Here is a 69,972-nt window from a genome sequence, read left to right on the forward strand (position 1 = left end):
GCAGAGCATGGGCTCTAGGCAAGCGGGCTTCAGTAGTTGTGGCACGCAGGCTTCAGTAGTTGTGGCTCATGGGCTCTAGAGCGCAGGCTCGGTATTTGCGGTGCACGGGCTTAGTTGCACCGCAGCATATGGGATCTTCCTGGACCAGGGCTTGAACCCATGTCCCCTGCATTGGCGTGGATTCTTAACCACTGCACCACCAGGGAAGCCCAGCATGATGTTTTCAAAGTTCATTTTGTGGCATGAATCAGTACTTCATTCCTTTTTTAAAAAATAAGTTTTATTGTGATATTAATTCTTCTTTATGGCTAAATAATATTCCATTGTACGGATAAATCACATTTTGTTTACTCATTCATCAGTTGGTGTATATTTGGGTTGTTTTCACTTTGAGGCTATTATGAATGATGGTGCTATGAACATTTGCGTATCCACACAAAAACTAAGAAGTTTTTGTGTGGATACATGTTTTCATTTCTCTTGAGTAGATATCTAGGAGTGGAATTATTACTGGGTCATATGTAACTCTGTATTTAACTTTCTGGGAAATTGCCCAATTGTTTTCCAAAGTAGCTGCACCAGTTTACATTCTTGCCAGCAATATATGAGTTCCAATTCCTTCACATCCTTGTCAACACTTGTTATCTGTCTGTTTGATTATAGCCCTTGTGGTGGATGTGAAGTGGTGATTCACTGTGGCCTCAATTTGCCTCCTAATGACTAGTGATGTGGAACATCTTTTCATGTACTTATCGACCATAAATTTATTAATGACAATTTAAACACACACACAAAAGACATAAAGATTAATTTTAAAAATATGGTCTACAAGCCACAGATAGTCAGAAATAAAACCATGCCAGCACAGTTAAACCTCCCCTGGGCACCCTTTCCCAGTCCCTCCTCATTCCCTCCCTGTAGAGGTCCCCGCTTTCATGAATTTGAATGACGCAATTTGAGCATGAGGAGGCAGAGGGTAGAATGGTTAAAATCATGGGCTGCAATTCCTGGATGCACGATCCTGGGCAAACATGTAGCCTCTCAAAAGCCTCAGTGTCCCTATCTGTAGATGGAGATAATAAAATAAAACAGCCCTTAAAGGGTTACCGTAAAGATTAAATGAAACAAAGCAAGCAAAACGATTAGCACAGTGCCTGGCACAAAGGAGGGCTTGGTAAGTTGTGGCAAATATTAGTACCAGAGCCTTCGAACCATGGACTCAGGTTCATAAAATGCTTGAGTTAGAAGAAAGCAGAGGGAACAGTGAATCCAACTTTCCTCCTCCATTTTGAGATGAAATAACTGAGACTGAGAGAAGGAGAGGAACTTGTCTAAGTTCACAAAAGGGGAACAGCCCCTTTCTGCACCCACTCATCCATAGGTGAGAGGGGAGACAAACAAAGCATTTTCGGTATTTTTTGCTTCAAAGTGATTTCCTGTCTAGGGAGTGAACATTTGCCTGTTTCTCAAAACATCCAAAGAGCCTTATGAATCCACAGGTCTGCCCAGAAACAAGTGACGAGGGCCCTGGGCAGCCAGTGGAAGCATGCTGGCCTTTCCACCTGCCTGGGGGACCTCCCCCTACTCATCCTGCCCCCTTAAAGGCAGCTTTTCTCAAGTGGGGGGTATTTCCAGCTCTGTGGCTTTCACTTCCACTTCTACTAGGTGGGCGGAGTACCCTCCTGTGGACGAATCAGATTCCTTCTCAGACCCAATTTCAAGAGGTGAGCCAGGGGCTCAGCATCCCAGACAGGCAGGAGGCAGCAGCAGCAGCAGCAGGAGTGGGGAAGTCCAGAGGTCAGAACCATGGAAGACCAACGCGACCTCATCTCCAACCATGAGCAGATGCCCATGCTGGGCCAGCGCCCCGGAGCCCAGGAGAGGTATGTGTGAACGGCAGGAGAGAGCACACAGACCTTGGATCGCACAGAGTGCGCACGTGCTACAGGAGGAGCAGTAGACCAGGAGTCAGAGGAGGCATGGACTCGGGCTCTGACCCCAGTGCTAACTGGGTGATTTTGAGCAAGTCTCTAGCCCGCTCTGGGCTTCAGTTCTCCCTCCTGTAAAGTGAGGGAGCTCCTCTAGGACAGGGGTTTTAACTTTCTATGCATCATGCACTTCTCTTCTGAAAATCAGGAGAGCTCTGGATTCCTTCCCTAGAGCTTCACACAATATCAGGAGCTTCACAGAGTCCCCTGAAGCTGGGCCATGAGGCCTAGGTTCGAAATTTTGGACCAGATTTTGAAAATAGTATGGATCCTAGATGGAGAAGTAGATTTTCTAAAAGAGATTGGTAGAAGCAGCTCATCATAGAGGAGTTTCCCCCTAGTTACCATAAATTGCTATATGTGTTTATATCAAGGGACTTATAGTTGCAGGTGTCTGCAGAGTAGATGGAGACATTTGCCATCACAGGAGGGAATGAGAGATGTTGGAGGGGGATCAAAACAGGGTGACGGGGGGCTCTGGCTAAATTTCTAGAAGGGACTGTGGGCTGATGTGGGTGGTACCTTGCCTGTGCCCCTCCCCCTTGCAGCAAGGGGCCAGCACAGCCATCCAGAGGACCCCTTCCCAACTCCAAGATGGCCTCATCCATCTGTTCCCCTGAAAAGAAAGGGGGGTGGTTAGAATGCAGCTACCCTAATGCCCCTGCTTCCCCAAATAATTTGCAAATGACAGGGAACTACAGTTGTGATGTCAGCTGTTGCCAGGCAGAAATGGGTTTCGGAGAGACTCTCAGAGGTGTCATGAGGAACTGCATACTGTGGGACAGGTGACTAGATAGAGACCTTTAGAGACCATTTTCACAGCCCGTGAAAATCCTGGGGAATCCCATGGCTAGGAGGGCCGACGCTTATGAGGGCTGGAGTCTGGTCCAGGTTCTGCTACTGTCATGTGTGACTTGTATAAATCAGTGTTTCTCTCTGGGTCTCAGTAGTAGTAATAATAATAACTATGACAGGAGTTATGATAATAGTTCCTATTCACTGTATACCTGTCACCAATCTTCAGTCACTGTTAGTCATTACTATGATTAATTTTGTGCCAGATATATAACTAAATGCTAAACTCAATCGTAATTCTCTTAGAAACCCTATGAGTTGGGTACTTTTATTATTCCCATCTTTACATAAGAGAAAGTTGAGACATATCAGTAAGTGACTTACTTAAGTTATCGCAGCTACTGAATATTGGAGCCAGAATTTGAACCCAGGAGTAGCCTGATATCAAAGTTTGAGTTTATTCTACCATCTGACCTCCTTCTAGAGGCACAATTTGCAGGGAGGGGAGATGGGTCCCCCTCTGAGCTCAGGCCTCCCAGTGAGTTGCAGACCCAGCATGGGCTCAGTGAGCAGAAAGGGTGCCCCCTCGTCAAATCCTTGTCTCATTTTCCTTTCAGTTCAATTACTGCTTCTAAAAACTGCCCTGGACTGTTTTGGACCCTTTTGTGAACACTTCTGCCTGGCAACATTTGTAGTTCTGGTTGGCTAGTTCTGGTTGGCTCCCGACTTTGGCCAATTATTATTACTAGTCAAGAAAGAGGCAGTAGAAAGGAGGAAGTGAAGAGAGGGGTGACAAGGGCTTCCCTGGTGGCGCAGTGGTTGAGAGTCCGCCTGCCGATGCAGGGGACACGTGTTTGTGCCCCAGTCCGGGAGGATCCCACATGCCGCGGAGCGGCTGGGCCCGTGAGCCATGGCTGCTGAGCCTGTGCGTCCGGAGCCTGTGCTCCACAACGGGAGAGGCCACAACGGTGAGAGGCCCGTGTACCGCAAAAAAAAAAAAAAAAAGAGAGAGGGGTGACAAGAATTGGCCTTTGTCTAGAAGCAGGAGACAGGCAATCAAGATGCATAAAGAGGAAGGAATCCAGATGCTAAAGTTAACTATTAACTCCTTTGAGATTAGTGCTCAGTGTTACTTATGGGGTGCTAACTACATGCTAGGTATGGAGTCGAGAGTTTTACCCCCGCTCTTATTTTATATAACAACCTTTGAGTAGAGTAGATGTTCTTACCTCAAGTTACTCAGAGAGGTTAAGTGACTTGCCCCTGGTCCCCGAGCTAACGGAGTGGCAGAACCAGGATTCCAATCCAGGTTACATGGTCTCGTCTTCATTATGACCCCCTAGAGTCTCAGGCCTTATGAGAAACTGAGGTTTAGAGAGGGGATGGCGGGAGGCAGAGCTGGGGCTAGATTGGGGGTGGGGCTGCTGAAGGGGTGAGACTGTAGAGCTTGAACTCAGGCAAGACCCAGACTTGGGTGGACTTTTCACCACTTCAGAGGCCAGGCCACCCCTGTTCCTTGGGAAGGCCAACAAGTACGATTTGTTTTCCCCTCCTGTCGGTTTTTCTCCTTTTCTCCACACAGGCTTTTTACTTTCTCCTTTCAGAATAATCCCTTGGGCTGGGCCTTGGCCCAGAAATCACAGAGGACTGACAAGCAGAGAGCCAGTGAGAATGAGCCATGTGTGTGATGTCATGAGTTACTAGGCAGCGGGGTGTTCCGGGAGGTTCCTAAACTGTGCTTGCTGATTGCTGGAGTAAGCAGGGTGCAGTCTCGTCCTCAATTTCCAGTGGGGTCCTAATAGTTCTATTCCTGGGGTAGGTGGGAAAAAACAATCCGGTCAGGAACTCTCAGGGTCCTGGGGTGGGATCCTTACTTCCCCCACACATAATATGTACGTGTGCCCTCAAAACTGTATCCAAGGCCAATAGCTCCAAGGGCTGGCCAAGGTCCGGCCACCCCTCCCTGTGCAGCCAGCCAGTCCAGAGAGCGTGAGACGTTCTCCCAGGTCATACAGGCTCAGGCACCAAACTCCTGCTGAGATACGCCCCACACTGCTCCCTAACCCCCACCCCCGGTAGATATTACCATTCAGAATACTTCTGTGGTCACAGACAGATCTTACTTCAGATGATGACCACCAAGTTCTAGAATTGCTGATGTGAGAGGTACCCATGAAACAGGCCCAGAGAATGGCAGAGATGTGCTCAGAGGCACAGGGAGTCTTGGGCAGCGGATGTATTCCCACAGGGGGTGGTCCCTGGCCCTGTTCCAGCCAGCCATTGTCTGATGCACCCAACCCACTCCTAAAAATGGCAAGGCCTCACTTCTCTTTTTCAGGTGGGCTGCATGCTCTGCTGTCCAGGCCCTACTTCCTTCCTTCGTCTCTGATTTCACTGCAGGGGTTGGGTGCATAGTGGGGGCTGCCTGGAGGGCAGCCCTGATCCTCAGGAGATCCTCTGGTAGAGGGAACCTGGGGAGACCCTCCACCTCGACCCCTCATTGCACAGGTGGGACCAAGGCCCGGAGAAGACAAGGCACTTGTCCCCGGTTCTTCCCCACGCAGCCTAGGCCCAGGGGCAGCTCCAGGATTTCCACCTGGGAGGGCTATAGGGGCAGCACTGGTTGGAGGTAGGGGGTCTGGGGAACATCTTCAAGCTGCAGGTTCATAGGCACCTGTGTTTAAAGTGTGTGTTTGTTAGGGGTAGCTGAGGGCCGAGGGCTGGAAATGGGGGGCACACTCCCCACTCCCTGCTAGTCCTCGGGGCAGCCGCCTCCACGGACCCTCTTCCGACCTATCTCCCCTTTCCCCAACAGCAAGTGCAGCCGTGGAGCCCTGTACACAGGCTTTTCCGTCCTGGTGACTTTGCTCCTGGCCGGCCAGGCCACCACCGCCTACTTCCTGTACCAGCAGCAGGGCCGCCTGGACAAGCTGACAGTCACCTCGCAGAACCTGCAGCTGGAGAGCCTGCGCATGAAGCTTCCCAAGTGTGCGTGCCCCACTTTTATCCCCACAGCCCTCACCCCACCCCGTCCCTCACCTCAGAAGACCCCTCATTCCTGCACCCAGCTGTGCCCGCCGTCCCTTCTTTGGTCTGGAATTCCAGCCCCTCATCTGGGTCTGAGACCTCTGTCCCCGGAGCTGAGTGCCCTCTTCCCTGGGGTCACGCTCATGCTGTATCTTCTGCCCCACAGCTGCCAAGCCTCTGAGCAAGATGCGGCTCGCCACCCCGATGCTGATGCAGGTGCTGCCCATGGGAGGCCCGGAGGTAAGGCCAGCCCCAGGGCGGCGGAAGAGGGAAGCGTTACCTAGCCTGGATGGAGGGCAGGTGCCAAGGGACAGGGGAGGACAGCTGGCCCGGGAAAAGTAGAGCTGGAGAGGGGGTCCTGACTGCTGGGGGAGGAGGAGGAACTCCAGAGGTGGGGGAGGAAGGAGCCTCTTGGGGCCCTCCCTGGGAAGAGGGCTCAGTCCTCCACAACTTACAAAACACTGCTCATTTCCCAGAGCGTCTCACAGTCCCTCCTATTCTCAAAGCCCTTGATATCACATATGGATAATGTCTCTGTTCACAAAACGATCTCCTGTCCACAAAGCCTTGGGCAGGAAAGCCTATGCAGAGTTGACGAATAGGACATTGAGGCAGTAAGGTAGTGACTTGCCTGAGCTCTCACATTTGGAGGTGGCAGAGGTGGGCCTGTTGAACATCTGGGAATCCACACTCTCACCCAGACCCCAGCTACTGGCTCTGCTCTAGGGCCCCTCCTCCACGGGCCAGTGCTGGGAAACACCCTATTCCTTCCTTCCACAGCCCATGCAGAACGTCACCAAGTACGGCAACATGACACAGGACCACGTGATGCAGCTGCTCCTGGTGAGTGGAACCCGGCCAGGCATCCCTGACCTCCTGCCCCATCCCCATAAGCCCCCAGTGAGGCTATGCTTCAAGACCTGCACCATGCCTGGCTCACAGCAGACATCCAATATGAGATCACGAGATTAGTGAAGGAAGACAAGTGTGGCCCTTAAACATTATATGAAGTCCAGACCCGCCACTCCCTGTTTTGTGTTTGGGATGGAGAAACCAAAGCCCAAAGTCTGGAAGTGACTTGCTGAAGATGCCTGTTTTTTCCTTCCCAAATTTTTGCTGCATGTCTACTCAGTGCCAGGCACTGTGCAAGGCTCTGGACCCACGATCGGGAGCCATCAGATCCAGCTCCTAGTCCCATGGAGATCTCAGGCTAGCATGGGAGACAGACAAGTGACCAGGTGATGAGGGATGTGCAGGGGGCTTTGTGAGGAAAGAGGCCGAGGACCCAACCTAGCTGGGCGGTTGGGATGAGGTCAAGGAAGTCCTCCTGAAGGAGGTGAGACCCGAAAGATGAACAGGAGCCTGCAAGTAGAAGTCTGAGGGTTATTGGTAGAACTGGGCCTGGAACTGGGTCTCCCAACTCCTAGCCCTGGGGTCTTGTAGCTGTGTGGCCGGATTACCCAGTCCACCTCCCCTCCCCACTAGCTCCAACATGCTGAGGGCAGGGGTCCAGCCCTCAGAACAGAAGACCAGGGGAACATGGGCTGCACATTAAACCTTGCCTGCCAGGAAGCTTTTTAACCTTCCTGCCTGCCTTGCTACCCTGCAGAAGGCTGACCCCTTGAAGGTGTACCCGAAGCTGAAGGGGAGCTTCCCAGAAAACCTGAAACACCTTAAGAACACCATGGATGGCATGGACTGGAAGGTCAGCAGCTTCCCCTGTCCTGGTACCCTCCCTCTCCTGACATCTAGAGCAGCCTTGGGAAGAGGCGGGGTGAGCAGGGAAGCCATTCTCAGGAAGCTGGAGGTGGTTTACCAGCACATAGAAAACCACAGCCATGGAAGAGTGACCAAGCCCTGTGGGGTCTCTAAGGAGGAACCAGGCTCCCGCTGGCCCTCCATGTCTCTGTCCCCAGGGACAGAGTCAGGCTGGGTTGGAGAGGGCTACTGAGCCTGACTCTCTGCCTTTATCCCCATTAGCTCTTTGAGAACTGGATGCATCAGTGGCTCTTGTTTGAAATGAGCAAGATCTCGCAGGAGGACAAGCCTTTTGAAGTTCCACCAAAAGGTAGAGGGAATGGGAGCCTTGGGGAGGCAGGGTTTCTGGGAGCTCCCTCAGGGGTAGAGCCTTAGGCACTCCCTGATCCATGCACAGGACTCTCCCAGCCTCTCAGCTCTCACTCCTGTCTCTCCTGCCTGCTCTTCTGGGCTCGGCTGCCCCCAGCCCCCATCCTGTCTGGGGTACAGAGTCCTCCCTTCAGGAGGTGACCCTCCTTGTGGAGGATGGTACTGCACAAGGGGGCCTGGAGCAAAAACCACCCCCCAGGAGTCATGGCAATGACCTTCCCCACCCAGCACTGCACCCTGCAGGTTCCCGTGAGACGGCTGGGCTCATGATTCTCACCCTTCAAAGGTACCTCTCCCAGGTCACACAGCCAGCAGGTACTAGATAAGAGGGCCTTGGGGTTTTTCCATCTTATGGACAATGTATATCAGGGTTTTCAGCCCTAAAGCCTTTATGGGTCCTGTGTTCTCATCCTGATGCTAATTCGCTGTGTGACTTTGGGCAAGTCTCTTCCCTCTGGGCTTCAGTTTCAGAAGTGGAAGATCAACAGTCCACCCCTCTCTGGGCCTCAGGTTCTCCATCATAGAGTCATAGAGGGCACATCGGATGCTATCTCGACCAACTCCCAGCTAATGTCTGAATCCCCTCTATAACATCCCCATCACATAGTAACCCCCACTTCTACTTGGATACCCCCAGTAATGCAAGCTCAGACTTACCAAGGTGTCCATTGCTTTTCTCTAGAAGTCAGAATCACAGGTGCAATCCTAAACTTTAATAGGCATTGAGTGTTAGAAGAAATCATGTTCTGGGATGAATTAGCCACACAGCCATTCACTTCCTCTTTGATCCTGGACCTTGTTGGTTCAGGCCTCAGTTTCTCCATCTGTGCAATGGGTAGAGCAAGTACAGCCATTTGGACAGAAGGCATTAAGCGCACAGCAGTGGTATGTGGATCTCTGGTTCTGCTGAGACCCTGGCCCAGAGCTCGCTCACTCACTGTGTTCACCATGCCTGTCGCTTCAGTACTGACCAAGTGCCAGAAAGAGGTCAGCCGCATCCCTGACATCCACCCGGGCACGTTCAGGCCCAAGTGCGACGAGAACGGCAACTATATGCCGCTCCAATGCTATGGGAGCATCGGCTACTGCTGGTGCGTCTTCCCCAACGGCACCGAGGTCCCCCACACCAGGAGCCGTGGGCACCATAACTGCAGCGGTAAGCAGTGGCCGCTGTGCCAGGAGCAGGAAGGACCAGGAAGGCTGAGGGGCAGGAGGTCCCTCCTGGCACACCTGGGGCCAGGACACTCGAGGTGACAACTCCTGGGGGGGCAGCCACTCAGCCATGCATCCACCCACCTGTGCATTCCTTATCTGTTTGTGCATTTATTTCTCTCCTTTGCCCACACTCATCTACTTACTCATTTATCCTTCAGTCCTTCCACTTTACCCATCCACGCATGCATCCAGGAGTCTCCAGATCCACCCGTCTGATTTCATCACCCCCTCCTTGGCCTTGCTCATTCAATTCCCCGGCTGTACTTCATTGCCCTTGCAGCCATCCAACAAGCATCCTTCCATTCACATCTGTTCTACCAAGCACCAGGCTCGGGGCGAGGTTGGGAAGAACTAGCCCACCCAGGCCCCTTGTCAACGGGTGCGGTAGGCTGGGCTGCAACTAACAAGTGGACACTGTGCTCCTTTGCAGACCCACTGGAAATGGAGGATCTGTCGTCTGGGCTGGGCATGTCCAAGCAGGATCTCGGTCAGGGTAAGGGCCCCTGCAGGGGATCTGGTCCCTAGCAGCTTACCCCCCGAGGGGCCGACTCCCTCGTGGGTAGATGACCCTGGGCCATTCTCCAACATCCATTTCATAGATGAGGACCAGGGTTGGGGGTTTCAGGGGCTATGACGGTCAGTACTTGTACCCAAGCGGGAGGCAGTGGAGGGTAAAGAGTCCTCGACTGCTCTGAGGCCACAGGATGCTGGGAAGGAGCAGCAACAGTTGACTCCAAGCCTAACCTGCTCTGTCTCTCTCTGCAGTCATCCTGTGAGCACAGCAGACGCAGATGCCAGCACTCAGCCAGCCCTGCATGGCCACAGCTTCCCTGGCCCCCTACCCTAGCCCCTCTCCTTCCTTTACACACCCCTCCCCTTGCCGTCTCCCACCCTGCACCTCATTCTATGAGACTCTGGCGCCTGGCTCTCCATCATCCTTGGACACATCAAATCATCAGAACGGCACAGATTAACAATGCAGAAGGGCCCTGCTGCTCAAAACCCCATCCACTAGCAGGGACACAAGGCCCCGGGAGATGGACCATGAACCAGGCCGACCCCCACTTCTGACACCACATGGTGCTCCAAGATCTAGGCCCATGGAAGAGGTGGGCAGGTGTAGGGAGAAGGGATGGCACTGACCCAAGCCCCAGGATGGACGCCTCTGCTGTCCCCTCCCCCACTGGCCTCGGCCTTCCAGCCCAGGTGGAGGAGCCACCCTTTCCCTCTCCCCAGCATCACCCACCCCGGAAGAACCAGCCTCTCCACCCGAAGCCCCTCCTTTCTACCAACCCCCCGTTCCGTCTGCACAGCCAAGCTTGTCATCGGCCCTCAGGGCCACGGCGCCTGTGAGAATAAAAGGTAGTGAGTAGAACTCTCCCAGTTCCCGGCTGCTCTGTTGGGTCCGGTTCGTTTCCCCGAAGGGGGTGAACTGCAGACCTTGCATCCTGTGGTCTAGGTGGGAGGACACAGCCCAGGGAGCCCAAACACAGATGCCTGTGGGTGGGGCCGGGCCGTGGGGAGCGGGGCTGCAGTCTTTGGACGCAGACACGCTTGGTCTCCATGTTCCACACACGGGATCTATTCCCTACTTCCAAGAAGAAACAGGCTCTTGCTCACAGTTCTTTAAGCACAAGCTCCTCTGGGTCCGGCTTCTCACGTCCCCATTTTCTTTTCTATACTGAGAACAGTACAAGTGTGATGACAGATGGCAACAACATGGGCCCTTGTGTCGGGATCACCAGGGAGTGGCGGCTGTGGAAGTGGGGGCCTATGTCCTAGTTAAGCGGCGGCCGCTGCGGTGCCCCAGCCGCTTGTTGCCAGGAGGTGCAGAGGCCCCTGTGGTCAGATTTCTGGACTTTTCAAGAGGAGCCCCAAATGAAGAAGTTCACTGAAATCTCCATTTCTAAGTCTGAAAACTTGCTGTGGGTCAAAGAAGCCCAATAGGACACTGCTCTGCGGCCTCTGTTCTAGATCAACACACCTAAGGGGAGAGAGGCTCCCTGGGGGAGGGCCTGGCCCAGGAGCCCCAAGTTAGGGTAAATGTGGATGCCACCCTGGCTCTCCCAGACCTCCCCAGCCCAGTGTTCTGTTTCTGCATGGCCTCTTGCTGCCTCTAGCAGAAGGCTAAAAGCCTTGGAGCGGACTCCATGACCTTGGGTGCTCCACACTACTCTGGGCTCAGGGAAGTGGACCTCTGCATCACTGGCCATCACAAAGTCCTGCGGACGTCGCCCTGACACATTTTTCAGGTTCCTCCACTTCTTGCCTTCATCATCGCAGAACCTCTGTTACCTAGACACGTGGACAACTCTGTCCTAACTGGGCTTCCTGCTCCTACTGTCCCTGCCAGCTACTCGCCACCAAGTACCTCAAGAGAGCCTGCCCGCAGCTTGTCCTAACTTCAAAAGGTGACTTGGAAGACCCCCTTCCATTTCTTGCTTCCGGGTATCTGCCTGACCTACCTACCCCAGCAACCAGCCATGACCATGCCTGAGCTCCCCCTTAGCTTAGATGCCACCTCCTCCAGGAAGCCTTCCCCACCCCAATTCAACACCAGGGCCTTTTGCTGAGTCTCCTTCTCTGGCAAACAGTGTGTCACTCACCACAGTATCACAGAGCCTTGATACACGGTCAAGAATAAATCCTGAGCGATGGTTTGTCCATCTGCAAGTGTCAGCCAGACTCTCCCTTCCAAGAATCAACCAATTGCAAAACGTTTGCCCCAGATGCAATGGGAACTTGCACCTTTCCTTCAAGTCTTTTATTTTCTGAGTTATTACAAAAAACACAAACAAAATGGGAGAAAACTGACAAAAAAGAGGACAAAGCCTCAGCATAGCTGGAGACCAGGGGCATGGAAGGAGTCGCAGGCTGAGCCTCCCTGGGTCTGCAGGGCAGAAGTGGAAAGTCCTGAGACCTCTGGGCATGTTGGGTCTGAGAAGGGAGGGGCAGGTCACTTAAAAAATATATATATGTATTGTACATGTCCATACGAGGCATCCTTTGTCGGCACAGAAGTCAGGCCAGGGTCAGTGAGTGGAGGTCACGGGAGCTGGGCGTGGTTCCTCCTCCCGGGACCAGCCTCTCTGCAGGGCTCACTGGCTTGGCCAGCATGGACACCGCAGCTGGCCATCATCTTCTGGGGAAGGAGGGGAAGTTAAAAATTCAATTCCAACCCTTGGTGGGCAGAGGGAAGAGGCACGGGGCTGGCCACCACTTGGCTAAGAAATCCTTGGGAGAAGGAAACGTCAGACTTCCTGACCTGTTTCTCCACCAAGGAGAACAAACTCAAAATCTGGCATCTCCTATGCAGGGGAGGGGCATTAACTAACCACGGTGGATACTTGTCAGTGCTGACCATGTCCCAGGAACTGGGCTGAGTGCTTTAGAGCTTAATTAACTGCACTGAATCCTCACTATCAGCCTAGGCCTGTATTACCCCCATTTAGAGCAGGCTGGGGCCAGCTCAGCCAGGCAGATCACTTAACCACTTCACCACTACCTGGGAAGCACAGAGCCATCAGAATGGCTTGTTTTGAGCAAATCATCTTCCTTCCCATGAGCAAATGCCCTCGAATTACAAAATCATAAGGAAAAGGAACTGGCAGTGGCAAGGGAGAGACTGACCTGTCCCTGACCTCAAGCCTTATCCTCATGTACAGAAGCACCAGACCAGTGCCCACCTCCCACTGCACACTCAGTGTCAGTCACTGCCAGGACTGTCCCGGACACTTCTGATTCTACAGCTCTGGTTCCCAGCATCACCCACTCACCCTGAGGAATGCAACCTCTTTCTCCAAACCCCCTTCCCCTCAGGGCCTACCCACGAAGCCCAGTCTAGCTCCCCGGAACCACGGTGAATGCTGGGCCTGCCCTCCCACTCTCCCCGGGGAGCAGATGGTCAGCAGGGGTTCCCGGGTCAGGAAGTGCACCTGCCGCCTGGTGTCCCTCAGACAGTCTGCTCTGCCGTCTTCTTCTGTGAAGAGAGAAGTACGTATGAGAGGCTCCTGTACCTGAAGCATCTCCCCACCCACGCTGCCCCCACCAGGAGGGGATGTGACAGTTGTCTCCTGAGGATTCGTGGCTCCCCCAGAACAGATTTTGGGCATATAGAGATCCCGAGGGTAGGGATGGCGCCCCGTGTGCCCTGGAGGAAGGAGCTCAGGACTTTGCAGCAGCAGATGCTCAGCTTTTCTGACCACAGCTGAAGCCCTGCTGGCCACGGTGAGAACTGCGCCTGAGTATAAGGCGCTGAGGGCTCCCTGGCCAGGCAATCAGCCCTTGACATGCACGAAGCAGACTGTGTGTTTCTGTGGTGGGGATGCCCTGCCCGCTGGGGCACACACATCCCAGAGAACGTTTCCTCTCACCTGGAAACCTGCAACAGCCTACCTGGCCTCCCTGCCCACCTGGGGGGCTCTGCTTTCTTCACTTGTCATAAGAATATACTTCTATCTCACAGGCAAGATAGGGCCACTCCATGGTGCCCATGTGCACAGACCTCATGCCCCTCAGGGTGACGCCCCACCCCTAGCTCTTCTCTAGTGTATCACAACGCACAAGCCCCCGTTCTGGACCCTGAGAATGGAAGGGGCACAGGGACCAGGTCTGGCCCACACGAACCCCTACCCTGACATGCAGAGGCTGGGGCTGATCACATTCACCCTGGGGACTGGGTTTGGGCCCCCTTTTTGCGCCTGAGACTCCTCAGGAACTCACTCTACCTTTTTCTTCTTCTTCTTCTGCAATGGTGAGTCAGGGTCTTTGGTTGAGGCCTTTTTTGCTTTCTTCTTCTTTTCTTTTTTTTCCTTGTCTTTTTTTTCTAAGGGAAGAAAGTAAACTTGCTAAACAACAGGCGTTAGTCTTAAATGTTGGCGTCAATGTTGAGAGACACAGGGGGCGGGTCTCCAGGGGCCCTGGAGCTCTCCCCTCCCGATGCCCCACACCGTGGGGAGCCATCAAAGCACAGGTCCGTAGGCCTTTGCGACCACCTGCCCTGGCCCTCTGGCCAGCCTCGTGATTTCTGCTCCATCCATGGACCATCTGGACTATTACCATTTTCCTTGAACTCACTCTGTAAAACTTCTACACATTTATTTTAAAAAGACCCTTTCAACCTGTAAATGGGAATGAGTTATCACCCATCGTACAGGGCCGGAGTGAGGGTTAAAGGCAGCCCTGCCGCATGCGGAGTCCAGCGCAGAGCGTGCTGAGGGGCGGCTGCTGTCCAGGAGCCTGGATCGCAGGGGCCTGAGCTGCAAGTGCGCGCGGCGGTGGCTGCTGTGAGGGAGCTCGGGGCTCCGTGGGCACACGCCCTGGAGCCGTGAGCACCTTCTCAGCAGTGGTGGCCCCTGTGCTCTGGCACCTGGTTCTGGCTTTGCCCATCCTGCCCCCCATGGACAAGCCATTCTCAGCCCCATCTCTGTGCTGGCTGGGGGCTGCCTGCCCAGGAGGTGACCGACAGCGCTCGGCGGGGCTGGGGAACGCGCTCCGGGGCTGCACTGGGCACTTACTCTTGTCGGCTTTCTTCTTCTCCTTCTTGCTCTGTGGGTTGCCTTGGTCTCCCCCCTCACCCTTCACCTTCCCCGGCTCCCCTTCTGGCTTCTCCTTGGCCCCTTGGGAGCCGGGAGACTCCTTCTCCTTCTTCTCCTTGATGTCACCACTCGCTTTGTCTCTCTTGGATTTCCCCTTGGAAGTCCTGGGGGCCTTTTCTGGGGAGACCGCACGCTCCCCACCATCCCCGGCCGCCAGCTGCTTCTTCTTCTTGCTCCTGGGGGTACCGGCAGCCGTCTGGTCTTCGGAGAGCTTCCGCTTGTTGCCCAGGCGGCCCTTCCGGCTGCCCTCCTTGGCGGCACCCACAGCCTTCTTCTTCTCCTGCTCCAGCAGCTCCGCCAACACCTTCGCCACCGACGCCTGCACCTGCGCCTCACTCAGGGGCCAGGGCTCGCTCAGCAGGCGCCGGGTGATGTCGCTCTGCAGCGCCAGCATGGAGGCCTGGGGGTTCCTGGGCCCCTTCCCGGTCTTCTGGGGCTTCTGAGGTGTGGCGCTAGCCTCTCTTCTGCCTATGGAGAGAAGACCCGGGGTCACGGATCTGAGAGAATCAGGAAATAGACCTCTCGTGGAATGAAAGTCAAGGGGCTCCAGCACAGACCTGACCTCCTCTGGTGCAGTACAGAGGGGGACGGCGGGGCCCCGCTGGGTCTCCGGCCAGCTGCCAGCTTCTAACTTAGAGCTCTTTTCTTGTCTCCTCACACTAAAAACTCAAGTTCAGGTTGGGGATGGAAATTAACTCCAGAATGTTCATCAATGGGCTTGAAATCTACCAACAAATCAAAGAATCTAACCGTCAGGATAGGGATAGTATCTACCAGTCAGGAGTCTAGCGCTGGGAGGCAGGAGACCTGGGTTCTGGGTCTGACAATCAAACTCAGTTTCCCTGTTTGTAAAATGAGGGGTTAGATGAACTGTGAGCCCCCTCAGCCCCAATCTAAATCACAGATTCATAATAAAAGCGAAGGCCATGCAGTCATTCAACTCACACCCACCTGCACACAGTGGGCCCAGGCCCTCCGTGGTCAGGGGTCCAGGTGGCGTGGCCTGGGGGTGCTGGGTGCAGTGAACATGCACATGGTGGCTGACTAAGCAGGTTTACTGCCTGCCAGAGCGACTCCTGCTGCAGCCTTTGTTTAGAATTTTCCACGCCTCTGCTCTCCTTTGATAATTGTATGCTGACTACACGTGTGAAAAACCTTCCACAGCCCCCTCTAAAATGTCTCCCTGTCACACCCGCCTCTCACAAAGAGAAGAACGCTGGGGAAAAAAGTGAGCAATGACTCCTCTGCTGACCCGGCACCAGGCAAGCTGCACGAAAAGCCCAGGGACTGGGGGGTGTGGGACTCAGCGTATGTCCTGACGCCGCCCCAACTTCACAGGTGACTTGGCAGGTCTCAGCTCCATTCGGGGCCTCACAGCACAAGTGTGCCGACACCCTGGGCTTGGGGAGGTGCTGGTGGCTTGGCCCTGGCTCCACGTGGGAAAGGGCTGTTCCCGGCAGTGTGCAGTGGGCCCTGCAGCAGCTCTGGCTCCAGAGCCCTAGTGGGCCAGGGGTGGTGGGCAGAGGGGGTCGCAGGACAGACGGAGGCCCAATTCAGTCCTCTGGTGCTTCTTGGCAAGGACAGGAGTCGGCTAGAGCAGGGAGCTGAGGAGGGCACTGGGCGCCTCGACAACCTCTCCCCCTGCCGCCCACTCCTCTACTTCCTGTCTACCAAACACCTTAGGACACCAAGGCCGGGGAACCCCTAGAGCTGTCCCAGGTGTACCCTCTAAATGTCCCATAGCACTGGCACAGTCAGCGGTGGCTGATGCCCCAGGCCAGGTGACCTGAGCACTCCAGTCTGCCCTCCAAACGCTGCGTGACCATTTTCCACATGTGCCATTTTCTACGTGACACCAATGGAGGCATCAACCCCTTTCCTGTCTGGTTAAGGCAGTGAGGTCCAGAGAGGCCAGGGGCTCGTCTGAGGTTTTAGAGAACGTCAGTCCATAGCCTGGGGTCATCGCCATGTGCTGAAGACTTCTCCAAACACGGCCCCACCTTCTGTCTGAGCAACCCTGAGTCCCGATGTCCCGCACACCATGAGCCTACCTGTTAGGAAGAAAAGTCAACATGGACAGCTAGAGAGAGCCAAGGCCTGCCCTGAAAGTCAAGGTGCACCTCCTCTAAGGCAGGGGTCACCCTACCAGGTGCACCAGCATCCCACAGGGCTGGATAACCCAACCTCCAGGCTGCCCTAGACCACAGCAGCCAGCCCCCCGGGCGCAGGCCCCTGCCCTTTGATGAGCACCTCCAGGCCTGATGCAGGGGTACCAGGCCTCACTTGGGGAGGCCCTGCTGGCAGACAGGACCATGTTGGTGGGATGGCTCCTGAGGGAGGGAAAGGGGCCCCTGCCTTGTCCTTCCACATCCTGCTGTGTCCTTCCTGCAGCCCCCGACTCACCTGTTTTAGGGGACATGGTGCCTGCTGCTTGTTGGGGCTCCACTTCCTGCTTGCCGTCCGGGGCATCTCTGGTGGCCGGAGTAGAGGAAACCGAGGGGTTGGGGTCTGGCTTGGGAGTGGCCTTTGAAGCCTGGGAACTGGCCGGAGTCAGCCCAGGGGTCACATAACCTGAGAGGAGAGACTGAAGAAGCCCAGTGTGAAGAGGCCCAGCAGTGCATGGCCTGCTATGAGGACACCAGCACAGGGACCCCGAGGGTTGGGCCAGCCCTACTGGGTGGTGGGCACATCAGCCCTCTGTGAGTACCTCCTGCACTATTTTAATTAATACATAGTTTTAACAGGCACATTTAAAAAAGAAACTTCTTATTACTAATGCAAACAGAAAAGCACTAGCATTTGCCACGTACAGATGATAACCTTAAAAGAAATCCCATCTGTTAAAGAGCGTTTTTATATGGGGATCACCTAAATCAAGGTAAGCCCTGTCTATAGACTCGAAGAGTCCGCTGCTCACGACTTTATGCTGAAAAGGGACCTCGGGGCAGAAGCCAGCCTGGCTCCACACGGACAGGACCCTGCCCAGGGCCCCCGGGAAAAGGAAGAGCCCAGACCCATGAGCCAGGGGGTGGCCTCGGCCTACAACTGCATAGGTGGGCAAGAGCCTGGCCTGGGGCTCCTGCCCCAAGGCCCCCAAGGTTGCCAGCCCCTTCCCTCGCGGTTACCTGGGAAGGTGCCACCACCTCATCATCGCTGGAGTCTGCTGTGGTCTCTTCCACCAAGGTCTCCCTCCTGGAGGGGGCTGGGCCTACTGGAGAAGCACAGGTATCCTACTGGCAGTCCCAGGTACCCTGTGCCAGCTAGACAGGCCAGAGCCCTCAGGAGGGCCCCAGGATGGCCTGGTCCCTGTGTATGTGCCTCACCCTCCCGCCCAAGGCTTCATCTGCTCCCTTCCAAGGTCTACGGCTATTCACAGCATTCCAAGTGAGACACCTGAATGCCAAAACCTTCTAATTCCCAAGGGAGGCATGGCCCTGGGATTTTGGGGGCTCAGTTAGGGGAGCTGGATACCAAAAAGTTGGGAGTGGCCAAACAGCCAAGTAGGAAGGCCTCTAACATCATGTGGACCAACTCTGTTATGGGGTTGTGCAGCTGGGTAAACTGAGACCCTGTGTGGGATGGCTAGGCCAAAGTCGCAGAACAAGTGGAGATACAAAGCAGAGGCCTGAGGCGAGGGCTCCACCAGGTCCCCCAGCCTTTTCCTCCCAGGACCCTCACCTGGCCTGTGGGTCAATGGGGCCACCTGGGGCCCCTCAGCATCTTCTTCACTCCCTGAAGAGGTGCCACTGCTGTCCTTGCTGTCATCTGAGGTCCCAGAGGCCTTGGCCTTGGGGCGTCCCGAGGGAGGGGCTATGGCCCGCTGGGTTGCAGGAACCTCAGGCTTTTTGAGCTTGTTGGCCCCTCTGGCCTGCGCGGGGGTGCTCTGGGGACTCGTCATGGGCAGTGTTCCCAGAGCACTGTCGGTCTAATTTGGTGAGAGGATAAAGGGTGAAAGGAAAAATTAGGGGAAATAAGATCTGGTGCTTACTGAACACCTCAGTTAAGGGCCAGGCACTGTGCTAGCTGCTTCGCACACAGGCCTCATTTAATCCTCCCACAACTCTCTAAGACGGGCAGCAGAAGCCCGGGAGGTAAGTGCGTGTGCTTAGGCCAGTGCTGGTAAGTGCTTGTGCTGGGACTCAGGCCCCTGCCTGGGCCCTGCCTTCTACCCTCTGCGGTCTCTGATGACCATCCCCTCCAGAGTGGGGCCTGGCCCCCGGCTCCCCAGCTCACCCCACTTGAAGACAGGGTCCTGGCAGCAGGAGGCTGGGCCTCACTGGCTTTCTGGGCAAGGACCTTCAGGGCAGCCTGGGTCAGCGGGAGGTGAGCTGGGTTCCTCTTTGTTACCTGTGGACAGCCAAAGGCAGCCCTGAGACTCCCAGGTTCCCGGGATGCCATCATGCCACAGCCTGGTCAGATCCTGTCTGGCTGGGGTGGAAGGGGACCTGTAGCTGCAAGAGGAACCTGGGGCTGGAGTGGAGGACTGAGGGGCAAAGGGGCAACGCCACCATCTGGGCAGAAAATGGTGCCAGGCTTCAGGTTATGAGCTAATCATAGCGTTCTCAGAGGTCCAAAGACGGCTCCCAGTCCAGGGTGGGGAAGCAGCTCAGGTTCCACCGGAGGCCCCACCACTCAGTCTGAGCCTGTAGCCTCATGGCTGTAACAGCCTCCTTAACGGTCTCCCTGGTGCCACTGCTGCTTCCCACACACGGCAGCGGCCAAGGAGAGAGAACGGAACGAGACCTGGGTGTGATCCCTCGCTGAAACCGCCAGGCCCCCCGCGGCCCTCACCAGGCCTCAGGCCTGGCCCCTCCGCCCCAGCTTCTTCCAGCTCTCCAACCCCCAAGTGCTTCCCCAGAGGTCCCTGCACCTGGGTCTCCCTGCTTGGAGGGCTCCCCAGCTCGCCCAGGCCTGGCTGCTTCTCCAGCCTCAGTGCTGCCTCCTCTGGGAGGCCACCCCGGCCCATCCTTCCTAAAGCAGGTCATCCCCCGGTTCCCTAGTTGGTGAGTACTTTAACTTTTGGTCTCCTTGTTTAATGGCTGACCCCCGCCTTGGGAACTCCACGAGGGCAGGGACCCTCCTCGTCTTCTTCCTGTTGTATCCTCAGTGTCCCACATGGACAGATGCTCAGCACCAACTGCTGGCTGAACAGCCAAATGGATGCAGGCTGTTGGGTGCCGTGACCACAAACCAGCCACCCACTCAGCACCCATGCTCCCAGGAAGCTCTTTTTGAGCTGTAGCTCGTGATGAGCCCCTCTAAGTGGAGGTGCCCGAGTCCTGCTGCCGCCTCCCCAGCTCTCCCTCCTCCTGCCTTCTCAGCAAAAAGGGGCGGGCACAAGGGGTCAGGGAAACAAACCCTACAGCCCCAAGAGCAGTGGACTGGGAGGCAGGAGCCCCGATTCTGACCCTGCCTGATCCTGGTCACCCTCTTGCTGAGGGCGCGGTGCTCAGTTTCATCATTTGAATGATGAGCCATTAACTCTCCCCTGCCCGGTTTTTAACTTCCAGCAAGGACCAAATAAATAAAAATGCACTGAAATCCGTGAAGGCTGGGAAGAATGCTCACGGTCACTATGACAAACACTGACAACGGCAAACTTTTGTTCAAACCGGGAGAGAAAAAAACAAACCAAAGGCCTGACATTGTTGAAAAAGCTGCTGAGGGACTCAGGGAGCAGGGCTGACTCTGCCTGGGCGCCACATGCCAGGTCACACAAGGCTAACTTGGGAGCGTGGATCAGGGCTGCGGCCAGGCCAGGAAAGGCTCTGGCTTCGAGGGTGTGGGTGAAAGCAACTGCGGTGCCACCCAGAAGCCCTGTGGGGAAGTGGGGGCAGAGGAGGGAATCCCTCAGCCCTGCTAGCCCGCATGGCGCCCCCTGGCCCGTCGGATACCTGAGTGGCTGGCGTCTCCTGTTTCTTGCCTTCAGACACCCGACTAGTGTCCTCACTGCTGCCGGCCCCCACCATGCTGGCTCTGAGGGCTGCCCTGGGGTGGGCCGTGGGCACAGTCGCCACGCTGGTCCTAATGGCTGAGACGGAGCGGGAGGGGCTGCGTCAGGGCACAGGAGCCCGTGGCCTCCCCAGAGGAGCAACACCCAATCTCTCAGCCCATCCTGGGGACCTGGCGCAGTGCCCGGGGCCTGTGTGGTAGAAGCCCGTTAAATCCCCTCCCGAGCCTTCCAGGCAGGATCTGCCACTGTCTCCACATCACAGGGAGATAACACGACTGCTGTGGCTGTCACCCCAGGCCTCCTCCTCGGCCCCTCCCCACCTTCAGCCCCCCCACCCCCCACTGGCCAGGCCTCTCCTCCTGAGCAACAGGCAGAGCACTGGAGCCAAACATGACTCTCCGCGCATGTAAGTCTCTCGAGGACAGCCTTGGTCATGTGCAGAGGCTCAATTACACACGTTCACTGCAGCACTGTTCATGACAGCCAAACACCCCAAACAAAACCCTCAGCTTCCTCCAACGTGGCTCTGGCTAAGCGAACTGCGGGATCCCACCCCAGTGACCACTCTGTAGCCAGCAGGCATCATGCTGTAAATATGTAACGTCACAACATACCAAATAAAGATTACTGAGCGTATGTACAGTGTGGTCTCACTGAAAACACACGGCGTTATCTTAGGTTTTTGCAAAGTTAATGGTTGTAAAATGTTAACAGTAATTATTCTGGACAGTGGGATTCCAAGTGAGTTTTTTCCTTTTGTGCTAATCTGCATTTCTTAATTAGCCTACCAAGATCAGGTATTAATATCTTCATTAAAAAGTATTCTAGTAATAATAATAGTAATTAACCATTTTCTTGCTATCACTGTTAGAATCACAGATTGTCAAAAGTCAAAGAAGGGCTTTCCTGGTGGCGCAGTGGTTGAGAGTCCGCCTGCTGATGCAGGGGACACGGGTTCGTGCCCCGGTCCGGGAGGATCCCACATGCCGCGGAGCGGCTGGGCCCGTGAGCCATGGCTGCTGAGCCTGCGCGTCCGGAGCCTGTGCTCCGCAACGGGAGAGGCCACAACAGTGAGAGGCCTGTGTACCGCAAAAAAAAAAAAAAAAAGTCAAAGAAATCCCAGATCTGGTCCTGTCTCCAGGAATCCTTCCCTACGTGTCTCTGTTTAGGGATTACCTAACCCCCCCCTTTACATGCCACCAAGAATGGAAGGCTCACTACCTCACAGCCCTCTCCATGTTCAGTCAGTCAGTTGTTACAAAGCTCTTCCTTATACTACAAACCTGGTCCCTGCAGCTTCTAGCCTCTGGTCTGGGTTCTACCCTTTGGAGCCAGCACAGAGAAGCCCCAGCAGCTACTTCTCCTGAGCCAGCCCAGTGGGGGTGTGTGTGCGTGTGTGTGTGCACACGGGTGTGTGTGCGTGTGTGTGGCAGTTGCAGCAGGGGAGTCAGCCCTGCACAGTGGGCCTGTGCTCACCAGGAGTCGAGCACTGCGTAGCGGGGATCACGTCCTCATCCTCACTCTCAGAGGAGCTCCTGGGTGTGCTCTCTGAGGCCTGGGCCTTCCTCGGGGTGCTTGTAGCCTGGGCTTGGGCGGGGGTAGCAGCTGGGCCAGCTGGACTACGATTAGGGTCGACAAAAATCAGAGGGGTTTTAATCACCTTGAAAAACAAAAACAAAACACACCCCCCCAGTGATTAAAGGCTTGGCCAGGGGAAGAGGAAGGGGAAGGTGGGTAGGGGAGGGTTTTATACGGCAAGGGGTCTAGAGAGCTTGGGGTGGCTGGGCACAGTCAGAGGCCATCCTAGCTGCCCAGGGCACTCCCAGCTCACTCCCAGCCCACGCACCCGCTAAGACCCCGCACAGCACCTCACAGCTCACAGGAGCCCATCAGACCCTCACATAAACCCCTGAGGTCAGCAGCGTTAGCTCCACCATACAGATGGGAAAACCCTAAGTCCAGAGAGGGGAGGAGAGCTGCCCAAGGTCACACGGCCCCACGGAAGCAGAGTCAAGGCCAGAACGTGCAATTCAGCTCCCCTCCTCTGGCTGACTTCAGAGACACCTGACGCATGGGGCGCTCCAAGCAGCGCCCCCCTCAGTTGCCTGGTTGTAATACATGATTCACCCGGGGAGTTGTTCACAATCTAGTTGCCCCAATGCCCAAGAGTCTGATGCCGCCTCCTGAGGGTGCAGCCAGGACGCAGCAACCCAACTACATCGGCCCAGTATCTTCAACAAATAAACTACACAGGGAAAATCAACAGAGTAAGACCAAAGGGACCCAGTGCAGTGTGTGGCTCTTACATGGACTCCTATTTGACCACGCCAGATATAGAAAACGTCATTCATGAGACAACTGGGGAAATGGGGACACTGACTAGGTGGGTCAACTTTTTAGAGATTGTGCTTAAAAAAAAAAAAAAAGGGATTCAGTGGTGTTGGGGAAGTGAGTTGAAGGTTTGGATGAAACGAGCTTGGTCACAAGTTCAGAACTACCAAAGCTGGGGATGGTACTTGGGGGCTCTGTACACTGTTCTATCTGTGGGTATGCTTTGCATTTCCCAGTGAGACACTGAAACAGAGAAAGAAAGCAGCACCACCTGGTATTCTACAGATGCCTGGGAACCACAGCTCCAGTGAGTATGCCCACTGCACAGAAGGGCATCTGGGGAGCCTACTTTCCAGTCCCCAAAGGTCAGGTCTGGTCTGGGTTCTGGCCCCAGCCCCACCCCCACAGGGAGAGGAGGGCAGCAGGCGGGAGCTGCCCATGGCCACGGCCATGGTCTGGGACCCAGGTCTCTGCCCACCTCCCGAGCCTGACTCCACCTCCTCCCAGGGTGCTGCGGGAGAGGTGAAGTAAAAAGGAAAGCAGAAAGGGGCCCGCCCAAGGGGGGAAGCTCTGCTGGGCTTGGGCCCTTCCTACCCCTGCCAAACGGCCTCCCCCATGGCTGCTCCGATCTGCCACTTCCAGAGCCTTCCTTCCCATGTGATGAAAGAGAGAAGATGGAAAGTGGGAGAAGGCTTACAGTTGAGGGAGGGGGGATCTATATATATGTGAGAAGACAGAGGAACAGATTGTCGGGGATGAAGAGAGGCAGCAAGCCCACTGAGGCAAACAATAGCGTCTGGGATGTTAAAAGCAGCTCCGCAGCAGAAGCCTCCTCCCTGTTCCACCTGCCCACGCCATGCACCCCTCCCTCCCCCGGGCTGGGGGCTGGGCAGGGGGCCTGGCTTTGGGGGCCGGGGCACGAGGGGGACCCTGGCTGAGCCCTGGACTGGGAGGAGGGTTCAGAAGGAGGGCTGTGCTGCCCAGGGGTATGTGGGATGCACTTCTGATCCCACCTCTGCCACGACCTCACCTTGTAGCCCAGCCCCTGAGCTTCGTGGGCCTCACTCTCCCACCTGCTGAAAGGGCTGTTAGTAACCCCAGCCTGGGCTCACACACTGGAGGGCCTCTGGTCTGCCCAGTACACACAGGGGTGACAAGGGCCTTCTTTCTGGGGCACGTCAGAAAAGATGCACTGGAAATGGAAGCAGTCCGAACATCTGGCTGGACGCCCCGTGTAGGTGCTGGGCAGGGAGGGCCCAGAGGGAATGCAGGCGCTCCTTTCCTACTACAGGGTCTGACGCCTGTAGGACCAAACCCAGGGGCCTTCTAGAAGTCACAGCTGAGCGCATCACAAGAGTGCCCTCGTTCCAGTCCGGGGCAGAGCAGGGGTCGGGCGGATTGGCCCAGGCTGCTGACCCCAAGGGACATGGCCATGAAGGCACCCGAGCTCTGGACGGCAGCACTTCTCCAAAGCCTCTCCCAGAACTGCCTGGGACTGGTTAGCAGATCCTGGGCCCACTCCACCCCAGGGAGATGAGAAATCCCACTCCCAGGGATGTGGCCTGGAGCCTCTGTGGTTCATCAGCCCCCAGGGAATCTCACCCCAGGGGTTGAGAAGGCTGAAGCTCAGCGAGGGCAAGTGGCCCTACCCAGGGTCACCAGCAAACTGGTGTCAGAGCCAGGGCTGGAAGCTAGTCCTCCAGGCACCAGACAGGAACTCCTTCCAGGACCAACCATGCTAAGTCTCTGATTTAACACCCTCATTTAGTTTCTTACAGGTCTCTTCTTTCTTTCTGACTCAACCTGAAACTCTGAAGGCAGGGCCTTGTCTTTTTAATTTGGTACTTACCCCAGGCCCCAGCACAGACCCTGGCCTGGGGTTAATGCCAGCACAACAGGGCTGAGCCACCGACCACCCCCTGAGGTGCCCCTCAGAGAAAGGGGGGAGGCCCCACCCCCTGCATGGGGGGAGGTTGAGGCACAGTGAGGGGGCCTGGGAATGGACCACATCCCCTCTCTGCCTCCCAGCCTGGGGCTCTGCCCCCCACCCTGGGGCTCTGCCCCCCACCCTGGGACTCTGCCCCCCACCCTGGGATCAATCCCTTTCCCGCACGGACGGGCTAATAATAAAAACAGTGAAACTCGTCAACAGAGAAGTGCCTGATAAACGCATAATAACGATAATAATAATAATTAGTGAGCTTGGGATTAAGGAGATAAAAATCCCCCAGTTAGGAGGAGGCTGCAGCTTCCCCAAGCTGTGCCATCTTCCCTGAATCCTCCCGGGGAATGCGCAAAGTGCCGACTTTTTTCTTCCCTCTTTTTCAATAGGGACTCCAGAATACTGAGGACTAACGTACCAATTAAATGGTTCAGTTTAAGCATGATGTTCATATTAATTGTGTTAGTCCACCCCCGCAGAGAAGGGCGAAGTGGCCCCCTCCCTCCCAGCTGTTTCGATCCTGCTCAGAGAAGGGGGCACCCTCCAAAAGGCTCCAGAGAGCCAGAGGGCAGTTTCCAAGCCCTGCTTCCTTCCTGCCATGGAGAGGGGAGTGTCGGGGTAGTGCCAGGGAGCGGAGAGCCTGGGTTCAAACACCGGGTCTGTCCCCTTGTTACAGCCCTGTGACACCAGGGCAGCTCACCCAACTTCTCTGGGTGAGAACTCCTCATTCCTTCCTCCTCAAAATGGGAATAAAAGCAGCACCTATCCTCATAGGTCTGTTGTGGGGATTAAACAGAATAATGAAAGTATGGGGCCTAGCGCAGTCCTTGGCACTCAGGAAGTGACCAATGGTAGATGGAGTTGCTCATGGTTATTTTTCTAATCTAGGCTATTAAGGAGAGAAAGGCAGTGAGCACCCCAGCACTGGGGGTATGCAAATGGCATCTGACTCTACCGATGGACTGATTAGCACGTGGTATGATATCTAAGGGGAGCTGGTTGTTTTTTCGGCTGCACCGCATGGCATGCGGAACTTCCCCGACCAGGGATGGAACCTGTGCCCCTTGCATTGAAGTGCAGAGTCTTTACCACTGGACCGCCAGGCAAGTCCTTAAGGGGAGCTGGTTAAGGAGACCCACTGGTCTGGGGGTTGTGGGCTCCAGCATCTCCGAAGGGCCTGGCAGAAGCTTCTAGGAACTTGGGGCTAGAGGAGGACAAAGGGCAGTGCCAGCTGCAGGCGAGGCCTGGGGTTCACACAGAAGCTCAGACACCTGCCAGGTGAAAGTGGGCCTCTGGAGTTGGGCGGACAAGGTGGGCTTGGTCCCGCCCTCAGGGGTAGAGTCAGGGGAGGATGGCCGGCAGCGTGTGAGGATGGGCCGCAGGTGCGTGAGGGCGGTCTGGGACCAGGCCTATGGAATTCTGACAGGCCCTGCAGAGAAGGCTCCCGGTTCCCAACAGGAAGCAGGGGTATCAGCGTCTGTCCCTTCCTTGGCTCTTTATGGGTCACAGGAGTCTGGGGAAATCACTTCAAGCTGTCGGGCCTTGACTCCTGATGCACCACCACGTGCCCTCCTGCATTCACAGGCCCTCCCTGTCGGGCGGCACGTTGTATACCTGTGCCAGCATGCAGAGCGGGGAAGCAGGACTGCCACCTTGCCTGTTCACAGCTGAAACAGCCGGGCCTCAGCATGGTTAAGGCGAACCCGGGCCTTGGAGATGGTGGGCGGGGCAGCCGGCTCTGACCCTACACCGTCTGGCTCTGCTGCCTGCCTCCGGGGTTATTGTGAGGATGAACGTGTTAAAACAGAAGAAAGAGCTCAGGAAACTGGGAAGTGCTATTTAAGTGGGACAGATCTGCCCCCATGCCCGGGCCCACCTGCCCAGCTCTGAGCCTGAGGGTCCTCAGAGACAAGGCCTGGCCTACCTGTCTCGCTGGCAGCTCATCACTGCTGGTTGAGGACCCCTCTGCCTTCTTCTCTGGGGGCGCTGGGGCCAGGGTCTTGCTTCTGGCAGTTTTGGAGTTACCCTCCTTCTGACGGAACAAGCATATGGTGGGTGAGGGGGCATTTGTTAGCCGAGGGGAAGCAAAACTGAGAGGCCGGGGTGGGGAAACCACGGCCAGCGAGCAACGACCCTCAGTCTCCGGGGAAGATAGCATGACCCCCCTATATACAGCAGCTGGGGCACAGCTGCTGGCCCGGCATGCCTCCCAGCCACTGGGAACACAGGTCTCCACTCCGTCTATCCTTCCTCCAGAGCTGACTCTGAACGTGAAAGGGATGTGTGAGTCAGACACCACTAAAACCTGACGGCTGGTGTGCTGTTGGCCGGGCATCTGAATGAGAGGTGATAGTGGCCCGGGACAAGGTGGCAGGGGTGGGGCCAGTGGCCCCAGCACAGCTCACACCTGGCTGTCACAGCCCCAGCTAAAAGCAGGAGTTGGCTGAGAGTGCTCCAAGCGGCTGTTATCCCCTCCTGCCCTCCTCTTGCCGGGCTAGGCGTAGATGAGGGGGGCGGGCTGGCTGGGAAGAGCCGTCAGGAGCCAGAGGATGACTCGGAGAGCAGCGATTAATCAGCAAGGCGCTGCTGGTGACCAGCTCAGGGGAGCCCAGGCAGGTGCAGAGGGCAGCTCTGGGCCTCCCTACTGGTGAGAAGGCCCCACTTTCACCACTCAGAAAAGCAGGACCCATGCTGCCTGAGCCTCCAATTTCTTAAGAAAAGCTAGAAGATCCTGATTTGTGTATTTCCCAATTTTTAAAATGAATCAACTACAATGCACACTGCAACAGCCACGCCCCCATGGCTTCCTTGCTCACAGAAGCCTGACTCTGTTCTGGGGGTCCCCACCACAGGCTTTGGAGAGGGTGGCTCCTTCTCCTAGCCAATCACAGGAACTGCAGGCCTCTCATCAGTGAGTGACTTTTTTGGGGGGTGGCAGGAGGCGGGCAGAGCACATGCCTTAGATCTGGTCAAGGAGACAAGGGGAGGGGAAGTCAACTGGGGGATTTCCTAGCTCTTTAGGAGATGCTGCAACCCTGCTGTGACAATGAGGCACTTGAGGCATAGAGACGGAAGAAATCTGAGTCACTGATGATGCTGAGCTGAAGGAACCACCTTTACAGACACCTTACCCTGAAACATCGTGCGATGAGATAACCAATCCCCTTAGCATCTAAGCGCTTGTTAAGTAGCTCCGTTTTCTCCTGCAGATTAGGATGTCCCGAATGATACAATAACCTGGTTAAAACTTTACAGGGACTTCCCTGGTGGTGCAGTGGTTGGGAATCTGCCTGTCAATGCAGGGGACATGGGTTCAAGCCCTCGTCCAGGAGGATATGACATGCCGCGGAGCAGCTAGGCCTGTGCGCCACAACTACTGAGGCTGCGCTCTGGAGCCCACGAGCCACAACTGCTGAGGCCCGCGCACCTAGAGCCTGTGCTCCGCGATGGGAGAGGCCACCACAATAAGGAGGCCACGCATCACGGTGAGGAGCGGCCCCCGCTTGTCGCAACTAGAGAGAGCCCAAGCATAGCAACGAAGACACAACGCAGCCAAAAAAAAAAAATTAAAAAACAAACAAAAGAAACTTTACAAAAAAGCATCACAGTCCAAAACATGGCTGGGACCCTTGTGTCTTAGTCTGGCATTTAGGCCCCCATAAATGTTACAGGTAACAAGCAACTAGAAGTGACTATTGCCTACAGGACAGCTGGCCTTTACTGAACCTACCTGACTTTACATCCCCCCTCCCTTTCCACACTCCCCTCCCCAACCTGGAGGGTCTGTCTCTACTTTTGTGTCTAGGGAACCCCAGGTCTTCCTCCAAGCTCAGCTCGTCTCGTTTGGCCTCTCAGACACTTGTTTTCCCAGCACCATCAGAGCACAACCAGAACATTCTCCAATAATCTGGTCACCTCGTCTTGCCCTACAGACTATATGCTCCTTGAGGGCAGGGCCAACATCTTTCATCCCTTTGTCCCTATCAATAAGACAGCGTGTTCAGTAGTGGTCTGATGCACTGAAGGCAGAGAGGTTAGTGCTAGGAGCACTTACACTTCTTGGTGCTTGTTTACTCATGAAGAAAACAGAAATCTAGGAGGGGCTGGAGCTCAGTGTGGAATAGGGATTTCCAGCTTCCCTTAAGAAATGGAAGATCAAGGGACTCCCCTCGTGGTGCAGTGGTTAAGAATCCGCCTGCCAATGCAGGGGACACAGGTTCGAGCCCTGGTCTGGGAAGATCCCACATGCCGTGGAGCAACTAAGCCCGTGCGCCACAACTACTGAAGCCTGTGTATCTAGAGCCCGTGCTCCGCAACAAGAGAAGCCACCACAATGAGAAGCCTGCACACCCCAACGAAGAGTAGCCCCTGCTCTCCGCAACTAGAGAAAGTCCGCTTGCGCCCAGCAATGAAGACCCAATGCAGCCAAAAATAAATGAATAAATAAATTAATTAATTTTAGAAAAAAAGAAAAGAAATGAAGATCTGGCCTCACAAAGGGTCCATCTCCACCAGGTCACAATTGGCTGGAGCTGACAGGGACTGCTTTTCTAGATGAGACAAGGGCTCTCCAGTTTGTCCTAGTTGCCACCACTCCCTACTGTCTCTCCTGACACCAAGGCTCCATGTCAGTTGCCATCTATCACCCCTACCAGGCCTGAGCCCGTCGTTTCCATCACATGTCTGAGTCCTGGAGTTTGTCACCCTGAACTTCTGTGCAAGCAGACAGAGGGAAAATGGTCAAGATAAAAGTCGGTTGCTCATTCCTTCCCTCTCCCCACTTCCCAGGCTTCACGTTAAGCTAGAACAGCTCTCCTTGAGAGATACACATGCCTACAGGAGGCCCCAGGCCCAGGTGAGGGATGTGACTTCCTCCAGCTTCCCAGGGCCTCATGGTACCTGCATCACAGTCCAAGCCTCCTCATGGCCCTCTGTAACATCTTTGGGGGCTTGGCGGGAGTTGCTGGCCTAGCCTTCCATGGGGCTGGTGTGCCCACTCGTGCTGTGGAGACCTTGGTAGATATGGGAGTGTATAGGACACCTTTCATCAGGGAGGCCTTGGTTAGGGGGTTTTTACAGCAGGTTTCACCTAAGGAGACATGGGGGACAGCAGCTGGGGGAAAGGATCCTGGGGTCAGAGCCTTAATCTGGTCTTAATTCCTTCTTCACCTGGCCCTGAACCCACGTTCTGATGCACGAGTAGGTGGCAGTCGGTGGCTCAGAGGCCTGGCACTGCAGCTGCTTCCTCATGAGGCCTCACCTGGGCTGGGGGCACAGCTGCCGGCGTCTCCCCGTCACTGTCTGACTCCTCCTCGCTGCTGCTCTCCGAGTCCTCTTCCCGCTTCCCGGCCTGGGCAGCTGGGGCTCCTGCCTTCCCAGGGGGTGCTGGGGCAGCCCCTTTCCTGGGGGACCCCTTGGTGGAGGCTGAGGCAGTTCTGACCTGGGGAGTCTTCCCTGAGGGCTTCGCCTGGAGTGAGAGAAGTGGAGTCAGGGAAGGGCAACGGGAGATGGATGGGGCATGTGTAGCTGTGCTGTGGGCAGCTCCTGGCACAGAGGGGAAGCACAGGGCTGCTCTCTGCCCTCCCAGGCCTCACCTGAGCGGGCGCCGCCCCCTCACTGTCCGACTCCTCCTCACTGCTCTCCGAGTCCTCCTGTGGGCCCCTGACCGGCCCCAGCTGGGCTTGGGCTGCTGCAGCCAGTGCCTTCCCCATAGCCGGCACAGACACCTGGCCCCTGCCCGAGACGGCACTGCTCTGGGGGGCTCTTGCTGGTGGCTTTACCTGAATCATGAGGAGGGAACAGTATTGGGGAAGGAAGAGGAAAGCACAGTTCCCCTTAAGTGAAGCCCCACCCAGGGCATGGCAGTGGGGAGATCACTCCCGCTTGTGCAGGGCCCTTGTCCAGGCTGGGGCCACTGCTTGGCCTCCTCTCCATCCCACCCTGGCACCTCTTTTGGCGCTGGTCCTACTTGCCTTGGCTGGGGACCCCAGTTTGGCTTGAGCAGCTGCAGAAACCCCTTTTCCAGGAGCTGATGCTGCCCCTTTGGCTGAAGCCACTCTGGTGGCAGCTGGGTTGGCTTTGGTCTGAGGGGTTTTCACTGAGGTCTTCACCTGGAAGGAGAAAAGGGAATTACGGAAAGGAGGTGAGATGCAATAGAGCAGGTAGCCAAGAATGCCAATTCTGGAGTCAGATGCCTGAGTCTGGGTTCTGGCTCCTCCAGTAATAGCTGTGTGAACCTGGGCAAATCATTTGACCTCACTGGGCCTCAGTTTCCTCCTCTATAAAATGGGAATAAATGAGGCCTACCCATAGGGAGGGTGAGGACTAAATGGGAGATTTCCAGTGTTTAACACAGTGCCTGGCACACAATAAGCACTCAAACTTATTACTGTGAGAACTTTTCTTACTGTTAGCTAAGTATAAGACTACCCAGAGCAAAGGTGTTTTCCAGGCTCCCTTTTAACTAGGTGGCCATGTGATTAACTTCTGGCTAATGGATGTAAGTCAAGCATACATTTGACTTTCTTACACACGTAGGAAATGTGTCTCCTTCCTCTCTGCTGCCTGGAATGCTGAGGTAATAGCTGGAGCTCAAGCAGCCATCTTAGTCTATGAAATGGGAGCCAAGTACTCAGGATGGCAGAACAAAAAGGAAAACTACTGTTGTTTGAGGTTTTCTTCAGCTTAACCTAAACTAAACTGCTATTCAAGGAATCCCCTAAAAGCTTGTCAGAGTCTATAGACAGAACTATAGACATAAGAGCAACAAAGAGCAAAATCCTTGATAAGAGTGTGAAAGCAAGCCTTGCTAATGTGAAATCGGATGAGGAATTTGGCATCATCTCAAGGCCCCTGTCTCCTTCAGAGATGTCATTTGAACAGCGATATGCCCTACAACCCAGCTTCCCTCATTTGCATGGGACCAAGTGAAATTATCAGTCATGAACTGAAGAAAGAAAATTCTCTAAAGCATGGACTATGTATGACTAAGGCTAAGGTGGTTAGCAGCACGGAACTCAAGTCATCCAGAGGGGAGTAATGTTTTTTACATAGACTTACAAAAACAAAACAAAAGATACCAAGTCTAAGTTGACCTAACAAGTCTTAAAAGTTTAAAAGGACTGAAATCATACAAAATATATTCTCCAGCCACAGAGGATTAAATCAGAAATCAACAACAAAAAGAAATCTGTATAATTCCATATATTTGGAAGTTAAGTCACTTCTTAATAATACAGTCAAAGAATAAAAATTTAAAAATACAACATTTCGGGCTTCCCTGGTGGCGCAGTGGTTGAGAGTCCGCCTGCTGATGCAGGGGACACGGATTCATGCCCCGGTCCGGGAAGATCCCACATGCCACAGAGCGGCTGGGCCCGAGAGCCATGGCCGCTGAGCCTATGCGTCTGGAGCCTGTGCTCCGCAACGGGAGAGGCCACAACAGTGAGAGGCCCGCATACCGCAAAAAAAAAAAAAAAAAATTCAAAATTCATGAGACAAAGCTAATGCAGTCCTCAGAAGGAAATTTATAGCTTTAAATGTTTACATTAGAAAGAAAGAGCTAAAATCAAAAATCTAAGATTCCAGGGACTTCTCTGGTGGCACAGTGGTTAAGAATCCACCTGCCAATGCAGGGGACATGGGTTCGAGTCCTGGTCTGGGAAGATCCCACATGCCGCAGAGCAACGAAGACCATGCGCCACAACTACTGAGCCTGCACTCTAGAGCCCACGAGCCACAACTACTGAGCCTGTGTGCCACAACTACTGAAGCCCGCGTGTCTAGAGCCCATGCTCCACAACAAGAGAAGCCACCGCAATGAGAAGCCCACACACCACAATGAAGAGTAGCCCTCGCTCACCGCAACTAGAGAAAGCCCATGCCCAGCAATGAAAACCCAACGCAGCCAAAATAAATAAATTTAAAAAAGAAAAGAAAAAAAAAATCTAAGATTCCACCTTAAGAGGCTAGAAAAAGAAGAGCAAAAGATCAAAGTAAGGAAAGAAATAATAAAGATCACAGTGGAAATTAATGAAACAGAAAACAGGAAAATGATACAGAAAAATCAATGAAGCCAAAAGGTGTTTGAAAAGAATGAAATTGATAAGTCTTTAGCTAAACTTACCAAGAATAGGACAGAAGACACAAATTACCAAAATTTAGGAAGGAAAGAAAGACATCACTTCAGACCCTATAGATATTAAAAGGACTATAGGGGAATATTATGAACAAATTTATGTTAACCAATTAGACAACTGAGATGAAAAGGGACAAGTTTCTAGAAAGGCACAAATTATTAACTGTGCACAGAACTATTAACAGGTACAAAATAGAAACTGATTCAAGAATAATAAAATCTGAATATACCAATATCAATTAGAGAAATTGACTTAGTAACTAAAAATCTCCCCACCATCGCCCACAAAAAGCCCAGGCCCAGTTGGCTTGACTGATGAATTCTATTAAGAAAGAAATAATACCAATCCAACACAAACACTCAGAAAACAGAGCAGAAAATACTACCCAACTAATTTTATGAGGCAGTATCACCCAATACCAAAGCCAGGCAAAGATATCACATGATATCTACAGACCAATATTCTTTATGAACACAGACACAAAAATCCTTAACAAGTGATTTGCAAACCAAATCCAGCAACAAATAAAAAGGAATATACACTATGACCAAGATGGATTTATCCCAAGAATGAAACATTGATTTAATACCTGAAGATCAACTAATGTAACACATTAACAGAACAAAGAAAAAAAATCACTTCAATAGAGAAAAAGCATTTGATAAAAACCTAACTCCAATTCATGGTAAGAACTCTCAACAAATTAGAAATAGAAGGAAACTTCCTCAACCGGATCAAGGGCATCTATGAAAAACCTACAGCTAACATCACACTCAAGAGTGAAAGACAATGCTTTACCAGTAAGATTAAAAACAAGGCAAGGATGTCTGCTCTCATCACTACTATTCAACATTTTACTGGAGCTTCTAGCCAGTGTAATAAGGCAAGAGAAAAGCCATCTGGATTAGAAAGAAAAAAGTAAAACTGCCCTTAATTTGCAGACATGATCTGTACACAGAAAATCCTAAGGAATCTACAAAAGCCACTAGAACTGGTAAGCATGTGTAACAATGTCACAGGACATGAGATCAACATACATCACAAGGTTAGGCCCAGAAGGCACCACACCACTTATCTGGCCATTCATCAAACACTGACTGAACATCTCTCTCCTGCCTTTCTCACACAAGGGCTGTCTTTCTATGATATTTAAGTCATGAATCATCTCCTTCCTGAGTCTCTGGCACATTTGGTTTTCCAGAACGGACTCTCTGACTTTGTTAATTTTTTTTTTTAATTTTTTTTTTTTTTTTGGCTGCATTGGGTTTTCGTTGCTGCGTGTGGGCTCTCTCTAGTTGCAGCAAGCAGGGGTTACTCTTTGTTGCGGTGCGCAGGCTTCTCACTGTGGTGGCTTCTCTTGTTCTGGAGCACGGGCTCTAGGTGCACAGGCTTCAGTAGCTGTGGCTCGCAGGCTCTAGAGCGCAAGCTCAGTAGTTGTGGCGCACGGGCTTAGTTGCTCTGTGGCATGTGAGATCTTCCCGGACCAGGGCTCAAACCTGTGTCCCCTGCGTTAGCAGGCAGTTTCTTAACCACTGCGCCACCAGGGAAGTCCTGTTAATTTGTTTTGAACCTCATTTCCCTCAATGGATGGTTTACTTTGAGCTGGCTTGGTGTCTCTGAGCAGATCAGAGATTGTGACTCATTTCTGACCCCAGCAATGCTAAGCAGAATAGAACAGCATTTTGCAGGTGAGGCCATACAAGTATTATTTCAATCCTCATAATAACCCCACAACAGAAGCAGTTATTATCCTCATCCTTCAGATGAAGGCGAGGAAAAGAAGGTGGTCAACAAGACTCCTATCAGCCCTGCTTATTTTAGCAGAAGCTCTTCAGACCTCTTGAAGCTAGGAAAGGCAGTAGCTTCTGACAGAGCATCAGGCTATAAGGCTACGCCCCTATAGAGAGGGACTGGCTGCTCAATTTTACCTGAGAGAAAATAAGGCCCCAAAGTATGACCATTTCTGTGGCTGGAAAAGCTTTGGCCAAGATATAGCAGAAGGAAGTGGGAAAGGCAAAGGCTTTGGAGGCAGGCGCTGGTGGGGCTGGAGCAAGTCACCAAACAACTCCTCTAAGCTCCAATTTGCTCTTCCAGAAACCAAAGTAAATGAACACCGTCTTATGGTACAGGTGGGAGGCTCAAATGGGAAGACAGATATTTAAGTGAACGGCACACTGAAACTTTTAAGGCATTGGTCTGGAATATGTCTGTATCTTGGAAAAACAGGATAGGAGACTACTGACCTGAGACTCTGGGAAGGCCAAGAATAGTTTAAAATCTCAGTAAAGGAATGACAGGACCTTGGGTCCTACAAGATAATAGTGAGATCAGGACCAAAAAAAAAAAAAATCCATAAAAATGTGTGCTTTGGTACAGGGAAACAAGAAATGACTAATTTGAGTAGTTAGCGAAAAAAAGAGTGACAATTAAAAATAATAAATGGTGGGTGGATGAATGCAGGGAGTGAGATATCTTCACCTCTCCCAGGCTGGAAGGCAACTCTTGATTCTGCTCCCTCAGGGAGACGGATGAGAACTTGCTGTGTGCAGGCCCTTTGCTGGGTGTGGCAGCTGAGATCTCATCAAATTCTCAACTCTGTGCAGGTTGATTTCCAATTTACAGAATAAACAGAGGCCCTAATGGATTACTTCATTTGCTAGGACATGGAGCTAGGACTTGAACCCAGGCAGCCTGGCTCCAAACCTCCCACCATTCGCCATTCACATGGTCTCCCCTAGTGATCCCACCAGAATGTTCTGCTTGGGGAAACTCACAAAGCCAGGCACTCTCCCATCCCCTGGCTTTTGCGCAGGCTGGTTTCTCTGCCCGGAACACTCCACATCACCTGGCCAACTCTTTCAGCCCACAGTTTAGATGCCACTTCTTTAAGAGGTCTTCTCTCCCGAAGAACCTCTAGACACCATCACCTGCCACGCCCTGCTAGCCTAGGCACACATCCTCCATCTCAGCCCTACTATCACACCACGCTGAAATAATCTGTACATGTCCACGCCCCCCCATCTAGGCTGGGAACTCTAAGGGCTAGGGCCAAAGGAGCCCCAGACAAGTTGGCACCTGGCAGATGGGGTACTTAACAGAGCTTGTGTAAAAAAATCTCAGTGGGAGCTCAAAAGGTGATGAAGGAGACCCTGGAGCTCGACCCTGCAGCTCTGATGGGCAGAGGAGACGAGTGGAAGGTGTGGAATGAGGCTGAGCTGAGGCTGCTGCATACCTGGGGCAAGAGCAGCCTAGGTAAGCGCATCCTCAGCCCCATCCCAGGCAGTGTGGGTGGGGCAGGTTGGCTCCTCCCAGGTCTCACCTGTGCTGCAGTTGAGGCCACCTCCTCATTGTCCGACTCCTCCTCACTGCTCTCTGAGTCTTCCTGCACCTCAGCTTTGACCTGGGCCACTGCAGGCCCTGCCTTCCCAGGGAGCCCTGGGGTGGTCCGTTGCCCTGAAGGCCCCTTGGTGGGTGCCGAGGCAGCTTTCACCGGGAGGCTTTTCCCTACAGACTTCACCTGGAATGACATGGAAAAGAGGCATGTCACAGGAGCCAAAGGACCACGTGGGGGCTGGCCCTGACCCAGCCAAACAAACTTCGCCTCACCTGTCCCACGGATGCGGCAGGAGCTGTCTCCTCCTCGCTCTCCGGCTCCTCGCTGCTTGAAGAGTCCTCCTCTGGCCTCTGGGTGCCCCTGACCACGGCTGGGGATGATGTGCAGGTTGGCGAAGTCACCGTTCCTGCTTTCCAGGGGGCTGGTGAACTTACTTGCCCTGGTGGGACCTTGGCAGATGCGGGTGTAATGGGGGTGCCCTTCCTTGGGGAGACCTTGGTCTGAGAAGTTTTCACACCTGATTTTGCCTGAGGGGACACGGAAGTCAGAAGCTACAGAAGGATCTTGGACTCAGAGCCCCCATCCGCTCAGGGCTGGAGCCCCACTGCCATCCGCCCCCACAGCTCTCTGTGGAGCTGCTCCCCCGGCGGCGGCAGCTACCTGGGCTGGGGTCTTGGCTGTGGGGGCCTCGTCCTCACTGTCTGACTCCTCCTCACTGCTCTCCGAGTCTTCCTTGGACCCTTTGGCCTTGACCTGGGCGGCTGCAGGCCCGGCCTTCTGAGGGGGGCCCTGGGTGGGACCTGAGGCAGGTCTGCCCTGCAGGACTTTCCCCGAGGACTTTGCCTGCAGCGAGACACACAGGCTCAGGGGAGAGCACCCAAAGTGTGGCTTTGTGCAGAGATGCAGAGACAGAGAGACGGAGAGGGTCAACAGGCACGGTGAGCAGAGGGGGACGGGGCTTCCGGCACTGAGCCAGAGAGAAGAGCCTGACGAGCAAGGGCCTCACCTGGGCCAAGGCCGCTGCCCTCACCGCCTCCCCCTCGCTGTCCGACTCCTCCTCGCTGCTGCTCTCCGAGTCCTCATCCCACTTTGCCACCTGGGCGGCTACAGCCCTTGCCTTCTGAGGAAGCGCTGGGACAGCGCTCTTGACTGAGGGTCCCGTGCTTGTGGCTGAGGCAGCTCTGACCTGGGAGCTTTTCCCCAAGGGCTTTGCCTGGGAGTGACAAAGGACAGGGTCAGGATAGGGGGCTTGGGGGGAATGTGTGTGAGGTAAGACAGGAGGTGAGCAGGGCGGATGGAGGGCAGCGGTTCTGGGTGCAGCGAAGGAGAGGCCCACGGGGTCTCTGCAGGTGACGCACAGGGCCGGGCCGGGCATCCTTCCAGCCTCACCTGAGCCAGGCTCGTGGTGTGGGGCACGGCTGTGGATGCCTCCCCCTCGCTGTCTGACTCCTCGCTGCTGCTCTCTGAGTCCTCCTCCTTCCCCCTGGTCTGGGCCTGGATGGATGCAGGCCCTGCCTTGCCGGGGGGTGCTGGAGGGGCCCCTTTCCTAGGGGAAAGCACCTGGGCAGGTGCTGCTGCGGTGGCTCTGACCTGGGGGAGCTTCCCTGAGGGCTTTGCCTGGAGCAAGAGAAACAGTATCAGGGGAGGGAGCCCAGACGGTGGGCGTGAGGAAACACAGGAGAGCAGACAGGGTTAAGGACACCGCAGACACCACAACACCACATGGGGAGAAGGCGCAGGGCTCTGAGCATGGCTGGGGCGCATGCGGAGCGGGAGAACAAGCCCTCTGAAGGCCTCCTGGGATGGGGCGCTGGCTGTGGGACTCTCCCTCCCCAGGCCTTACCTGCAGCACGGTCTGGGCAGCTGGCGTTTCCTCCTCGCTGTCCGACTCCTCGCTGCTGCTCTCCGAGTCCTCCTCTGGCCTCCCTGCCTTCCCAGGGGGTGCTGGGGTGGCCCCTTTCCCAGGGGCCCCCTTGGCAGGACCCGAGGCAGCTCTGACCTGGACAGTTTTCTCGGAGGCCTTCACCTAGTAAAAGAGAAAGTGCAGTTTGCTCCCCTCCTTCTGAAAACCCCCTCGTGACACCTTAAGAATAAGGCTCGAAGCCTTAGCGAGGCTTGCAAGACCCCCTGCTTCTCTCCGCACTCCCCACCTTGACTGGTGCTCCAGCCGCTGTGGCTGGCCAGCCAGTATGGCCATACCTCCTCATTCCCGGGGACTTCACAACCCCTGCCCATTTCACCTGACCACTACCGCCTCATCCTCTGGGTCCCAGACAGATGCCAGTTCCTTATAGCAGTTCTCCATGATGGCCCTGCCCCAGGGTGGGCAGGCTCAAGGATCCCAGGGGCCTTTTACCACCTGTCTGACCCCTATTCCTCCCTGCTCTCTGATTCCAACAGCTTCCCAGCCTCTCTGGCTTTCCCTTAGGACATGCACAGCTGCAGCTCTGGCTACCCAAGCGGGAAGGGGGTCCCAGCAGATGGAATGGAAGCGGATTCCTGTTTGCTAACAAGCCATGATTTGGCCTGAGAAGCCAGAGGACCAGGTAATTAAAACTTCTCAAGTCCCTTCACAGCAGGACTAGCTGGGACAAGGACAGCAGCCCACTTACTAGACAGGGAAACTGAGGTGAAGGGAGTGGTTATTGACTGGGTGGGGTGCAGCACCTGCCCTTTGGGAAGCAGCCATTCCAGGCCACTGCTTGGACAGGAAGGGTCATTTCCAGAAGCGGCTGGAGCAAAACCAGGTGCCCTTGCCCTTCAACTCCCATAGCCCTGCCTCCCTCTCCCTAAACTCCAAGGTGAGTCTCCTCTGGCAGGGAGGGTGCTCATTACACAGTTACTCCACCAGTCTCGGGGCCAGGGAACCAGGGAACCCTGAGGAGCAGGCCTCCCTTGGGCCTCACCTGGCTGGGTGTCCCCGCAGGGGCCCCCTCCTCACTCTCGGACTCCTCGCTGCTCTCTGAGACCTCTTCTGGCTTCGTGGCCCTACTGGCTGGGGTCATGGCATCCCCTCTGACTTGGGGTGTCACACATCCCGCCTTCCCTGGGGTCGGGGCTGCCCTTCTCCTTGGAGACTCCTTGGCCGCAGCTGCTGAGGCTTTGACCTGTGGTGGTTTTACTGCAGGTTTCACCTGGAACGAGAGGATGGAATCAAGAGAATAATCCTCTCCACCCCTGAGGAGTATAAGATGCTTCATAGTTTGTAAAGCTCTTTCCTAATGTCATCTGGTTCTCAAACAACTCCCTAAGACAGATACTATGTTTACACCTATTTTCCAGTAAAGGGCAAAAGGCTCAGAGAGGTTAAACCACTCAACACCAATACTAAGGGCAGAGTTGTGACTTGAACCCATGTCTACATGGCTCTGGGGGCAGAGCTCTCAACCACGATGCTCCTCTCCCACCTGGCACACAGGGCCCAGCAGAGGGGCAGCCACTCTCCACCAGGACAGCTCATGATTGTCTGTCCCTCCAGCTACAGTATCTGGTCATGGTGGCCACCCCAAGGGCCAGGAGGCTAGGATCTGAACCCCAGTCTTGGCACTGGCTTGCTGAGATTCCTGGGGCATATTCCTTCCCTCTCTGGGCTCTGGCCCACTGAAGCTATGTGTTTGGCTGCTGGTTTCCCAGGGCCAGGAGTGTCGCTCATTCCCTTGGCAGGGCCTGGGGGATGGGAGCCCAGGGCGTCCTTATGGCTGGCTGTAACGAGGGCCCAACAGTGGGACGGAATGTGGGGAGCAGCCCACAGCTAGGCCCGGGGTAGCTGGGAGCAAGGTCTCCACTTTCGTGGGTGACTGGCTAAGGCAGGAAGGCAAGGTAGGAAGCACCGTGGGTGCCAGGCCAATCCATCCCTGAATGCTACTTTTCTCCCTCTGCGACACCTTTCCCTGGGTGTCCTGGCGCCAGGCACCAGCGTTTCCTGCCAGCACTACTCCAACAACCCCTCAACCATGTCATTACATCTATTCAGCACTGTCCTCCGATCCAGACCACAAGCAGCCATCTTTCCGAACCATAAGTCAGGCCATCTTGCCGCTGGGCCTGTAGCCCTGCAGTGGCTTCTCACAGCCTCCAGAATAAAACCCAAATTCCTCTCAGCAGTCCTCTTGGTCAGGCATGGATCTGGCCCCCGCCTACTTCTGACCTCACCTTGTATCACTTTCCACCTCATTCATGAAATTGCAGATCACCGTTGCTTAAAAGCACCAAACTCATTTTGTGTCTGCCTCTGCCCCTGCTGTCCCTCTGTCTGCGTCACATTCCCGTTACTGCGCCTCAGAGCTCTCCATGTTTCCCTTTCATAGTAACCATCACCACGGCGTTAAATTTCTGAGGGAACCCTCCACTTCCCCACGGCAGCAGGAACCCCACCCGTCCTGCTTACCACTGTTTCCCCAAGGCCTGGTGCTTGGAAGGTGCACAATAAGGAATAACTTGCAGGGACTCCCCCCAGGTCATGATTCACAGAATAGACACGGCCACAGACTAAAAGACCTGCCTATCCCTGGCCGGTGCTGAGGCCTGGCATTCACCAGCAGGCCCAGAGACTCTGCAGCAGCCTCACCCACATTCCAGTTCCCCGGACAGCCACGTTCCTGCCCCGGGGCCTTTGCCCTCGCAGTTCTTCCCGCTCAAATACCCCTCCCCCCACCTCCCTCCCCGGTGAAGCCTCCTGTGCGTCAAGGCCGCGGTCCAGTGCCGCCTCTCCCAGGAAGGCTTCCCCCCACCTCACAGGCAGGATGGCGTCTCTTCCCCCCAGCTCCACACCTTCGCCTGCCTAGAGTACAGTGAGCAGCGCCTGGCTCCCTGCCTCCGCAGGCCTCAGCCTTCCCAGCTCCCGGTCACCCTGACACCCTTGCTAAACTGATCCGGTGCCCCTGGTAGGTGAGGCCCCGGCCAGGCCCCCAGGAGGGTTAGAGGTTTGCAGAGGGCAGCTCCTGAGGATGGGCGGCAATTACCTCCACGTCCGTCTCATCGCTCGAGCTGGAGGTGTTCTCGCTGGAGCTGGCGGCCTGGCTGACGGCCGCCTTTCCTGAGGAATAAACAAGGAGGGGCTGAGGGCCTTTCCAGACCCGCCCACCCCTCGCCCGGCACCCTCCACGCCAACTACTCAGGGCCAGGTGCGAGCGTTCCTCCTCCCGCCGCAGCTCCGCGCTCTCTGGAAGGCGCACAGCCGAGGGGCATGCCACTCTGCCTGTGCTCCTGCGCGGCTCTGAGGCCCTGGTAAGGCCTGTGATGTTAGGTCCTAGCACACGAGAGCCAGAAGCTGATGGCTCAGATGATCTCCTTCCACCAGCACACAGCAGCAGGCAGGGCAGACGCCTATTTTACATGGGAGATGGAGGCAAGCCCAGGCCTCTCAGCTTAGCCTCTGAGCCTCTGTGGCGGGCCCTGCACCCACCTGAGAGCAATAAACCAGAAAGGGCTCCAAGCCACCCCGGCTGCTCACACTCCCTGGCAAGGCCTGAGGTGTCCCTGCAGCTGACTCTTCCTCACCCAGGGGAGGGGAAAATGGCCTGAGGTGGCGGTCCTCGCTGTCACAGAGACAACCCCCTGAATTCCAGAGGGTCCCAGGGCCTGATAAAGCAGCACCCAGGTCTGCTTCCTCAGCCCGTACTCGGGGGGCCTGGTCCTAGAGGGCAGGGCTGCTCACCAGGCTTGGCAGTGGTTCTGAGGGCCGAGACACCGCCCTCCTCCTCAGTTTCTGAGACCAGGACGGTATTTGCCGAGGGCCCTGCCGTCTTCTGGGGTGACTTCCTGGTGAGGAGGTGGGCCACTGCCTTCGCGGAGGCAGGGTGTGCCGTGGAGTTCACCGTCTTGCTGGCTTTCTTGGCCTTTGCCTACACAGAACAGGAGTGACAGACAGTGGGTATGGCCTGGCAAATGAGAGCACAGACCACATCTGATCCCAGGTCCACCACTTCCTAGCCCTGTGAGCTTGGGCACACTACCTCCCTAAGCCTCAGTTTCTTCATCTTCAAAGTGGGGCTAAAAATGGTACCTCCCCTCACAGAGGTGTGGAGAGAACCGAATTATAGTTCTTGGGACACAGCAGTTTTGCTCAGTGGTGAGTAGCATTTTGCTGTGGACATTACCATGGCCTCATAATTCTTTCTACATATTTTTTGCTAATGCTACAGGCAATATCAGGGACATAATCCTTTACATGCCTGTGACACTGCTTTGTGGATGACCAAAAAAGGATATTCTACTTTCCAAGTAGTTTCCAGCCTAGAAAGTGATTCTTGAGGGACTTCCCTGGTGGTTCTGTGGTTAGGACTCCACACTTCCACTGCGGGGGGCACGGGTTCCACCCCTGGTCGGGGGACTAAGAGCCCACAAGCCCCCCGGCACGGCCAAAAAAAACCCAAAACAAACAAAAAAACCCAAAATAAAGTGCTTCTCAAGCTTTCAGAGCCACAAGTGTCTTATCTGCTCTGGTGTCTCCACTGCCTTGTGCAGTGCCTGGAACATAACTGTATTGGTAACGATTTGCTGAGTGAACAGGTGAATGCGGGGCCGGAAGAGGAAAGGAACTGTCTCTTCCAGGTGTGTAATGTGCCCAGTGGCCCATGGCAGTAGGCATTATCCCCATCTTACAGAAAAAAAAAAACTGAGAACCACAGAGGTGAAGGGACAGACCACAATCACACTGTGACTGAGGCTGAGATCTGAATCCAAGATCTGAATCCAATCCAAGGGTTGGGCCATTACCCACAATCCTATCCTTCTGACACAGGGGACTGTGTCCTCCAGGGCACTTCAACTCCCACGGGCGACAGCTTGGAAGGTGGTCTCACTCACCTTGGCTTTTTCTTTCACACTTGAAGGCAAAACCATCCCCGTGGCTGAGGAGTTGGTAGATGCTAGTGCCGGGACTGCAAGACACAAACACCGGTTGGGTGAGCCAGATGAGCATTTTCTCATGGGTGAGCGGCAAACAGGCTCAGCTCACCTAATAATTCAACTGGTATGGCTGCCTGGTGCTGGCATGAGATCTGAGGCTGAGCCTGGACTGGGAAAGAGCTCGGTGGTGCATCAGCCACATCCCCCAGGAGCAAGAGAGGAGAGTGACGACATGAAAGCCATGTGTGTGCATCCCCCATGGGGGGTTCCGATTCCCTGGTGGCACGAGACGCTGAAGCCCCCAGAGGAAAAGGGGTTGGCTCCTGGTCCTGCTGCATACTGCCCCGGAGGCCCCGCACAACTCCAGGGTGTCATTCCCACAGGCCACCTGCCACACTGCAGCCCTAACGTCACTCAGCGAGACAGGGGCAGGTCAGGCAGCCCCAGGTCCACAGAGAAAGCTGCTCGAATTAAGCGGTTTCTCAGTGGAGAAATAGCTGAACCATGAGACCGGGACCCTGTTAGATGTCGAGATTTCCAGATTCTTGTTGCTTTTACACCGGGGTATCGTCTCCTTAGAGCTCAGATTAGGGAAAGGCTTCTAATGTATGCTGTGAAATAAACAGGATGTTGTTGAGATGAATGATATGATCTAATTCTTTTCCTGACATTTAATTCCATCTCTCTCTATTTTTAATTACGGAAAATGTTAAGCCCGTTCCTACGTAGAGAGAAAGTGTATAAAACCACCCTGCCCCAACCGTTATCAACTTGTGGCAAATCTTATTTCAACTGTCCCCTCATTTGCCATGCCCTGCTGAGTATTACTCTGAAGAAAACACCAGACATCGTATCATGTTGCCCACAGATATTTCTGCATGTTTCTCTTAATGAGGACTCTTAAAAAGTATCATTATAATTCCATGATTACAGCTTAAAAATGTATTAATATCGAGTAGCCCGTCTGTAGGAAATTTTACAATTTTTGTTTTAAATAGTGTGTAGGTATGAACGTAGGCAAGTATGGATGTCTAGCTGTATGATTTCAGATACAAAGGAGAGCACTGTAAGGCTGCCCTCCAGGAGGTACGTTTAGGGAGTGGAAGGGGGGCAGGCAAGGGGAACAGGAAGCCTCCCACTTTTCTTCTGGATGCTTTTGTACAGTTCACAGGGAACTTGCTTTGCATTATAATTCTAAAAGATTAAGCAAGGTATAAAATGCATATTCAGTATGATCTCAAGTATTTGAAAAAACATGTTCAGGAACAATAAATGGAAGAATAATTTGCCAAATTATATGTGGCAAGAATATGGGTAATTTTTCCCTACCTTTCTGAAAAGTAATTTTCACATATTCTATAATGAAGACTCCATAAAAAGCCTATATTTCTTTCACCATCAGAAAACATATTTAAAACTTAAGAAATTATCTTCTATGTAAGTAAAAACCAATAATGCAAAGAAGAACGATAATTCCTCTGTGGAGCTATGACCACTGTTGGTTAAAGCACAAACTGCCCTGAGAACATGGGGAGAAGGGGCTGTGAAGGCCTCCCCAAGTCACCCCTGCCAACACCCTGAAACCAGAGTGCCCGGGACGGCCTGCCAGTGCTCACCTGCACACTTCCAAAACAACAGGAAGATCGGCAACTCCTGAAGCAGCCCATAAGCACACAGGAGAGGTGCCCGCCAGCTGCCCTCTCTGAAATCTCTCTAGCAGTTCTTCTGAAAATGTGGGCTTCTTTCTATCTTTACCAGAATCACCTGGAGGGCTTGTAAAAATACAGCTCCTGGGCCCCACTGGAGGGGCTGACTCCAAGTACCCCAAATTAGACTGTAAGGGCCCATCCATGTTTTTGTTCACCATTGGATTCCTAGCACCTGGGACACGATGTCTGGCCCAGAGGAAGGGCTCAAATCAAGACTGAAATAGGCATGTGGGACCCTTCCAACCTTCCCTCTAAAAGGGCCGGTCCTCTGAGGGCTCACTGAAGGAGAAGCTGGAGGTAGACTCTCCCCTGGAACAATCCAATATACAACAGCCTGTTCCCGAAAGGTGCAGGGCACTGAGCTGAGCCCCCAGCACAAAGGGCTCTTACTGGCTTTGGTGGTTCCCGCTGCTGCCTCCTGCGCCTCCTCCTCCTCCTCTTCTGAGCTCTCTGAGCTGCTAATGGGGTCTGACACGCGGGTCTTCTTGGCCTGCAGGGCTGCATCTTCCTCTGCCTTCCACTTCTGGCCAATCTCCGAGGTTCTGCAGGACAAGGGTGACTGGCTAGTTCAACCAGGTGACAAGGACAACCCCAGGAGAGTTGAAAAGGAAACCTCCCCACATCCTCCCTGCCCCCAAAGGAAACGTGCATAAAGAGAGTTTAAACAGTGATGAAACAGTGTTAGATACAATTTTGTGCTCTGCATTTTCACTCATTTCATCGTATTTTTATAATTGTCTATGAGTCTTCAAATATTCAGGAAGGGTGGACAATATTATATAACAGCTGCTAAGAGTCACTGAGTGCTAAGTGCCAGCACTACAGACACTTCACAGCACCATCCAGGCTCCTCCTTCCTCCAGAACTTGTGGCACCTGCAGTGTCCTCTTCCTGGAAGAGTCTGCTCAGGTCGGTCCCTATTGTCCTTCAGGCCTCAACTCGAATACAGCCTCCTCAGAGAGGCCCTCCCTGATCACCCCCCCTCCCCTAAGACATTCTCTGCCCTGACATCCTGTTTCATTTTCTTCAGAGCACGTTCCTCTCTCCTGTTATTTAACCTACTTCCTGCTTGAAGCCCCCACTGCACAGCCAGGCCCCTGGAGAGGAGGGCTGGCAGGAACCTTGTCCAGCTCCCTCAGTACCTTGAGCACATAGCATGAGCCTCACGGCCAAGTGAGTTGCCCAGAGTCAAAAAGTAAGTCTCAGGCACTGGGGAGGATAAGCACCCAGATGGCTGAGTTGCTGGAACTTTCGAGCATCATCTCCCCTGACCCCAGCCTCCTGCCCCGAGGGAGTCACTGTCTGTGCCCCATGTTCTCCAGATGGGACGGATGCTGCTCTGCCAGTTTGGGATGTGCTGCTTGGGTCCCTTGTTCCCAGGGAATCTTCTGCAAAAACAAGTTTCATTTACTACATGTATCAGTTCACTGTGCCTCTCTCCTCCCAACAGAATGTAAGTTTCACAAGGGCAGGGATTTTTCTCCGGTTTGTTCCCAGCTACATCAAGAACAGTTCTGGGGGCTTCCCTGGTGGCGCAGTGGTTGAGAGTCCGCCTGCCGATGCAGGGGACACGGGTTCGTGCCCCGGTCTGGAAAGATCCCACATGCCGCGGAGCGGCTGGGCCTGTGAGCCATGGCCACTGAGCCTGCGCGTCCAGAGCCTGTGCTCCGCAACGGGAGAGGCCACAACAGTGAGAGGCCCGCGTACCGCAAAAAAAAAAAAAAAAAAAAGAACAGTTCTGGCTCACAGTTAAGTGCTCGATAAATACGGAGGTGAGTGGGGGTGGGAGGGGGATGCCTCCAATGGCTAGGTTTAGCACTTTACCATTATTATCTTCATTTTATGGATGGAGACAGACTTGGGAGGCCAAGTTTGTCCAAGGTCATACGGCTAGTTGCTGGGTTTGAATCACTAGGTTAGGTTAGTTCTGGTGGGTGTGAGGTCCTCATCCCAGTCAGTACTGCTCACCCAGAGAAGGGGCTGGTGGCGGGGAAGGGCGTGTGCTGCGGCTCACTGAAGGAGTTCTCTGGGGAAGGAAGTGCTGTGCACACAGACACCTGGGCAAGTGGGAAAGGAAGTGGGGGTGTGCCCTGTGCTCACCTCAGCAGCAGAGGAGAGCCAAGAACTGAGGGTTGACAGGGCTCTCAAAGACCTTAGCTCTCTACTGGAAGCTTGGATCCCTTCCACACCATGCCTGCCTTTGTTTACACACTTCTTATGACAAGGAACTCACAACTCCACTGTAGCCTACCTCATTTCTGGAGAGCTCTGATGACCCACTGCTTTTATTCAGAAGCTGAAACCTGTCTTCCTAAAGCAGGTACATATGGGTCCCACTTCAGTCTCTCGGGCGCCAGGGACCACCCCACTCCCTTTGTCTTCAAAGATGTGCATACAGAGGTCCCTTGCCTGCCCCTCTGAATCTCTTTCCCATCCCAGACGGTTCAGTATTCACTATCATTCCTCATGGGACATGACTGCAGGTCCTTCACTCCCGTAGTTGGCTGTGGTCAGGCCAGTTCATGGAGAGAACGATTATCCCTCCTTCATTTTCAAACCATTCCTCTGCTGATATGTCCTTAGATTATTCCCCTCCTTGTTTCCCATGTTTTACAGGCATTTCACATTCAACATGTCTTTGAAATCTTTCCCTCCAAATTGGGTTCCTTCCATTCAGGTGTACAAGTCAGACACCCGGGAGTGGACTAGACTGCCTCTCCAAACCATCCGCAGACCCTCATCTCATCCTCTCACATTCCTGGAATCTACTGTCTCCCTCCCATGTTATTACTGCCTCAAGCTCCATCAGCTCGTCTGGATAATGATATCCATAGCCTCACCTGGTCGCACCATGCTGCAGTGATCTCACCACTCTCTGCTTCACCCTTCCATGGCTTCCATGGCTCTTGGGGCAAAGACACAACTGCTCCCCATGGATGATCAGGCCTTGCGTGGAGTGGGCCCTGCCGACGGTCCAGCCTCATCTGCACTGTGCCCGCAGCTACAGGCCTCAGACCAGTAGTTCCCTCTGCCAGGTACACTCTACTGGCCCCTCCACATCTATTGCCTCGTTCACTCCCCCACTCCCTGAAGCTCTCAAATCAAAGGTCACTTCAGGGAAGCTTCCCCTAAACCCCCAAATGAGGCTAGGCTAACCTGTTTAGGTAGTTTTGGCACTGGGCACCTCTTTGCATAATCCTTACTACCACTATAATTGTACACTCATTTGTTTTTTCTGAGGCGTGCTTACCTTCCTGGACTCCAATGTCAGCTCCAGGAAAGAAGGAACCACGTATGTCTCACTCATGACAATACATTTGTACTTAGAACAGAGCCTGGCATTCAGTAGTTACTCAATAAATGTTTATTGATTGAATGAATAATAAAAGCTGCTGAGAAGCTTTCGTCCTTAAGAGGCACTGATCACAGCTCAGTGTCCTCTCCATCACCGGACACCCGTAACTGTGACCTGGCTTCCCGCAGGTGATAATAGTAACTACGGTGGGCTATGGGGACAGATCTTAGACCAGATTAGTATCCTAGCTGATCCCAAGCTGAGGGCTTGCAGTGTCCCTGCTGTACTCTCTCAGTCCCATTAGACTTACTGTTGCCAGTGTGTATAGATGTCCAGAAGGGTTACAGGCTGAGTCAGGAAACTTTTCTGCAGAGAAGTAAAGAGAAAGCAGCAATCAATCCCCCAAGCACAGTAAGGGTCCTCCTTGGGCCCCACTCTCACAACGTCATGATTTACAAAGAGGTGGTTGAGAAGAGGGTCTTTCTGCTCTGGGAAGTATGTCTGCTTGACCCTTCCAGTATCACCCAAACCTTCCAGAGACAAGCAGGGCAAGTATTTCCAGCTAAAACCTTTTAAGACAACATGTTGGTGAGGAGTACCTTTGAAGATTAGAGTTGGAATGTTCCAGGCTAGCATTTATCCAGCCCCCAGCCTCCCTGGCACTCTCCAGGCTTAGGTGCCACGAGACAGGGCTTTTTCCACCCCTGACCTTTCAGAAGGCTTTCAAAAGCCAGGCTGGTCAATCTCCCCAGGACAGTAGGAGCCACAGCCCAGACACCGCGCTGTCAGCTCACCCGCTGGGAAGAGACTGGAACCAAATGGTGCCAGTCCTTTGGTAGAAGCAGAGGCCTTTGGAGCCAAGATCAGAAGCCCTATTCTCTCTGCAAATGTCAAGAACCTGGGGTGTCAAGTGCCCCAAGGAGGTTGGGTGAGTAATGTGGGGCAAGGGCAGTGCCGGGGGTTTAGGCAGAGTGGTCAAGAGGGTGCACCTGGACTCAGGCAGAGCGCCTGTGGTAACTGGATGGGCTACTCTCTTCACCTCTTCAAACTTCTGGTTCTTTCTTTCTAACATGGGGATAACAGCAGTACCCACCTAAGACGTTGCTGTCGGGCCTGATCGAGACCATCTAGTCAGTGCCCAGCACAGGAGCCAGTAACGTTGAGACTGTAACTGGCAGTAATTGAAAGTGTCAGTTTCATTCTCCTCGGCCCCTGGCACACTGGCCTCCTCACTGTCCCTCAAATCTGTCAGGGCACCCTGCCCGCGTGGGGGCTTGCTATTCTTTCTGTCTGGAATGCTCTATCCTGCCAACTATACGGCTCACTCCCTCACTTCCTTCAGGTCCTGGCCCAAATGTCACCTTCTCATTGGGGTTTCCTGACCACCCTATATAGATAATTTAACTCTGACATTCCTTATCCCCCCATGCCTGCCTTATTTTTATAGCTAGCACCTACCATCACCCCACACACTGTATCATTAACTTAAAAAAAAAAAAAATCAGTCATCTTTCGGCTCCTGCTGGAATGTATGCTCCATGAGGGCAGGATACTTTTGCTTAGGTAAATGCCCCAAAGCAGATGGGTATTCTCCTTCACCCGCTGTAGCTGTTAAGTCATGTTAACTGGAGTAAGAAGGGCTACCGAGGTCCAAAGAAAACTGGAAAAAGCACAGGTAATGTCGTGAGGCCCATCATCCTTTAGTTTCTCCAGGAGCTCCTGAGAGCAAGCATCATGACCACAGCCTCCATCACAGCCAAGGGGTACTGATTAACCAAGTCAGTAGCCACCATACCGGCTTAAAACTTCCCAGTGGCTTACCACTGCTCTTCAGATGAAAACCAAAGTAAGCCAACTCCCTGCCTCTGTCTCCCCAGAGACCTCTATCACCCTTGTACTCCACACTTCAGTCAACTTTCTGGGGCAGTACATATGCGACAATTTGCACCTCTGCTTGGAATATCCACCTCCTTTCTCTCAGATCTCAAAGCAACATCCGCTTCCTCAGGAAAGCAACCCTGGATATCCCTGAGGAGGGCAAACTGCCATTCTTGTCTTAGCATCCTATGCCTCTCATTCTTGGCACTTAATGCAGTGATAAGTGTACAGGTGCTTTTATGGTTCTTTGATTTATGTCTATCTCCCCTACCAAATTCAGACTGTAAACTCTAAACAGTGAATTGGGGGACCGTGCTCATTATTCTGTCACCAGCACTCTGACCGCCAGATTAACAGCTGCTCAAAGAATGGATGAAGTAAGAAATGACTGCACCACGAGTTCGAATCCCAAAGCTGTCCGACTCAGTACAGAAGGGCTGCTAAGGGCTTGAGCTCCAGCTCAATTAAGGGGCTTCAGACTCCCTCTCTTGGCGCTCTTTCGCCCCACCAGAGCTGGTCTCAATCCACCTCTCAGACTCGCAGCAACCTTCTCGCCCCAAGGAGCTGCGCCGAGCCACGTGGCCCGAGACTTCGGAAACTTTAAACTGCCGCTCCCAAGAAGGGGGTGGAGGTAAGGGGCGCGGGAATTATAAAGCCCTGAGCGTCATATCTCACGTCCCGGCCCGCCCACTGCACAGACAGGGAAACTGAGGCCCATAAGAACTGGGAGCCGCAGGGGTGGGGAGCAGAGGCTGAGCCTCCTTCGGCACCCCAGGCCGCGTCCCGGAGCACCGCGGGAATCCGGCTCTGGGCGCCCTCCAGGCCGCCAGGGGAGGAGGCGCGGGCCTCCTCTCTTCAGATCTTGCACGCGGCCCTCACACACGGCCCGGGCACGCTTACCTGGCCGCTCTGCTCCTTCACTTCCCGCGCCGCGCGCACATAGCCCGCCTGCAGCAGATGCTGGTAGATCAGGGGAAGCAGCTCCCGCCGCTTCCTGGCCTCGGCCATGCCCGCAACCCCCGGCTTGTCGGCTTACCTGCACGCCCCCCTCAGTCCCCGCCCGCCACTTCCCTCTTGCCCTTAGACCTCGCGCCCCCTACTTCCGGCTCCTCCTCCACCCGCCGCGCGGTACGCCGGAACATGTAGTCTTATCTCCAGGAGTGGCCGGCCCGCCCTGGTGGGTATAAGGGGCGGAGGCAGGGAGGACAACAAGACCTCCCATTGGCTGGAAGGGCGCGGTCAGACCCGGATACGCCCCCTGGGCCGGCCACGTTTCGAATGACTTCCTCTTAAATCCTTCGGACTCGTTCCTTGAGGGGATTCGTCTTCCACTTAGCTGTCTGACAGCTGCGATCAGGTTTTACTCATCTCTGAACATCCTAATCTCCAGCTCTCTCTAGACCCGAACTTGCAGTTACCCACTCGTTTATTCATTTCACAGGTGTTTTAGAACCCATAAACCAAGTACTATTTGGCATCGTTCATTCATTCACTGAACAAATATTATTGAGCACCATACCTTGGGCTGGCGCTAGGCTAGGACTGGGGGATAAAAAGATGAATAAGATACGGCAGCGGCCCTCAAAGCTCACAGGGAGGAGAGAGACAGTCGGTAACCAAGCAACTGTGGTTCAATGTCTTCTGTGCATTGTCCGGGACAGATACAGCCTGTGGGAGAAAGAACGAGGGGCCTCTGACCCCAAGGAGATATCTAAGCTTAAGCTTAAAGATGGAGTAGGAATTTCTAGGTGCAGAGGAGAGGGATGGCATCCCACGCAGAAGGCACTGCATGAGTATACACAGGAGAAACCACCCTGGTACAGGCTGGGAAACCCAGACATAAATCCAAGTCTGTGCTGCTGGGCTGTAGAGTTGGAGTGTTGAGGGAACGAGTGAGGACACAAAAGGATGGAGAAGTTAGCAGGGCCTACAGCACCCCCTCCCCCCAGCCACAGTTTGCACCCTTGCTCCAAGGGCAATAGATAGTCTCTGACTGATTTTATGCAGGAGGGTGACCTGGGTTTATTTTTTTTTAAGATTGCTGTGACCAAAGCATGGAAGATGGATTTTTGGAGAACAAAACTGGATGTGAGGGTGTTGTAGCTGTGGACGCAACGAGGTTGGCAGGGAGAGGGTGACCTAGGCTGGGGACTATTTGAATCAGCTGTTCTTTTTTTTGTTTGTTTTTTTTGCGGTGCGCGGGCCTCTCACTGTTGTGGCCTCTCCCGTTGCGGAGCACAGGCTCCGGACGCGCAGGCTCAGCGGCCATGGCTCACGGGCCCAGCCACTCCGCAGCATGTGGGATCCTCCCGGACCGGGGCACGAACCCGTGTCCCCTGCATCGGCAGGCGGACTCTCAACCACTGCACCACCAGGGAAGCCCTGAATCAGCTGTTCTTAACTTCATGGATCCATCGAGAAACTGAAGACAGCACGAACCTAACCGTTGCTATAGAAAAATTTGAAGTGTACAGACACATAACATTTTCCATCCAGTTTTAGGACATGGATAAGCACATACCTGAACCTCCTAGGCTTAGGAACTGCTGCTCTAGGAAGAAACAGGGACAGGACCAGGTGACTGATGGAATGTGGTGAGAGAGGAGACTAATCTACATTCAGCTATTTAGCAAATATTTACTGAGTACCTACTATTGGGGATAAAACTGTCTCTACCCCAAAAGAGCTTATAGTCTAATGGGGGAGACACAAGCTAAACAAACAGTCATGCAAATACACTGTTACAAACAGTAGTAAGTGCAGAAAGGAAAAGGATAGTGTTTTCTTATGGAAGAATTGGAGACGTCCCTGGTGGTGCAGTGGTTAAGAATCCATCTGCCAATGCAGGGGACATGGGTTCGAGCCCTGATCCAGGGAGATCCCACATGCCGCAGAGCAGCTAAGCCCGTGCACCACAGCTACTGAAGCCCAAGAGCCTAGAGCCCGTGCTCCACTACAAGAGAAACCACTGCAATGAGGAGCCCGCGCACTGCAATGAAGAGTAGTCCCTGCTCGCCACAACTAGAGAAAGCCGGCGTGCAGCAACAAAGATCCAACGCAGCCAAAAATAAATTAAAAAAAAAAAAAAGCTACACTGGCGTCATGCTGCCTGTGTTCAAATTCCCACTTTGCCTCTTATTAACTAGGTGACCTTGGGTAAGTTACATAACTTCTTGGTCCCTCAGTTTCTTCACCCATAATACAGAGATAATTACAATTTCTACCTCATAGGGTTGCCGTGAGGAGTAACTGAGTTCTAAGCAGAAATGCACAGAAGAGTTCCAGAGAATAGTACAGCGCTTGTGTGTACATTAGCCATTACTGTGAAAGCATTTGACAGGATGGAGGGACCTATCTCTTCTCGGGGAAGGATTCCCTGAGGAAATGATCTTTGTGAGGAAATCTGAACTATATGCAGGGGAGGATGGGGTTCGGGGAGAATCCTAGGCAGAAGAAAGAACCTGTGCAAAGGGCCTGAGGCAGAAGTTACAGCTAGAGAAGAGGTGAGAAAAGGCCTGTGTAACAGGGCCAGAGGGAGAGCAGGGGGACTGGGGAGTGCAGAAGGTGGGCAGAGGCAGATTTTACGTTAAGGATCTTTCTCTTCATCCTCCGAGTGACAGGAAACCACTGACAGTGTAGGCCCAAGAAGGACAGGATGACATTTGCATTTTAATGTGACCCGTGTGAAGGCCTAGTGGAGAGTGGGGTAGCGTGTGTATGAGTAGCTGCAGGACAAGTTAGGGTTAGGAGTACGGGCAGGCATCCAGGGAGAATATCACAGAGGTGGTGCTGGTGGCAGTGCAGTTGGAGAGCAGTGGAAGGTTCCAGTTATCAGGAAGTAAAATCGTCACAGAGATGTGTGGGAATGGAAGGTAAGGGAGAGATAGTGTCAGGATGGACTCTGAGGTTTCCCTGCAAACAGGCAGGCAGTAGTTTTCACTGAGATGGGGAATACTGGAGACCACTGGGAGGCGGTGTTGGGTGAGCGAGGATGGGAGGGTGTGGAGGGGACGTGAAAAGAGCAACTTCCACTTTAGATGTGTTGAGCTTGAAAGGCCTTTGGGACACTGAGTGTAAATGTTGAGTAGGCGCTTGGAGGCCTGGGTTTGGAGGCACACGAGGATGGGAAGTTGTCAGGAGACAAATGATCACGAGGCTGTGGATGAGGGCTGGATTGTCCAAAGAGAAGGTGCCCCAGGATGGAGCTGTGAGACACACCACAGGTTAGGGTTGTGCAAACGAGGATATACCTGCAGAGGCTGAGAAGGAGGGCCTGAGAGGTGGGAGAAAACCCTGGAGAGTGGGCATAGGGAAGACAGCCAAGGGAAGGAAGCTGAGAGTTTCAGGAAAGTGGGAGGAGTCAATGGGGAATGCTCTGAGAGGTCAAAAGGATGTGGATGGAAGCAGCGGCTTTGGTGAATGACAGACACGGGCAGATGCTGGTGGCTTTAGGGAGCACTGTTTCTGCAGAGTGATGAGAGGGTCAGATGGCAGCGGGTCTGATGAGTGAAGGAGGGGTGAAGGAGGCAGTGGGTCTTTTGAGAAGTATTTGTGTGAAGGGGAGGAGAGAGATGCTGTGACGGGGTCAAAGCATATGTTGGGGCAGGGGGAGGTGTGTTAGAGGTGGAAGAGACCTGAGTTTGTTTACAGGCTGATGGCAGATCAAGGGGAGAGATTAATTAAGGATGTGGGAAAGAGGGGAGATAATCAGCAAGCGATGTTTATGAGCATGTGCGAGGGGATGGGATCAGGCATGTAGGAGGAGAGGTTGGTCTTGGAAAGGAGGAGGGATGACTTCTCTAGAACCCAAAGAAGGAACAAAGAGAGGATGGGTGCAGATGTAGATGTAGGTTTGTAGTGGGATGTTAAGGGAGATTTCATCTTGAGCTTCTATTTTTTCTGCAAAGTGGGAGGCAAGGTCTTCTGCTGGGAGTGAGGAAGAGGTGGTGAGGAGTTTGAAGGAAGGAGGAGAGTGTGCATTCAGACAGTTGAGAAGCAAACTTGCCCACAAAATCCCCAAATGTCCGACAGTGTTGACAACCCAGTGTGCCCTGTCCTGTCGGCTGGGTGATTTCCCCCACCATGGGTCACCTACCCACGTGCAAACAGGGGAAAGTACTTGGTGGGGTTTATCCAGGCCCAGGGCTTTGCCAGATGGGTGGGGAAAAGGGCAGAGGGTTCTAAAGTGTTGGCAAAAGAGATGCCCAATCTTTTGGCCTTGGGAACTAGGCTGGGCGGGGTGGGAAGTGAAGACAGATGGGGTCCATTTTCAGGGAGAGAGTGGAAGCCTTCATGGACTGAGCAGCCACAAGATCAGTAACCAGGAGCCTGAGCTCAGGGTTGGCAACTCGAATTGATGACTGGGTGGCTGGTAGGGCTACTCACTGAGACAGTGAACAGGCTGATAAGCATGCAAATCATTAGGAAGATAAAAGTTTTTTTTACCCCTCCAAGAACCAATTTTCATCCCCTTGGGGCATTATGGCCCCAGTTGAGAATGCCTGCCTTAGTAGAATGTAAATTCCCTGAAGGCAGACTGGTGGTCCTCTTGTTGCCTGCATTATTCCCAGCCCCAGTCCATAAATACTGGCCAGTGCAAGGGTGGTTACAGCCTGTCTCCTGAAGAAGAGAGGAGGGCAGAGCAGGCAGGGCACACACCATGAGTACAGACCTGGAAGCAGAAATGTGGAAGTCTTCTAGAAGACAGTGGAGAAGGAACTGGGTCTTCCGTCCTTGGCTGACCTTGGAAGAAATGGAGAATTGGTATTAAATTAAAAAACAAAAACCAAGCCAAACCAGGATGATCTAATACCTTTGGTCCGGCAACAGGTTGTTTGTTTTTGTTTTCTTCCTAATGAAATTCATTTTAGGCGTTTATGGTTTATCCTTGGCTCCCGGGAGGCTGCCTCTTCTGTGGGCAATTTCTCTGCTTCTTTGATTTTCCAAATCATTCCCTTCGCTGCATTGCCTTGGGGCTCAAGCACAAAATCAAAACATTAAACTGATAAAATATAACATGGCAACAATTAAGACAGCAACAAACAAAAGAGTGCATTAAAAAAACAAAACACAAAACAAAACAAAACACACACAAAACTGGCCTCAGAGCATTTTTCTAACACTTCGAAAAAGATGTCTTTGTTAGTGTTAGAAGCCAGAAGTTTCCAGGCCACTCGACTGTGAGCGCCTCTCGGGTAAGCAGTATGCCTTAGTCATCTTGAATTCTCGAGCAGGGCACTCAGGAAATGAGTGAAGGGAGGACTGTCAGTAGAAGGAAAGGAAGCTAAGCAGGTAGGGTTCTATCCCCTTCTCTTCCCAGCAGGAGTGGCTCCTGCACAGAGGTGGGAGGTAGCTTGATACAGGGGAGAGGTTACTGGGCCAGGAGTCAGGAAACTGCTTTTTTGGCCTGGCTCTACTGTGTGACCTTGGGTTAGTCTCTTGCCCTCTCTGATCTTCAAATTTTCTTTTTGTTGGAGAAGCTGGACAAAAGCCCTTCCAGCACAGACACTCTCAAGAGAGGAGCCCATGTGGGATGACTGCCTTTGCCCCCAGCACCCAAAGTCGGCCCCTTCATCCACTGTGAAAATGGATTCTCCCTGGCCAAGTCACTTGGGCCAGCTGTGTTTCCCGCAGCTTCCTTCTCTCTCCTGGGATGACAATTCCTCTGTTTCTTTTTTTCTTCAATCGCACTGGAGATTTTTTTTTAAATTAATTAATTAATTGATTTTTGGCTGTGTTGGGTCTTCATTGCTGTGCGCTGGCTTTCTCTAGTTGCGGCGAGCAGGTGCTACTCTTCATTGTGGTGCACGGGCTTCTCATTGTGGTGGCTTCTCTTGCTGCGGAGCATGGGCTCTAGGTGTGCAGGCTTCAGTAGCTGTGGCATGTGGGCTCAATAGTTGTGGCTCCCGGGCTCTAGAGTACAGGCTCAGTTGTTGTGGTGCACGGGCTTAGTTGCTCCGCGACATGTGGGATCTTCCTGGACCAGGGCTCGAACCCGTGTCCCCTGCATTGGCAGATGGATTCTTAACTACTACGCCACTAGGGAAGTCCCTGCACTGGAGATTTTAAAGGTTATAAAAGATTGAAAAGTTATTATTGCAGTAACAAAACAATTCATAGATATATAAAGACCGAGTTAATCTTCCCTTCTCTCATCCATTCCCAACCCACTCCTGAAACCGAGTGAGGCCTTTTGGGGCCCCCGGGCATGGAGGCCCTTTTGTCCCCAGTTTCTTGTCAAGACTCCAGCCTCCATGACCTTCCCTGAGTTCCAAAGGGCAGATTCGAACAGTTGCTAATCAAGTTGCTAATCCTTCTTCCGCAGCCAAGAAACCACCCGAGGAAAGATTAAAGGAGCCAAAGGGACTACCCTGGTGATCCAGTGGTTAAGACTCCCATTCTGGGACTTCCCTGGTAGTCCAGGGGTAAAGAATCTGCCTTACAATGCAGGGGATGCGGGTTCCATCCCTGGTCAGGGAACTAAGATCCCATATGCCGCGGGGCAACTAAGCCCACGCATGCCACAACTACTGAGCTCGCCCACCTCAACTAGGGAGCCCAAGTGCTGCAAACTACAGAGCCCACGTGCCCTGGAGGCTGCGTGCCACGACTAGAGAGGAGAAAACCCGCACTCCACAACTAGAGAGAAGCCCACATGCTGCAACGAAGGGCCTGCGTGCCACAACTAAGACCAGACGCAGCCAAAAGTAAATTACATGAATAAATAAATAATAAAATAAATCTTTAGAAAAAGAAAAAGACTCCTACTCCCAATGCAGGGGGCCCGGGTTCAATCCCTGGTCCAGGAACTAGACCCTACTGCAACCAAATAAATAAATTAAAAAAAAAAAAAGATGATGAAAGGGACGGGAGAAGCTCATCAAGATTAGGAGACCGGGGCTTCCCTGGTGGCGCAGTGGTTGGGAGTCCGCCTGCCGATGCAGGGGACACGGGTTCGTGCCCCGGTCCAGGAAGATCCCACATGCCGCAGAGCGGCTGGGCCCGTGAGCCACGGCCACGGGCCCTGCGCGTTCGGAGCCTGTGCTCCGCAACAAGAGAGGCCACAACAGTGAGAGGCCCGCGTACCACAAAAAAAAAAAAAAAAAAGATTAGGAGACCGACCACCTGAGATGAGATGAAGGGCACGCAAGCCCTCCTCACCCCTAATCTTGTCAGAGACTCCACCATTGAGCCATTGTTATAGACCTCTCATCAGATCCTCCCCGGTTGGGACACATAGTTTTTCGAGGCAGGAGCCCCCCTTTGCCTGGCAAAGTAATAAAGCTATCCTTTTCTACTTCACCCAGAACTCTGTCTCTGAGCCTTGATTTGGCACCGATGTACAGAGAGGCCGAGCTTTCGGTAACATTCCCGACCCTCAGTCCCTCCCTTGCCCAACCCGTCTCAGGGGCCTAGTGTCTGATCCCTTCACGTCCTTCTTCCTCACAGACACAGACATCCTTCACCAGGTTTCAACCTCCTTTTCTGTTCTCTCTTCTTTCTATTTTACGAAAGGGGATCATACTAAACACACAAATACGCAACTTGCTTTTTTTCAGTTAATAACATATTAGAGGGCTTCCCTGGTGGCGCAGTGGTTGAGAGTCCGCCTGCCGATGCAGCAGACACGGGTTCGTGTCCCGGTCCGGGAGGATCCCACATGCCACGGAGCAGCTGGGCCCGTGAGCCATGGCCACTGAGCCTGCGCGTCCGGAGCCTGTGCTGCGCGTCCGGAGCCTGTGCTCCGCGACGGGAGAGGCCACAACAGTGAGAGGCCCGCGTACCGCAAAAAAAACATATTAGAGCCATTTCTCCGGGTGTTTGGATCTGCCACGGCCTTTTGAGTAATAGTAACAGCTCACATTTGTAGAGTGGGTACCATGAGCCTCTTCTGTGCACCCTAGGCAGCATATAACTGGCTATCAGCCCTGTTTATAGATGAGGAAACTGAGGCTCAGAGAGGTCAAGGCCTCAGCCGTGCAGCCAGTGAATGGCAGCATTCAGACAGGCTCCAGCTGTTGAGTGCTCTTAACCATTCCCCCGTGGCACCACTGACCGACAGAGGCGGGAGATAGTATGATATAGGTTAGTCCCTTCTAGTTGTTTGGTTAATACAACAGTGCCGCTCAGAACAGCCTAGTAAATACATTCGTACAGACCAGACCTTTAATTTTCGTAGGATGGAATCAAAAGAGGGCCAGAGGAGATGAATAGGTTTATTTTAATAGCTAAAGCCAGATTAACTGCCAAAAGGGTTGTAACAATCTGGTCTCATCGGCATAATTTCTTCTTTTTTTTTTGACTCAAATACACTTTATTTATTTTTAATTTTTGAATTTTTTTTATATAGCAGGTTCTTATTAGTCATCCATTTTATACACATCAGTGTATACATGTCAAACCCAGTCTCCCAATTCATCCCACCCCCCACCCCCAACCCCCCACCCACCCCCCACCCCCCACCCCCAACCCCCCACCCACCCCCCACCCCCCACCCCCAACCCCCCACCACTTTCCCCCTTTGGTGTCCATACATTTGTTCTCTACATCTGTGTCTCTACTTCTGCCCTGCAAACTGGTTCATCTGTACCATTTTTCTAGGTTCCACATATATGCGTTAATATACGATATTTGTTTTTCTCTTTCTGACTTACTTCACTCTGTATGACAGTCTCTAAATTCATCCACGTCTCTACAAATGACCCAATTTTGTTCCTTTTTATGGCTGAGTAATATTCCATTGTATACATGTGCCACATCTTCTTTATCCATTCATCTGTTGATGGGCATTTAGGTTGCTTCCATGACCTGGCTATTGCATAACTTCCTCTTTATGTGGTTATTTCTCAGAGCCGAAAGGGTCCTTGGAGGGCATGGAGCCCATCTCTCTCCTCTTGCCCATAAGGAAACAGGCCCAAAGGTAGGAACTGACTTGGAGAAGTCCCCAGTGGGGTAGAGTCAGAGGTAGGCCCTGTCCCTCTTTGCCTGGACCATTGCCACATTGCTCTTCCCTCCAGGCAACCTCTGTCCTCATTCTCTTCTCCCCGTCACTCTCCCTTCCCCTGTGTGTTCTTCACACTGCATTTGGCACTGCACCACTCTGCTGCTTACCAAACCTTCCCCAGATGAACCACTGACCATGGGATCAAATCACAGTTTCCTAATAGGCATTCAGGCCCATCCCGGTCTGTTCATCCTTCAAAACCAAGTACAAATGCCACCTCCACAATGATGCCTTCCCTGACTACCCCAGCTTCTCATCTCAGCATCGTCGTCTGCAGCAAGCCCCCCCTCTTCCGGCTGCTCCTTCCAGGAGGAGCCACACTGCAGAAGAACGGGCCAGGAGGGGGCAGTGCACAACCAAAGAAGGTCTCCCTAAAGGTCAAACTCGCCAGGGTGCCTGGGGCCCACGGAGAGCCCTGTGGTGTGTACTCCTTAGTCTCTCCAGTGTGGATGCCTGTGGAAAAATGAGGTTCCACCCAGGGCTGTGACCTGTGGCAAATGCCACCTCTGCCTGCACCTCAGTTTGCATCTCTGTAAACAAGAGGGATGGACAAGTTTAATGTTTCTGAAAAGTGCGGTGACTCACAAAATGATTTCAGGAGATACATAGATGGACATTTCAAAATGGAAATCATTATGTATTTATTTTAAAGTGTATTAGACAAAAAACAACCAGCACCTCAAACCTGTTATTTCACAGGTATCATTGCTTAGAGTGGGGCTAAAGTAGGCATTCAAGTAAAAAAAAAAACAGTGAGTCAATGTAAAAGAAAGTATCAATTAAATAATAGTACAGGTCGTAAGACAGCGGTGAATGGCTGCAATTGGGAAAACATTGGTCTGCCTCTGACATTCTAGTTCTAGAATTCTGTGATTTGCAGTGACTCCTGCCCTCGCCAGGGCGTGGAGGGAGGGAGGAGAGGAAGGAGCTGTCTCTAGGGGCTGGGGTGTTGGTTCTTGGGGCGGAAGGGCAGGAATTATGCAGATGGGCCGTGTCCCCACCACCAGCCCCTCCTCTCCCTGTGGAGGGTACCAGTGCTTGCCCCTCTCTCCGCCTTCTTTCTCAGCTTTCCTGCAGTTACTAAGGAGTGGGAGGCTGAGAGGGGCTGCATTCTGGAAGCTCATCTGCTCCCTCATTCTCACCCCGCACCCTGTTTGGCATAAACTATTCAGGGTGATGATTAACGAGGATGCAGGAAGGCACTGGGGGTGGGGAGAGAAAATAGGTGATGTGGATAGAGTTTTCTCACAGACGTGAATGTCCAACCTGGAATGACCGTCTAACGATTCCCAGACTTGCCCAAGCATTGGAATCACCTGGCGATTCACTAGAAAGACAATTCCAGGGCCCCACCTCAGGCAATTCTGATTATGGGGCCCCTGCATCTGCATTTTTCAAAGCTCCCCAGTAAATGCTGATGCTTCTAGGTTTGCATCTCCCTCAGTGTACCGGGGGAGACACTGAGGCTCAGAGAGGCTGTGTCACTTACCCAGTAAATCAACAGCAGATGTCCTGACTCCCAGCTCAGTTCTTCCCACTAAGCATCCCTTGCTGAGCCTGGTCCACTGTTAGCAAAGAGAACTCCACTGACAAATGTGGTGCAATTCGTCTGAGCCTTCTTTGCCTCTGAGCTTCTCAAGGACTTTCCACAGAAAAGAACATGCTGTGTGAGCAGCCATCTGCTGAGAGAGCCGGAAGAGGTGGTGAGGGGTGGAGGAGGGTGGCAATGGAGGGGACGGCTGGGAGATGCGGTTCCTCTCTGCAGCTGCCAGCCTGCACAAGTAGCCTGCTGAGGGCAGGAGCCAATTCGTATGTATGCCACCAATAGTTGGGATTTCACGTGGGATCCTGATGGAACAGAATTAGGAGCAATGACTAGGAGTACATTTCAGATGGAATTCTCTAACCGTGATCAGTGACCTGAGAGACAATTGACCCTGGAGCAACTGTCCAGCTCCCTGCTTTTCTTTTTTTCTTTTTTTTTTTTGCGGTACGCGGGCCTCTCACTGTTGTGGCCTCTCCCGTTGCGGAGCACAGGCTCCGGACATGCAGGCTCAGCAGCCATGGCTCACAGGCCCAGCCACTCCGCGGCATGTGGGATCTTCCCAGACCGGGGCACGAACCCACATCCCCTTCATCGGCAGGTGGACTCTCAACCACTGCGCCACCAGGGAAGCCCTCTGCTTTTATTATAAAATATTTAACATGAAAAATATAGAGACAAATACATACAGCTCCTATGTTCCCAGGACCTAGATTGTGAAATATGACATCACAAATATATAGGAGCTTCTCAGCCTATTCCCCTCCCTCCTGCCCAGAGAGTCACCACCCCATTCCCTGAGGTTGGTGTGAATCCTTCCTGTACATGTTTTCATATTTATGCTACATATGTATATATTCATAAAACACATAAAGTGTTGCTTTGCAGATTTTTGAAGTTTACGTAAATGATATAATATTGTACATTGTCTTCTGCAACTTGTTTTCGTTCAACCTTTTGTTTGAAATTTATCCACGTTAATGTGCAGAGCTCTGCAGAATACATCATCACTATTCTAATCCTTTTCATTGTATGTACCACAATTTATTAATCCATTCGCTTGTTGATGGGTATTTATTTCCAGTTTTCCACTGTACAAACCACACAGCCATGGACATCCTTGCATCTGAAGGCCTGGCTAATTTCTGCCTTTCCACATCCAGGCTCAGGCAAGCTATTGTCAGACTTCAGAATTTATGTCGCTCTGATAGGGGCTAAATGCCTCCCCTTCGTAGTTTTAATTTGTATGTCTTTGATCAGTGAAGCAGAAACGTTTTCATCATTTATTGGTCTTTTACATTTCCTCTCCTGTGAATTGCCTCTGTGTCCTGAGCCCTGTTTCCTTGGGTTGTTTGTGTTCTTCTTATTGATCTGTGACAGCTCTAATCCTGGGTCTGTTTCTACTATCTTCTGCCAGTTGGTGGCTTGTCTTTTCACTTTATTTATGGAGTCCTGATGCACAAGGGTTTTACATTTTAATATAACCAACAGCACCAATCTCTCCCTCTACTGTCTGGGCTTCTGCAGGTTGCAGAAGCTGAGGCCATTTTTCACTCATAGCGCCCTTCTTGGGAGGCCTGGGGTGGAGTGAGAGGTGATTGGCTTCTCCAGCTGGGCCAACCTGGGCTGAATTCAGCCTGAGAGGTTTATAGGCTTGGTGAACTTGGGAGGAATTTACCTTACCTCTGGGTTCCAGCTTCCTCAATTGTAAAATTGGGATGAGGGGGAATTCCCTGGTGGCCTAATAGTTAGGACTCAGCGCTTTCACTGCCGTGGCCCAGGTTCAGTCCCCAGTTGGGGAACTGAGATGCCACAAGCTGCGTGGAGTGGCCAAAAACATAAAAAATAAAAATAAAATAAGGATGAGGACAGTCTTGAGTTCTCTGGGAGGTGGGGAAGAGGAGGGCAGTGGCAGGAAGTACTGAGGCCCCCAGGCAGGACTCACTAAGAAAAATCTCTGGAGAAGCTGCACCCAGAAGGCCATCCCGTGAGGCTGCCCCATCTAACTACATCTCGGAGTGGCACTGGGTCTCTGGAGGAACTGGGACACGGGGAGCCCAGATCTACCAGTCCTGGGTCCCGAGGCATGTTGGCTGGCTCCAGAGGCAGGGATGTGAGTGGAGTGGCATTCCTGGCCTCTCAGGAGAGGAGGCAGGATGCACACCATGGCTGCAGAAAGCTGCCCATTCACCCGTTGCAGCAGGCTTGGGAGAGCACCCGACGGCTCCAAGGAAAACATTTGTCTGGGGAAGAAAGGGCCACACGTGCCTGGTCACTTTCATTCATATGTGACCACATGATGGCCACCAAAACAGGTCTCTTGAGGCCACAGCAGGGCGGTTACCCCTGTTTCCTCCAAGTAATTCATCCTGAGCACAGCACCCTGTTGGGGTGGGATCAAGCTAGGGGTGGGTGGGTAGAGCCCTCTCAGGTCAGCAGCCTCTTGGACGAGGCCATAGAGCCATGGTCAACAAGGCCAGGGGGTGTCTCTCTCTCTTTTTTTTTTTAGGTCATTTAGCTTATCTTTTTATTTTTTTTAAACATCTTTATTGGAGTATAATTGCTTTACAATGGTGTGTTAGTTTCTGCTTTATAACAAAGTGAATCAGTTATACGTATACCTATATCCCCATATCTCCTCCCTCTGGCGTCTGCCTCCCACCCTCCCTATCCCACCCCTCTAGGTGGTCACAAAGCACCGAGCTGATCTCCCTGTGCTGTGCAGCTGCTTCCCACTAGCTATCTATTTTACATTTGGTAGTATATATTGTCCATGCCACTATCCAGGAGATGTCTCTTTATTCACCCCACTTACTGACCCCAAAGTACTACCACTGACACCAGCACCACCACAGAGGGGTCAGCCTGCTCAAATGACCAGAGCACTGGGATGGCAGTCAGAAGCATTGTTTACTTTGAAACATTTCTGGAGTAGGTGATACATATATATGATGCAAAATTGTAAATGTACAAAAAAGATACAGAGAAAAGTAAGTCTCCCAGCTTCCCAACCCCTCCCCCAGATTCCCAGGAGGAAGCAATGATACCGGTGAGTATATACATACATGTATTTACACGACATTGATAGAGGCACACTATACACACTGTGGTAAACCTTATTTATGTTTTCCTACCATATCTTCTCTTTCCCAGATTGAAGACAGGCAGGAGTGAATGTTCTAAGAATGTGGATTAGTGAATGGGGTGGTGGATGAATGAATGATGTTCTACCAGGTTTAGGCCTTTTTTACTCTGTATTTTGAGACCCATCCCTGACCTTGGGAGGTTCCCTCCTCCTTTGGCATGTCACTGAAGGTGGGTAAATTCAGGCCTTCTTGACCCTGGCATGGAGCCATAATGAGGGAACTAAGTGAACCAGGCAGCTGAACAGCTTAATTGTCATTTCCACCAGCAGATGGTTACCAGGGAGACTCAAAGAATGTTAGAACTGGGAGGGCTTTTTCAGCGACGTGGAGGCAGCCTGACAGGATCTCAGATTGGGGGCGGGGGGTAGTCCCCAAGTTCATTAAGACTTTAATTTTTTTATGCTCATTTCAATGATAATCTAAAACAATTAAAAATTATATTATCTGGTTGTCTCTCATGTGCCTCATGTTGCATGGCCATGTGACTACACCCGTGTTGGTGTTTGTATTTATGATCACATGGGCACTGGGAGAATCAATGATTCTACAGTCCCCTGAATAAACCAAGATTTTCAGGTAGATCAAACCGAGAAGGTTCTTATATTTTGTGTCTGCAGACCTCCACAGTCAAGATCCCTTGCCGTATTCTTAGGATCGCTGAGAATTTTTTAAAAGGCATCTGGACGTTACTCTAGTACCAGAAACCCTGGTGAAGACAAGAGGATGCCAGGCAAGGGTCAGGAGGCTGTTTGTGGGTCCTGTCTCTGCCTTTGATTGGCTGGGTCACCTGGACTCTTCTGTCTCTTCTGCTTTAATTTCCCCATCAATAAAATAGGGATCAAAATGCCTTCTTCGCAGGATATTATGGAGGCAAAATGAGACAGTAAATGTGAAAGTTCGGTCTTTATAACTGTGTTCAGCCTTCTCATTTTACGAAGGAGGGGGATGAGGCCTGAGAAGGTGAAATGACTTTTCCAGCATCAATTATTGGCAGAGTTGGGTTGGGAACTCAGGCTCCTAATCCCACCTGGTGCTTCTCCCACTGCCCCGGGCACCTAGGCCATTAGCAGTAATCGTGTGACTCTAATTCTGGAAAGTGTAGTAATAACATCTCAGGCGGGGCCTGCCACAATTTGGGCAAACAAACTATCTTTATTTTCGTTAAAGAGATTAAATTAAGGAAACGAAACAAATAAATGAGCACATTAAACTCCCCACAGCTATACTTATTCCTGGAGCAAAAACAAATTCTTCCTCAGGCAAAAGGTCAGGCAGGAGGTCGATGGAGACAGAACACCCAATCAAGCACTGCAGTGCCTGACGCTTTGATTTACCAGTTTACTGGGGTGAAGGGATACTGAGCCAGGCACGTGGGCTTCATTTCAGCACCTGCTATTCTGGGGGATGCAGTTTCAGGTTCAGGGTCACCCAGGGCAGACTTTGAGCTTCAGAAATCAGGGACCATGTCTGGTCAGTGCTGTTTCCCCCAAGCTCAGCTCAGAGCCTGTCATACAGTACGTGCTCAATCAACATTTAGAGAATGAAGGAATGAGTGGCTTGTGTCACTTTCTTTGTGTTTAAAGATTTGGAGGGGCTTCTCAGAGAAGATTTTTGTACAAATCCCCGTTCAAAATCAAGGAGTTCAGGAAGTGAGGGAGATCAGGGCAGAAATGGCCTGTGGCCTGGATTTCAGGGATCAGGCAGGTGGTAAGCAGGCGTGAGGCCAGGTCCAGAGGCTGAGGTCAGACACAACAGGTTGATTGGTTGATTAACTTATTGATTTGTTGAATCAAGTCTCTGTGCTGAGCATGTTCCATATGTCAGGCTCTGGGCTGGAGGCTGGGGATCCCAAGTGGAGAAAGTCCTACATCCCAGGAACCTCCAGTCTGCGGTGATGAGCACACAGTAGTGAAGAAGAGTTTGGGCTTCGGAATCAAAAAGACGAGAGCGCAACCCCAGCTCCACAATGTGTGACCTTGGACAAGCCCCTTTACTTCTTCTCTACATGTCAGTTTCCCTCCCTGTAAAATGAGATGAAGACTAGTAACTTCCTCCTAAGGCACAGAACACCTGGCCCAGAGTGATGGCTTAGTACCTGCTATCCAGCATAACCATCTGACTGGGACTGGGCCCCACTAAGTATGGGCCCAGCTTCTCCCTCTACCCTGAGTCCTGACCAGCTTCTCTGACCCAGCAAGAGGAAGCAGCTCTGATGGGCACCTCTTGTCCGTGCACATCAAGTTATTTATAGTTGATTTGTTATTGTGGTTGTTATTTCTCCTAAGAACATTGATGCTATGAATAAACTGCGCATTTCTCTTAGTGAATGTGGAAAAGAGTTTCTCTCTGGTGTATATAATAATAATAAACAACCAGAAAAATAAGGACAATGAGCAATCGGGATGAATGCTATGCAGCTGGAACCTGGCTTGGAGGTGTTCTGAGAGGCCAGGTGTTAACCGTATAGTTGCTGGATCATGGAGAGGTTGGGGGTGTCCCCAAGGGAGGAGCTGGGGCAGCCAGAGCACAGGGCATCACATGGTGAAGGGATTGGGGAGAGACTCAGAGTAGTAGCTATTTACTAACTGGTATTATTTGGTTCCTAATACCAACATGGAATTATTTCAAAATTTTAACAACCAGTGTGGTCAAAATGATAAGCACTGGGCTTCCCTGGTGGCACAGTGGTTAAGAATCCGCCTGCCAATGCAGGGGACATGGGTTCGAGCCCTGGTCCAGGAAGATCCCACATGCCGTGGAAGAACTAAGCCCATGTGCCACAACTACTGAGCCCACGTGCCGCAACTACTGAGCCTGTGTGCTGCAACTACTGAAGCCCGTGCACCTAGAGCCCGTGCTCCACAACAAGAGAAGCCACTGCAATGAGAAGCCTGTGCACTGCAACGAAGAGTAGCCCCTGCTCGCTGCAACTAGAGAAAGCCCATGTGCAGCAACGAAGACCCAACGCAGCCAAAAATAAATAAATAAAATAAATTAAAAAAAAGAAAAGGTAAGCACTGGTGTATATACACCTGGGAGTATATATGTCCAGGAGTGGAATTGCTAGATTGTAGGGAAAGTGAATGATCAACTTTATAAAATATAATAGGACTTCCCTGGTGGCGCAGTGGTTAAGAATCCACCTGCCAATGCAGGCGACACAGTTCGAGCCCCAGTCCGGGAAGATCCCACATGCCGCAGGGCAACTAAGCCCGTGCACCACAACTACTGAGCCCACACGCCTAGAGCCCGTGCTCCACAACAACAGAAGCCACTGCCATGAGAAGCCCACGCACTGCAACAAAGAGTAGCCCCTGCTCGCTGCAACTAGAGAAAGCCTGCGTGCAGCAAAGAAGACCCAACGCAGACAAAATTAAATAAGTAAATAAATTTATTTTTAAAAATGTATATATATAATAACAGATTGTTTTCCAAATCACTTATCCCCACAGACATTTCCTCTAGCAGGAAGCATCTGGTTGATACGAATCCTTGTCAACACTCGGTATTGTCAGGTTCCTTATTTTTTTTTCCCAATGTGGTGGATGTAAAAGGATATCTCATAAAGGTCTTAATTTGTATTTCTCAGAATCCTAACGAGGATAAACATCTTTTCATATGTTTATGGGCCTAGAGTTATTTGCTTAAAGGACCTGGGCCTCTGACACCACAGAGAACATTCTGCTACCTGCCTTGATCAACAGCCAGGTGGAGTGCTAAGAGCACCTGGTGGGAAGCCAGGAGACCTGGGTTCCAGCCTCAGCATGGTCATACCCCCACTCTGTGGACTTAGGCAAGGCATTTGCCTTTTCTGAGCCTCAATTTTACCATCAGCCACGCTGGGGAGAGCCTTAATCTGCTCACAGGTTGGGCAGCGAAGAGATCAAGTGAGATCATGGAAGTAAATGTGCTTTGGGGACTGAAAAATCCTGCAGCAGGCAGGGATATGTATTCCCTCTTTGAAGACAGTTTAAGAAGGCTGTGAAGCCCGGAGAGCAGGAGCAGCCAGCCAACCTCCCGGAAGCAGAGAGCACCAGTTCCAAGGCTTGCACGAATGTCTTCTTCCTTCTTCCTGTCACCACCTCCAGGCACTCTCTACCCCCCATGAGGCAGAGAAGGAACAAATCCCTTTAACTCATGGCACAAACATGCCTTAGGCACTCTGAGAGGCTTTGGGAACCCAAATTCATGCCCAGCTTGCTCTAATGTGAAGACAGTGGGCCTCCTGGGGCCTGGTCCTTTCTTGGGAGGCCTGCCGGGCAGGCTTGCCAGCAGGTGGCCACGGACTTAGCTGTCCAGGCCAAGTCCCAGAGACGCAGCCACGTGACAGTGCCTAACTCTTACATTCATGGCTCTTTCCTCTGTTCCTTCTGGCCTCACATCCCTCACCTGTTCAGTAGCAGGAAGGTTAGGCTAGACAGGCAGTTCTCAAAGCGTGTGCTGTGGAACACCAACCATCATGGACAGTGGTTAATAAGAGGAGGAAAGATTCTGTGGCGAATGAAACATTGAGTTAAATTATTTTTGCAGCTAACATTTGCTGAATGCGCCAGACACTGGGCTAGGCACTTTACAAGCATTTTCTCACTGACCTCTTACAACAACTTTCTGAGGCAGGCCCTATGGCTGGCTCCATTTTACAGGTGAGGAAACTAAGCATTTGCAAGGTTAAATGACTTACTCAAGGTCTCTCAACTGGTAAGTGGTAGAGCCATGATTCAAACCCAGGTGGCCTATTTCCAGATCTCCTGTTCTCAATCAGGTTGAATTAACAGGATGTGGTGATGGATGACACTGGGGGGGTCTGAGGAAGGGGAGGAAGAATTCACAGGCCCTTTCTCTGATCTAGCTCAGTGTCATATAGTAGTGTTCTGGTGGCTGGAGGAGAAATACAATGAAAAAAACCCCCACAAAATCCCACCATACTCTACCCTCCCAGAACTTCAGATGAGGAGGAAGATTTAGCAGAACATGAAAGCACACTGAGGTGGGTATGGGGAGACAAGGCTTCCTGAAGTGGTCTCTTTTAAGCCAAGACTTAAGGGACCATTAAACATGGGACGAGGGTGGGAAAAGGGAGCCCCAGGCAGGGAAAATATCAT

At 52.8% G+C, this 69,972-nt stretch overlaps 2 protein-coding genes across 2 annotated transcripts; one reads left to right on the forward strand and one right to left on the reverse strand.

The window, feature by feature from the left end:
• Positions 1-1,799: 1,799 nt before the first annotated feature.
• On the forward strand, positions 1,800-10,527 carry CD74 (CD74 molecule). The gene is made up of 9 exons (XM_079703823.1): positions 1,800-1,883; positions 5,599-5,771; positions 5,977-6,050; positions 6,591-6,653; positions 7,420-7,515; positions 7,791-7,878; positions 8,902-9,093; positions 9,583-9,645; positions 9,918-10,527. The coding sequence occupies exons 1-9, from the start codon at positions 1,807-1,809 to the stop codon at positions 9,926-9,928; spliced, it is 837 nt and encodes a 278-aa protein (XP_079559949.1). The 5' UTR covers positions 1,800-1,806; the 3' UTR covers positions 9,929-10,527.
• Positions 10,528-13,985: 3,458 nt separating this feature from the next.
• On the reverse strand, positions 13,986-51,186 carry TCOF1 (treacle ribosome biogenesis factor 1; the record flags this gene model as incomplete). Its single annotated transcript, XM_079702632.1, has 24 exons — positions 13,986-15,217; positions 17,153-17,333; positions 17,875-17,960; positions 18,428-18,674; positions 18,983-19,096; positions 20,644-20,780; positions 22,179-22,362; positions 26,900-27,007; positions 30,236-30,442; positions 30,570-30,755; positions 30,948-31,085; positions 36,433-36,630; positions 36,720-36,974; positions 37,108-37,290; positions 37,454-37,660; positions 37,837-38,064; positions 38,291-38,473; positions 39,354-39,581; positions 41,409-41,482; positions 42,104-42,290; positions 43,255-43,328; positions 45,396-45,547; positions 48,611-48,666; positions 51,079-51,186. The coding sequence occupies 24 exons, from the start codon at positions 51,184-51,186 to the stop codon at positions 14,322-14,324; spliced, it is 4,617 nt and encodes a 1,538-aa protein (XP_079558758.1). The 3' UTR covers positions 13,986-14,321.
• Positions 51,187-69,972: the final 18,786 nt, after the last annotated feature.

Source organism: Hyperoodon ampullatus, assembly GCF_949752795.1.
Source record: "Hyperoodon ampullatus genome assembly, chromosome: 4".
Lineage (NCBI taxonomy): Eukaryota > Metazoa > Chordata > Mammalia > Artiodactyla > Ziphiidae > Hyperoodon > Hyperoodon ampullatus.

Coding starts and splice junctions, on each gene's coding strand:
- CD74 (XM_079703823.1), top strand. CDS start 1,807: ATGGAAGACCAACGCGACCTCATCTCCAACCATGAGCAGATGCCCATG. Junction 1,884..5,598: donor CGCCCCGGAGCCCAGGAGAG/GTATGTGTGAAC, acceptor TTTCCCCAACAG/CAAGTGCAGCCGTGGAGCCC. Junction 6,654..7,419: donor ACGTGATGCAGCTGCTCCTG/GTGAGTGGAACC, acceptor GCTACCCTGCAG/AAGGCTGACCCCTTGAAGGT.